Genomic DNA, 72,089 nt, shown 5'->3' on the forward strand with positions numbered 1-72,089 from the left:
TGACTGAGGAGGGCAAAGATGTATTTATCTATCCAAATTCAGACATTATACTCATGATATAGATCTTAAAAATATTTTACTATATGAAAACTACATATTGGTAAAAAGAAGTCACTTAGAAAAAAAGTACCAAAGTATGAACCTTAGGTGAACCAAAGCTCCCAAAAGTGCTAAAAATAATCACATTAAACCCTTAAAGTTACTTTCTGTGTGAGAATAATAAATATTATGCCTCAGTGCCTGGCCTTGTTCCACCTGTTCACTATTTCTCTTGCTTCTGCTCATTTGACAAAGCTGAATGATTTCTAGTCAGTGGGAAAAGCATCAGAAGGAAAGGGCTGGATCCAAAGGACTTCAGTGAGGCCAGGTACTGCCGCGAACTTGCTTTGTGACCTTGAGCATTTGATGTGACCCAGCTGCACTTCCATTACCTCAGACATAAGAGAAGACACAGACAGATCACTTCTAAGGCCTGTTTCAGCTTCTAACCTTCTCTGTGTGTAATTCCAAATGGGAGAGTTGCAGCTTAATACAAAGAGCAGCACCCTGCATTCTGTGGAGATCCCATGAAAACACTTGGCACTGTCAGTAGAACTGGAGTCTGGCAGATATGTGAGAACATTGGACTGCCAAGAAATGTTGACCAAAGTCATAAGCCTATTCCACAAAGATATATTGGTCCTGGTAGTGTTGACAGCATCTCACACGATCCCCTCCCAATTGCTGGTGAAGTAAAGCAAGACTATGAATGGGGTCCAGGGATGCCTAATTCTTTGTATGCAACACTCTTAGGAGATTCAAGAAAGACTTGGAAACTGATATTGAGATCTGTTCCCAGGCCTTTGGAAAACCTTTTCAACTCATCAGACGAAAATTCAAGAAGGAACAAACAACTTATATTCTAAATAAAAGTATTCTTATGGGCTTAAGAAATTGTAATACATTTAAAAAAATCCCTTTTCTTTATGTTAAGAATATTTAATCTGCAATAATATTAATAGAAGTTGAATGTATTAAATAATTTCATAAAAATGTTAATTCCTTTTCTCAATTACCAGGTACTAACATGTTCTATATACAGCATACTTGTTCAAACAAATCAGTAGTTTGCTTGTCTCACAAAGCTATATGAAACCAATACAAAAGTACATTGAGTTCTGTGGAAAAGACACTAATTTACTCAGTCCTCAGGGGCTTTACTGAGGACATTTCAATAATAATTGACTTGGACCTTTTAGCCCAAGAGTAACGGGACCTTTTCCTTCCTAAAATATTCATGGTTTATGGCTACTAATTAAAGAACACTTAAAAAAACAAATCCAAAAGTGATTTCATAAAGGGCAAACAAATGGATTTCTCATTTCGCTACTAAACATGTTCATCCTGGAGGCATTCTACATAGATGTAATAAACGCGTGCATCATCTTCTACAAAGATTGTTTATTCATGTATTTGTATTCTGGGGGAAATAACTTGCATTTTCTGTAGCATATCCTAACTTCTCACTAATAAAACCATCTTTAGCTGTATAAGAAAATTAGAGGGTGGAAAAACATTTGATCTTACTTCAATCTATTGGTACAGGAAGTAAGAAAGGAGCACAAACTTAGATCAAAGTAAATCTGTTGGTTCCTGAAGCACTGTGCACCACAAATTAATTTACACTTAAGTGCAGTTATAAAACAATCAAAATTATTAAAGGAAAAAGAGGTATTTGGGGGCCTTTTTCATAATTAACATCAAAGAGTAAATTCTCACCAAATGAAATATTGCAATTCTGTGTTTCACAGTATAAGATCTATAGCTGGGAGCCACCTTAGTAAAATAAACTGTTAAGTCCCAGACAGCCCCCTCTTACTCTTTTTGTCTTATATGGAGTTTTCTTACTTAACCTCAGAGTGCTCTTCAAATATACGTTGCTTTCTTCATCAAGAATGTCTGAAAACCTTAGCAAGAACTATTTAAAGCAAATTTCTTTCAAGGCTATGTAATTGCTCTGTTCTGGGAGGAGAAGTGATATACTTTAGCCTCTAAATGAGGGTCACAAACATTGTTAACACTACCTTCCAATCATATGCACATATGGAAGGAACAGGTAACTTTCAAGCTTCAAGCACATTGGTTTTCTAAAAAATTGTCTGTGTGTATTTCTAAAAAGTTTTAAGATTATTTATAGAGCAAGGTTCACTAATAGGATTGAGATCATGAATTCTTGAAAACAAAGGCACTGTAAATAATGCAGATGACAAAGGAGAAGATTTAATTGATAACTCCCCTGGTTATAACTGGTAATTTATGAGACCCCAGAAGAACCTGAATAGTGACATGTGTCATGGAATTGTTCATAGTGGAACTTTAGTATTTTCTCACCATAATAGAACATTTTCGCTGCATTAACTCCATCAATATTTACCATGTTCTAACTCTATTCCTAATTCTCTCTTCTTTCTGCCTTTTCCTGTTTTCAATAGATTTGAAACTTTTATAAAAGAAGCAATATATGGACTATTTTTGAATTGAATTATTTTTTTTCTAGATTAACTGACTTTTTTTGTTTTTTACATTGACTTTTTCATTTTTTTTTAAATTATCTTATTGTTTTGAAGTCTTGTTTACATAGAGAATCCCTAAAATATTCCTTTGGATGCTATGACCATCTTGAAGAGGATTTTATGCTGCTCATTCTATATTTACTCAAATGATTCACATTATTTTTTTCCTCTTACACATCTTCTAAACAGGACAATGCATATCTACATTGTTTTATTCTCTGCTCACCACTATGGTAGTCAGATGTGTGTTTGTTTTTGTTTTTCACCCATTAGTTAGATTCTCCTAACCTCTCTCCTGATTTTTTTTTAATTTTTATTTATTTATTTATTTGAGAGCGACAGACACAGAGAGAAAGACAGATAGAGGGAGAGAAAGAATGGGCGTGCCAGGGCTTCCAGCCTCTGCAAACGAACTCCAGACCCATGTGCCCCCTTGTGAAACTGGCTAACGTGGGACCTGGGGAACTGAGCCTCAAACCGGAGTCCTTAGGCTTCACAGGCAAGCGCTTAACTGCTGAGCCATCTCTCCAGCCCTGATTTTTACTAGATTTAACCCTATGTGAGGTGGAGAGGGACAGTGACTCTGTCTGAGTTAATGTAGTGGCATTTTGCATTGCACAACTGTAAATTGTTATAACACCCCAAACAAATAAAAATACACCATTTATAATCTCACTTTGTACCAAAGCAGTATTTACCTGATGACACTTTCTACTCCAAAATAAATCCTTAAGTTGTATGTGTCATTGTACTAGCCTCTTCTAGCTTCTCTAGCAAAATATTGGAGGATAGGTAGATTATAAGCATCAGAATTTTATTTCCTACAGCTCTGGCAACTCCAAGATCAAGCTGGCAGCAGAAGCAGTGCCTGGGAGAACCCACTGCCTACTTCCTCAATGACAGCTTCTTGCGAGTCCTCACACGGAAGAAGATGCAAGGCAGCTCTTTGAAGTCGCCATTTAAGAATACTAACTACACATTGGAGATTGTATTTTAACACGGAAACTTATTAGAGAGTAATATAAGCCTTCATAAAATAGCAGCCGCTGTCAGTTTCCCTCATAGTAAACAATCCCTAGGATTTGAAGTTTAAATTTTTTCCTCTAAAACTCTCAGCCATGCAATTCAGGGTTTCTTTGTCTCTTTGTGTGTGTCTCTGTCTTTGTCTCAAGAGTGATAACAACTGTCAAAGATAGTTAAGATGAGAGATTAGAATGATTTAATCTTTGCATAGTGAGTAAAATAAAATCCAAAAACACAAATTTGTACCATAGTTATAACTGATTTAAGGGCTTGCCTTTATATATTTTAAGTATATTTACTTGAGACTTTGGGCATTATTTTTGGAAAAGAATACTTAATTAAAGTAATGTTACCATTTTTATAAAGTTAATAATAGATGATTCTAAAATCACATGACATTTATATGCTATGCAGGGGAAAAGGTACCTTGGACTTGGCTAACATAGACCATATATGTTACAACAGTGAGCTCAGATTCTAGGAAACTGCTAATATTCTATTATTACTGTATGGCTACCTTATGGTTCCTAAAATAGAATTAAGAGAAGGGGGAAGGGGAGGATTATTAGAAGAAGATGGAACATGACAATTTAATAAATAGTTTGTCCTGAAGATCACTTGGCCAAAGTCAGAAAACTCTAGCTTACCTAAGAACAAGCTGAAAGATTTTAGTAGAGATTGGACATGATAACTTAATAAGATGATACCCAAGGACTTTGTTAGGATGCTTTCTCTGGGGATGGCTTTGCCTAGTCTGGCAAATAAAGACAAGGGCTTCTTTTCAGCTAGAGACAGTAGCAATGACTGCCCCTTAAAAAAGACTCAGATTCTACTAATTTGAGTTCCTCCCCAGTGACTCAAGGCTTCATGAGTAGCTGTCGCTGACTTTGTGCTCCTCACTCTGCAGGAATTTAGTCTCAACAGACTGTAATGAGACAATGCTGATACTTCTGGCTACTGCTATGAAGAATGTCCTTTGTCTCTGACCTGGGACTCACAGTCAGCCTTCATGAACCTAAGATAATTCTATTGTGTAGCTTGCAAGTAGAACACATATTTTCAACTCTGTACAACTCTTGACATATTCAATTGCTTTCTTGCACACAAAGTAAAGAATAAATAGGAGTAATGTATTTGCTTAAAAGTCAAATGTTTAAAGGGGCTTAAGGCTTAGGCTCTGGGCTAACAAACTTGTCTTGTTTTTGAAAAGCCAAACCCTTACTTTATATTAATGATACTTAAATTTTGAATGTCAATACAATGAAAGTATTTAAACCATGTTGGCAACCACCTTATGGAAAAATAGAGAAATTCATGGGAAGAGCATCTCAGGATGAGATATATTTTTGCTTTCATGATCTGTCTTTGCAAAAACGAGGCTTGCAGTTGCAGGGAACATTTAACATTGTGTCTTGTTTATTGGCTCTTCAATCAGATATGCACTGCTGAGTCTAACATTGTGTTTTAGCTGCTCTGTATTCTGGCCAAAGATAATGAAAAAAATATATGAAAATAAGATGCTGGTAAGAACATCAAAGATTGAGTGAAAATTGGGGCTGCTCCACTTTGCAGTGTAAAACTACCTATTTTAATACTTCCTCTGTGTTGAAGCTTCTTATATAACATGATAATTTCCCATTGTGGAACAGAAATAGTGTTTGAAACCTTTATGAAAATATTCCAGACTCAAACTGTAGGGCTTAAAAGAAGATATGTTATCATTCTCAATTACTGTATATTACATTTCAACAGCTTTTTAGCCAAGAATGACTTTTGCAAAGCAATAACAAAGACATAGAATGACATGGGAACTATAGAGCTTAAAATAAATGCAACCTTAGCCAGAATATTCATATTCAGAGAAATCAATGGTTTTGTTTTTAAAAGACCTTTGATCTGTCTTGTTGTATAACTGAATGAGCCAGCCAAATAGAATATTTTCCCCTAAATGTCCAATGTTCCTTCCAGCTGCACAGCTGCTGTTGCACTCCTCTGTGGAATGGTCAACCCATTGATCTTCTTCAGACTCATCCCGCTGTGGCTGTCACAGGAGAACCCTCTCTGGCTACCCTCCCCGGCTGCTGCCTGCCCCACCATTCTACCTTCACGACAGCGTGGTCATTGGAATAATGTCTGCATTACTACTAAACTGTAAAAACCCCAGAAGACAGGCGCTATTTCTGGCTTTATTTTCCATCAAATCTTCAAGCCCCTAAATGATGTAGCTTTACATAGGGAACGATATTCCAACTCAAAGTTATAAAATACATAAACAAGCAGAGTACAGTCTATACCCTGTCTTCTACCAAATAAGAATGTGCAAATTACCTACTATCTGCATTTGAAGAGTGAAGAGCAAGTCAAAAGGGATGTTTTAATAAACATACAGTTGTTAGAAAGTGGTTGGCATCTTTTTATTCTCATGCTACATTATTGTTTTTATTTTATTCTGGTTGAATATTTTCAATATAATAGAAAGATCACTAGTTGCAACAAATAATATTTTTGGTATTCATGTCAATATCCTAAAATACTCCTGTATCACACTAATCCAGAAGATTTGATAAAGGAGTGCTAGGAATTATCTATTACAAAACCAAGATTCTCTTCAAGATTGCTATCATTCATAAGTGTTGAAGTTGGATCAAATAAATGTGTTTGTTGGCCTATTTAAATCAACAGTGGTTGTCAGAAACATACCACACAAAATTATGAGATGATCAATAATGACATCCATTTCCTACCTTGATCTGATAGTCACTCAGTATCACTGTATAAGGATGGAATTCATTTTTTCTGTTCCATCAATAGTGGTCAAGTTGGAAACATAACCTTGGAAACTCGTGACATCATATCGTCAAAGTAAACTCACACATTTAAATTATCAGCAAACTTTGAAACATGATATTAAACTTTACATATATTTTTATTTCTTTATCTGAAACAAAGGTGATTTCTTAATCTTTTTGACAGGTTTTACCAGTGCTCACTGCCCATAATAGCAAACAATAATTGAAAGTTACATCTTGGTAAAAGTGGCAATACATTCAGCAAAAATGTTCTGAAAACTGAAGCACAAGTAAAGCTGCAGAAGGTCTGTGTGAGGAGACTTGTGGAGGGACGTGGAGGTGGAGGTGAGAAGACTGTGTGGAGGGACATGGAGGTGGAGGTGAGGAGACTGTGTGGAGGGACATGGAGGTGGAGGTGAGGAAACTTGTGGAGGGACATGGAGGTGGAGGTGAGGAGACTGTGTGGAGGGACGTGGAGGTGGAGGTGAGGAGACTGTGTGGAGGGATGTGAAGGTGGAGGTAAGGAGACTGTGTGGAGGGATGTGAAGGTGGAGGTGAGGAGACTGTGTGGAGGGATGTGAAGGTGGAGGTGAGGAGACTGTGTGGAAAGTTGTGAAGGTGGAGGTGAGGAGACTGTGTGGAAAGTTGTAAAGGTGGAGGTGAGGAGATTGTGTGGAAGGATGTGAAGGTGGAGGTGAGAAGATGAGGGATGTGAAGGTGGAGGTGAGGAGACTGTGGAAGGTTGTGAAGGTGGAGGTGAAATTTTGTGTGGAGGGATATGAAGGTGGACGTGAGGAGACTGTGTGGAGGGATGTGAAGGTGGAGGTGAGGAGACTGTGTGGAGGGATGTGAAGGTAGAGGTGAGGAGACTTGTGGAGGGATGTGAAGGTGGAGGTGAGGAGATGTGTGGAGGGACGTGGAGGTGGAGGTGAGGAGACTTGTGGAGGTCGTGAAGGTGGAGGTGAGAAGACTGTGTGGAGGGATGTGAAGGTGGAGGTGAGGAGACTGTGTGGAAAGTTGTGAAGGTGGAGGTGAGGAGACTGTGTGGAGGGATGTGAAGGTGGAGGTGAGGAGACTGTGTGGAAAGTTGTGAAGGTGGAGGTGAGGAGATTGTGTGGAAGGATGTGAAGGTGGATATGTGGAGACTGTGGAAGGTTGTGAAGGTGGAGGTGAGATTTTGTGTGGAGGGATATGAAGGTGGAGGTGAGGAGACTGTGTGGAGGGGTGTGAAGGCATAATATGAGGAGAGTGTGGTGCAGGGATGTGAAGGAAGAAGTGAGGGTATTGTGAAGAGATGTGAAGGCATAATCTCAATGGGAAAATATGACCAGGAAATCTATACAGAAGGAATCATCATTTATATAGCCAAAAGATGTTTTTCTATGCATTGAATACTTACCAGAGGATTAAAAAACTGAGAGATGGAGCTATCTTTTTCTCCCTGAAGCATTTTTTTTAACTTTCCATTTACTAATATCCTGTCTCTAAAGGGTGTCCCCGTTTACAACATGTAATTGCATCCTTATATAAATCCATTGAGGCTTATATTTAGGTGTTTGTGATTTTTTGTGTCTCAAAATGGACTCTTCATAGCTATATTTTCTCCTGTGTTTCCTGGCAAATTTTCTGGCCCATGCTTTTGCTTTAATCGCTGATGAATCTACAAATCTCTGGGGCTTGTTTACATGGATTTCATGGGAGTACTTTTGAGGCTTGAATTTTCCCTAATTTTGTTGCAAAAATTCATTTCCTTTGAGTTTATCTCAGGAGCTGTTTTATGGCCTGTCAGTCCTTTTATGTAAACAATTTCCAACCTTGATATCAGAACCAAGGTGGGAAGGAGAGGCACACTTCTGTAAATGGAATCCCCGTGTTAGAGCTGGTGTTCATTCAGTGTTCATGGAAAGGTTGATGGTAACATGTCCACTGGTTTTCTAAGTTCTCTTCTGCCAGACTATAGACTCCACTTCCCAAGCTAACCTAAGTTAGGACATGAAAAGCCATTACTTTTTGCATATGTGCCTAAGCGATAGCATCCATACTGAGAGTCAAGAGGGAACTGCTGGTAAAAGAGACAAGAACACATCTATTGGTGACACTACCCAGGAAGTTTGTCTCTAAAACAAAAATTTGCGAGTTAGGGGCTGTAGAGATGGCTTAGTGGTTAAGCGCTTGCCTGTGAAGCCTAAGGACCTTGGTTCAAAGCTCGATTCCCCAGGACCCACGTTAGCCAGATACACAAGGGGGCGCACGTGTCTGGAGGTCGTTTGCAGTGGCTGGAAGCCCTGGCGGGCTCATTCTCTCTATTTCTCTCTATCTGCCTCTTTCTCTGTCTGTTGCTGTCAAATAAATAAATAAAAATTTAAGATAAATAAATAAAATTGCGAGTTAGGTACCACCTCCCTCACTGGAAGCTGATAGGAAGGGAAACCTGTGTTCTTGGCTCTAACTTCTCAGATATAGAGCAGTTTCCCTCATACTGGACTCAAAGAGAAGGCAGTAGTGAGTTAAAGTTCAAATGTCACAGACTTAAGTATGTGTACTGAGTCTCAATATTGTTATGAATAAATGCCATAACCATAAGCTAAGACAACATATATAAGGTTAAATAAAGAAAAAGACAATGTTTATTTGGAGGTAGAATTTATTCGCAAGTAGGGAGGCATACTTTCACTTAATTAGAAAACCAAACAAGTGCCCCATCAAGGGTAAGGACGTCTGAGTTTTCAAATGGCAAAGGGTAATAATGGGTGACATGGAGTGACTTGTTTTAAATAATATCCAACTGGCCCCACTACTTTTTGTTTTTTAGTGTTTTTGGCTTGGTACTAGGCTTTGTTCATAAATTAAGATACATGATTAGTTGCTAAAAGACAATCATGAGAATGTTATCAGGAAGCAAAAGCTTTTGAAACAGCAAGTCAACAATAGCCCCATGATTAGAGATTGTCACCACCTGAGATCTTGAAGGAACATTCTGTCTAAATAGCATTCTTTATCTGGAAGCTTAAAATCAATCGTCTTGTATCTGTGAGGCAAACTCCAGCCTGACAAATGTGATTTCTGAGGCTTACAGAGAAACTTTGCTCCCTCTTGGCCAAACTATAGCCATCTCAATTGTGATTTCCACACTTGATATGCTGTATGATGTGAGAACCTTTCCACTGACCTGACTTGATTGATTTTTTAAAAATAATTTTCAACATTGTCACAAGGAAGTAAGTCTGTTTCTTATATTGTCCTTTCAGATGTGAATCCTGCAGTCAATGTTTGCAATTTTTATTTAGTTTCCTTTTCTAATATTATTATGCCACCAGTGCAGAACACTTAAGAAGTTATTTCAATAAAGAACCTCCAACTTCATTTGTACATATGTCAACTGTTATAAAAATCTTATTTTTCTTCACATTGGTTTCCACAAAAAATTTATACCAATATAACAATGTACAAATCAGATAGTAAAATTTCAAATATTCTCATTCTTCAACATATGAAGTATATAGGTGCATTTTTGATTATTTTTAGGATTGTATTATGTATTATACAATGGTACTGACTATAGTTTTATACATGTGTAGCTCACACATTTAAAGTACCCGTGGCAAAGTCACCCATATAGAGTTGAACTGCCTGTCCTTTTTATACGCTTATTTAAATTATTATAAAGAACAAACAAATTGTGTTTTATTGCTATGTTTAATCTTTCTCAGAAGGTCTTGAGAATAGTAAGCTTTCCAGTTTATAGAGAAAGAAGTTGAGAAACCATATATTTTTAGTTTCTGTTTTGTTACCACTTGAAATTATAGTGTTGGAGTGAGTAACCACAGAATTATTTTTTTAAAAAAACTTTGCTTCATAAAACACACTAATGAACTGGATGTTCCAACTGAAAATGATCTACCAGTGTTCTTGCTTACCTTTAACTTTTGTATGACCTCTTTTTTTTTAACAAGTCTGTGTTATTGGTTGCTAGTTGTACTTTGTTTTTTTTGTCAGGAGGGTCTAAGCCCAGTAATTTTATTTCTTACATTGCTGTTAGACTAGGGCTCACTAAAGAATCTATTGATCTTGAACAAAGCAATCCTGTCACATTAATTTTCAACATTTTCCCCAAAGTTCTGCTCTTCATCAATTATCCATTTAGAGTGTACAGGATATTTCATTTCACCTGAAATAAAGAATAACTTGCAGGCTGGAGAGATGGCTTAGTGGTTAAGTGCTTGCTTGTGAAGCCTAAGGACCCTGGTTCAAGGCTTGATTCCCAAGGACCCATGTTAGCCAGATCAACAAAGGGGCACATGTGTCTGGCATTCATTTGCAGTGGCTGGAGGCCCTGGTGCACCCATTCTCTCTCTCGTTCTCTGCCGTTTTGTGTCTGTTGGTCACAAATAAATAAATAAAAATAACAAAAACCTTTTTAAAAAAGAATAACTTGCATAAACAAAAAAGGCAAAAATTAAGCCAGGCGTGGTGGCGCACGCCTTTAATCCCAGCACTCGGGAGGCAGAGGTAGGAGGATCACCATGAGTTCAAGGCCACCCTGAGAACACAGAGTGGATTCCAGGTCAGCCTGGGCTAGAGTGAGACCCTACCTCAAAAAAAAAAAAAAAAAGGCAAAAATTAAAATAGGAGAAAAACTTTTAAGGGAGGAGATTTAGAAGGTCAATTTGCTTATTCAAAAGTGATTATTGCTTGTTGCAGTTCTCTTCTCATTGCTGGGACAAAACATTTGAACAGGGAAAAGGAAAGGGCTTATTCCAAGCTTAAAGATTTGAGAGGAAACTTCATTATGGCAGGGAAAACATAGCATGATCAAGATAGAAGGGGAAGAAAGCAGTGTGAACACAGGGCTTGGGGCAAAGCTAATAACCATCAAGGCCCACCTCCAGTGACACACCTGCTGGAGCAAGGCTCCACCTCCCGAGGCTCTATCTGCTGAGGACTGAGCACGTGACCTAGTCACAAATATGTGGGACTATAGGGGGCACTTCACATTCAAACTACCACAATATTAGAGAGAAAAAATACAAATTAAACCTCAATAAAATACCACCGCATGCTCTTGAAAGGGGCTAATATCAAAATAATTATTCAACAACATAGAATGCCAGCTAGAGTATGAAAGTACCAGAATTCTCCTATATTGCTGGTATGAACATAAAATTAACAATGAACACATGTTCATTTGAAAGACTAAAGATCTCTCAGCAGTCGTTTACTTAAAGCAAATTATGTGCTAAGCACTATCCTGATCATTGAGATCATGGAGGTAATAAAACAAGTTCAGAACAATACACAAGACACAGGAACAGGTGGTTAATGGTATAGTGTGTTAAGTTCTGTAATGTGATGCAATAGGGAGGAAGTTATTTCCTAGAGGAAGAATATAGAAAATAGTGTTAACTATCTCAGAAATTTGCTAGAACTCCCAAGTGATATGATTTGGGTTTGGGAGAAGCTTCTTTAATTAAAAAGTTAATTTCATTAAAAACTACAGGTGTTCAGATCTTTCTACATCATATTATACTGATAATTTGTCTACTTCATCTAAGTTGTCATTTGTGATATTAAGTTGTTGGTCCTTGTTTATCCTTCTCCTTTGCTAGGCTCTAAAGTGGTATATCTTCTTTCATTGCTGATATTGGTAGTTTTATGTTTTCTTCTTATTTAAAGCAATCTACTTAAACATTCTCTAAGACATTCTTCGACTGATGGTTTATTGAGAAGTGTGTTGCTTGATTTCCAAATATTTGGGAATTTTTTAGTTCTTTTGTTCTTAATTTCAAACTTACAAACATTATAGCCATAAAAATACTACAAATTATTTTAAGCTTTTCAAGTCTATAGTGACAACTAACTATTTCATAAACTGGACTTTGGGTCAAGCAACTATAGCTACTTGATATTCGACAAAGGCCCTAACAATATAGGCTGGAAAAAGACAGCATCTTCAAGAAATGGTGCTGGAAAAACTGGATAACCATATGCAGGAAACTGAAACTTGATCCACACAGTTCGCCATGCAATACACTCAAGTCCAAATGGATCAAAGACCTCAATATAAGACCAGAAACTCGACTAGTACTGGAAGAAAATTTAGGAAGTACTTTCCATGATATAGGAATGGAAAAAGACTTCCTGAACAAAACCCCAGTAGATCACAATCTCAAACAGTCACTCAACCAATGGGATCACATGAAGTTGAAGAGTTTCTTTACAGACAAGCATACAATAAGCAAAGCCAATAGATTACCAACAGAATGGGAGGAAATATTTGCGGGTTATCCAACTGACAAAGGCCTAATCTCTAGAATATACAAAGAACTCAAAAATCTAAACAGTAAGAAGTTAAACACCAAGATCACAAGGTAGAAGAACACGTGGAACAGCGAGAGAACTAGAGCAGCATCGGCAGTCTCCCCTCCCCCAGTGCCAGTGCCCAGCTCCAGAAAACAGAGCAGCTGTCGAAGGACCTGGCCATGCCAACTTGAACCGACAGTGGGACCCAAGCAGGAGCACAGGTAACTGGGATTACACCAGGGAAGGGTCTCACCTGGTCACAAGCTGACTTGGAACCCTCAACAGATCAGAAATCTTAACCTCCCTGTTGTCAGGATTAAGGGTGTGGGTGGGGTACCACACACCATAAGGGACAGTTAGAGGATCTGTTTGTCATAATATCTACTCAGGTAACTACTCTGAGAGTCTTGAGAGCCACACCTAATGCCATAAGCTCCTACCCTGAAGTTATATAACATCAGATTGCCTGATACATCTAATAATACCCAGCTAAATAGAAAATCAAATCATTAAATAATCCAGGATGCAAAAATATGTACATTATAACACAAGAAACACCAAAAATCAAGACAATATGAATCCACCAAAAAGTATCAAAACATCAGAAACGACCTCCAGTGAGAATGAGTTAGAGGAAATGCTTGAGAAAGATTTCAAAAGAATGATTATAAATATGTTCAAAGAAGTCAAAGAAGAAATCAAAGTAATGAAAGAGGAAATCAAAAGAATCAAAGAAAACACAGGACACCAATTTAATGAAATAAAGAGGTCAATACTAGACATAAAAAAGGAAATAGAAATAATAAAGAAAAATCAGTCAGAATTACTAGCAATGAACAACACAGTTAATGAAATAAAAAACTCTGTAGAAAATCTCACCAGTAGAATGGGTGAAGGAGAGGACAGAATATCTAAGCTTGAAGACCAGGTGGCAGATCTAATACAGTCCAACAAAGAGAAAGACAAACTAATAGAAAAGTATGAGTGGGAATTTCAAGATATTCAGACACTATGAAAAGGTCAAACGTAACAATTCAAGGCATAGTAGAAGGAGAAGAATTCACTCCAAAGTTATAGTAGGTGTCTTCAACAAAATCACAGAAGAAAACTCCCCCCAAATTGGGAAAGAGGTACCAATGCAGATACAGCAATCCTTTAGAACACCAGCCAGACAAAACCTGGAAAGAACCTCTCCTCACCATATTCTAATCAAACTACCAAACACACAAACCAAAGAAAAATTAATCAAAGCAGTCAGTGAGAAAAATTAGGTTACCTACAAAGGCAAGCCTATCAGGATTACAGCAGATTACTCAACACAAACTTTAAAAGCCAGAAGGGTGTGGAGTGATGTATTCCAAGTAGTGAAAGATAACAACTGTCAACCAAGGTTACTTTTTTCTGCAAAACTATCCATTCAAATAGATGAAGAAATAAGGACATTCCACAACAAAAGCAAGCTAAAGGAGATTTTGAGGACAAAACCAGCTCTACAGAAACTATTTAAAGGAATCCTCCATGCTGAAGAAAAAGAAAAACACACATATAAGGAACCAGGAAAAAATAAACAATACTCAAATACTAGTTAACACAGGAGAGCAAAGGTAAAACCGGAAGAACTACAAAAAAAATGGCAAAAATGAACACACACCTTTCAATATTATCTCTTAATATCAATGGCCTCAATGCCCCAACCAAAAGGCATAGGTTCAACTGGGTTAAAAAGCAGGATCCTTCAATTTGTTGCCTCCAAGAAGCCCACCTTTCTACAAAGGATGGACACTATCTTAAGGTGAAAGGTTGGAAAACGGTGTCTCAAGCAAATGGACCTAGAAAACAAGCACAGGTTGCTATCCTAATATCTGACAAGGTAGACTTCAGTCCAACATTAGTTAAGAAACATGAGGAAGGTCACTATATATTGATTAAAGGCACTCTCCAACAGGAGGACATTACAATCCTAAACATATATGCACCTAACATGGGGGTCCCCAAATTCATCAAACAAACACTATTAGAACTAAGGTCACAGATAACACCAAACACAGTGATAGTGGGTGACTTCAACACCCCACTCTCACCAATTGACAGGTCATCCTGGGAAAAAATAAATAGAGAGGCATCTGGACTAAATGAGGTCATAGAAGGAATGGACCTAACAGATATATACAAGACATTTCATCCAAAGGCTGCAGAATATACATTCTTTTCAGCAGCACATGGAACATACTCTAAAATAGACCATATGTTAGGACAAAGCAAATCTTTACCAATACTGGAAAAGTGAAATAATTCCTTGCATTCTATCTGACCACAATGGAATAAAACTACAAATCAATAGCAAGGAAGACTATAGAGCATACACAAAATCATGGAAATTAAACAACACACTACTAAATGATGAATGGGTCAATGAAGAAATCAAGACAGAAATCAAAAAATTTATACAGTCAAATGATAATGAAAACACAACATACCAAAATGTCTGGGACACAATGAAGGCAGTCCTAAGAGGTAAATTTATAGCTTTAAGTGCCTATATTAAGAAATTAGAAAGATTGCAAGTAAACGACCTAATGCTTCACCTTAAAGCCTTGGTAAAAGAAGAACAAGGCAAACCAAAAATCAGTAAATGAGAAGAAACAATAAAGATTAGGGCAGAAATTAATGAAATAGGAACAAAAAAAAAAACAATACAAAGAATCAATAAAACAAAGAGTTGGTTCTTTGAAAGTATAAACAACATTGATAAACCTAGCAAATCTGACCAAAAGAAAGAGAGAAGAGACACAAATTAATAAAATTAGAGATGAAAAAGGTAACATCACAACAGCTGCAGAGAAATTCAAAAAATCATAGGGACATACTATAAAAGCATGTGCTCCACAAAATATGAAAATCTGAAAGAAATGGATGATTTCCTTGATTTATATGACCTACCTAAATTAAATCAAGATGAGATTAATCACTTAAATAGACCTATAACAAGCATGGAGATCCATGCAGTTATCGAAAATCTCCCAACTAAAAAAAGTCCAGGCCCAGATGGATTCACTGCTGAATTTTACCAGACCTTCAGGAAAGAACTAACACCATTGCTTCTTAAGCTTTTCCATAAAATAGAAAAATAAGAAATCCTACCAAATTTCTTCTATGAAGCCAGCATCACCATGATATCAAAACCAGGCAAAGATAGAACAAGAAAGAAAATTACAGACCAATTTCCCTCATGAACATAGATGCAAAAATTCTCAACAAAATATTGGCAAACAGAATACAAGAGTATATCAGAAAGATCATTCGCCCTGACCAAGTAGGCTTTATCCCAGAGATGCAGGGATGGTTCAACATATGCAAATCAATAAATGTAATACAATATGTAAATGGACTGAAGGACAAAAATCATATGATCATCTCATTAGATACAAAGAAAGCATGTGACAAAATACAACATCCCTTCATGATAAAAGTCCTTCAGAGAGTGGGAATAGAAGGAACATATCTCAATATAATAAAAGCTATTTATGACAAGCCTACAGCCAACATATTATTAAATGGGAAAAAACTGGAAGCATTTCCACTAAAATCAGGAATAAGACAAGGCTGTCCACTGTCCCCACTTTTATTTAATATAGTACTGGAAGTCTTAGCCATAGCAATAAGGTAAGAGACACACGTAACAGGGATACAAATTGGAAAGGAAGAAATCAAGTTATCACTATTTGCAGATGACATGATTCTATATATAAAGGACCCTAAAGACTCTACCAGCAAACTGTTAGAGCTGATAAACACCTAGAGCCATGGAGCAGGATACAAAATAAATACACAGAAATCAGTAGCCTTCATATATGCTAACAACAAACATACAGAGGATGAAATCAGAGAATCATTCCCATTCACAATTGCATCAAACAAAATAAAGTACTTTGGAATAAACCTAACCAAAGAAGTAAAGGACCTCTGCAAGGAAAACTATAAAACACTGAAGTGAGAAATTGCAGAAGACAATAGGAAATGGAAAAACATCCCTTGTTCCTGGATTGGAAGAATCAATATTGTGAAAATGGCAATCTTACCAAAAGCAATCTACACATTTAATGCAATCCCCATCAAAATTCCAAAGGCATACTTCACGGAAATAGAAAAAAAATCCAAAAATTCATTTGGAATCACAAAAATCCTCAAATATCTAAAATAATACTGAGCAACAAAAATAAGTTGGGAGGTATCACCATACCTGATTTTAATCTATACTACAGAGCCATAGTAACAGAAACAGCATGGTACTGGCACAAAAACAGACATGTAGATCAGTGGAACAGAATAGAGGACCCAGATATAGGTCCAGGTAGCTATAGCCACCTGATATTCAATAAAAATGCCAAAAATACTCATTGGAGAAAAGATAGCCTCTTCAGCAAATGGTGTTGGGAAAACTGGATATGTATCTGTAGAAGGATTAAACTAGATTCTTCTCTATCTCCATGCACAAGAATTAAATCCAAAGCCGGGCGTGGTGGCGCACGCCTTTAATCCCAGCACTTGGGAGGCAGAGGTAGGAGGATTGCCATGAGTTTGAGGCCACCCTGAGACTCCATAGTGAATTCCAGGTCAGCCTGGGCTAGAGTGAGACCCTACCTCGAAAAATAAAAAAAAATAAAAAATAAAAAAAAAAAAAAAACAAAAAAAGAATTAAATCCAAATGGACTAAAGACCTTAACATCAGAACTGAAACTCTGAAATTGCTAGATGAAAAAGTAGGAGAAACCCTTCAACATACTGGTCATGGCAAAGACTTTCTGAATACAACCCCAATTGCTCAGGCAATACTACCACAGATTAACGACTGGGACCTCATGAAATTACAAAGATTTTGTACAGCAAAGGACACTGTGAATAAAGCAGAGGCAACCTACAGATGGGAAAAAATCTTTGTGAGCTATATATATGATAGAGGATTAATATCTATGATATATAAATAACTCAAAAAGTTAAATAATAAAAAGTCAAAAAAGCCAATTAAAAATGGGCTATGAACTTATAGAGGATTAATCTCTAGAATCTACAAAGAACTCAAAAATCTAAACAGTAAGAAGTCAAACATCCCACTCACAGAAAGATATATTTCTGTCTGAGTACTTGATGACCCACCAAAGGTTAGTGGTGAGACCCTACTGCTGAGGACACCTTATGTGGTCAACACATAAAATGGAATTGCTTGGCTGGAAGCTAGAAGAGAGTCAGACCCCAGACAGTTAGCGTGTCTAGTGCCAGAAGGTGCTACATGGGAGACTGGGGGAAAATGACCAATATCAGCCCAAATCAGGCAAAGAGTTGAATAGGCAGTTCACAGAGGAAGAAATACAAATGGCAAACACACACGTAAGAAAATGTTCATCATCCCTAATCATCAGAGAAATGCAAATTAAAACAACTGTGAGATTCTACCTTACCCCAATAAGGATAGCAAACATCAAAAATTCAAATGAAAATAAATGCTGGTGAAGATGTGGAGAAGTAGGAACACTCATCCACTGTTGGTGGGCATGTAAGATGGTACAACCACTTTGGAAAGCAATATAGAGACTCCTGAAAAAGCTGACTATAGAGATACCAACAGACCCAGTTATTCCCTTACTTGGCATCTACCCTACAACCGTCAAACCACAGGCCAGAGAGATTTGCTCAACCATGTTTGTAGCGGCTCAATTCATAATAGCTATGAGCTGTAATCAACCCAGATGTTCATCACTAGAAGAATGGATAACTAAGATGTGGTATATCTACACAATAGAATTCTATGCAGCAGTAAGAAAAAAACAACACAATGAAATTTGAGGAAAAGTGGTTGAACCTGGAACAGATCATTCTAAATGAACTTACTCAATCACAGAAAAAAAATCGCCACATAGTCTCATTCATCTACAGCACCTAACCTGAATCTACACAAGATGCCTTACATACCCAGCAAGCATCTCATGGACTAGAGAATAGTATGGGTGGGGAGGGAGAAGAGGGGAAACACAAATCTATACCCAAACAGCAATGGTACCATAAAATTGTACTTCCTAAAAGGCAGACCAAATGGCTGAACTTTCACCAGGCCCTTAGAGGGAACACCTGAGCCACAAGACACTGGAGAGGGTATGATGAAGACTAGCCTTAATCTTGTACAGCCTCTCTCTCTCCCTTGCCCTCGCCCTCGCCCTCTCCCTCTCCCTCTCCCTCACCCTCTCCTCTCCTCTCCTCTCCTCTCCTCTCCTCTCCTCTCCTCTCCTCTCCTCTTCTCTTCTCTTCTCTTCTCTTCTCTATAACTCTTGTATATTAGTTATCTTTCTTCCTTTTCTTAATGGTCACTAACCTATAACTCCCAGTACCAGCATGTGGCTATCATCCACAATAAGCTTTTGATCAGAAAGACCTACAGGATTTCCTAAAAGAAAGATATATTTCTATCTGAGTACTTGATGACCCACCAAAGGTTAGTGGTGAGACCCTACTGCTGAGGACACCTTATGTGGTCAACACATAAAATGGAATTGCTTGGCTGGAAGCTAGAAGAGAGTCAGACCCCAGACAGTTAGCGTGTCTAGTGCCAGAAGGTGCTACATGGGAGACTGGGGGAAAATGACCAATATCAGCCCAAGCAACTCATGGTCTAACCTACTTAGCAGCAAATAACCTGTTGTGATGCCCACACAAGTGCAATGGTGGCACACAGCCATGGTGGGGAACCAACCTCTCTTGATTCGGCTAACTGATCCCCTCAGTGGTACAGGACCCATAGCTGGAGTTGGGAAACAAGTCAAAACCATATCCAAACATAAGCCCACTCTCCATTATCAAGCTACCATCAATCGTGGGCTACAAAAGAGCCTACACTTATAAATTCGCTATTAAAAAAAGTAAGGGTTATCTCATTTGTTCTGGTGCTAACTTACTCTCCATTGGAGAAACTGCTTCTCTTTTTCAGATAGATGTAGATTCTAAGGAGAGAGCCACCCCATCATACCTCAAAAGGGCCCCAGCTGAAACTAAGGACAAATGGCAAAACAAGCAAGGGTGCTGTTTTCCTGGTGAATGGGATACCAGCACAAGGGTGAAGGAGATCAACACAGAGAAAAATCAACTCCTACCAAATCAGAGGGCCAGAGACCCAGAGGCCCCCAACACCTCATCACTGAAGCAGACCAAAAATGAACCCAGTATGGCTCAGGGAAATTTTGCAGAAGAGGGGACAGAAAGAATATCAGAGCCACATACATGTTGGGTCATGATACACAGAGACATTTCTCCTCCCCATAACTGTGGGCTAACTCCACAATGCATGACCCGTATACCTCAACAAGGAGGGGCCAAGGGGAGGGGGTAGATCACGGATGAGCCTAATAATGGTATCAAACTGACTGTATCTGCTGACTAAAAACTAATTAATAAAAAAATAAATAATTTTAAAAAAGAGAAAGATGCACACATTATATGTGCAGCTACACTGTATTTTAGCAATTTGGTTCAGTGTTGGCTATGTTGTGAAAGTCCTTCATGCATGCGTCATTTCTCCTTATGCCTGTTCCATATATTATTAAAAGAAGAATGTTCAAATCGCCAACTACCATTGTTTTATTTATCTGTTTCTCTTGTCTGTGTTTCAGTAGTCCTTTTGTGTGTGTTAAAGCCCTGTTATGAAGTGCTTATACATCTAGTACTACTGCGGCTTCTGGGTAAGATTAATATCTGCATGGCATGTGTTATCATATCTACTTTGAACCTGATCTTTTTGTGTAATGTGTTTTCCTTACAGATAGCAAACAATAAGTTCTTTTATTTTCCTTATTAAAATGTCTTCCCATATCTTTATAAGCTCTCCCTTGATTTTCTGTTACTGCAATTATAAATTGCTTGACATTGTTCCATGGGCCATTGAGCTCTTAGTTTCATTTTCAACCTTTTAGATCTCAGTCATCTTATTTGGATAGTTAATTTTTTTCCCCCATCAGCAAATTCAATAGTGAAAATTTCAATTATAACGCTGTTTTCCAATTCTGAAATTTCTGTTCAGTTCTTTTGTAACATATGTATTACAATTTTTGCAGGGAATTCATATATGCCCCCATTTTATGTTCATATTTTCTCTAAATTCCTTGAGCAAATTCATAATACTGACATAAATTCTTATGCTTTGTCCTATCATATCAGTCATTATTTCTGAATTCATATGTATTGATTGTTACTGTGCTTATTAAGGAGACAGAATTCTCTGTCTTCATGTAGTAATATACTAGCAGGTGTCCAGTTGGGTGTCATAGATGATATACTGGGATTCTTTTCAGAAGACGATGAATTTACCTCTACTTCAGTTTGATCTAAGATGTGTTTTGTAAATTTATTGGTATAAGTCTTATAGATTTTAATCTATAGGTCTATTTATCCAACTTTTTAGATTTAATCTTCCTTGACTTTTTATGAAATGCCCAGATTTTCAACAGTTATTCCTTATTGCCATTGATATGAACTTGAACATCACCATCACTATGTGAGTTCTCTAAATTGTTCTCATCACTCCATGATGGCTGCTTTCTACTCTGTAATGGTCTCTTTGCCTGGACTCAGGCTGTTTCATGTAGCCCATGCTTAACTTAATACTTAACCTAAGACTCACTAGGTTCCCAGCACACCTCCACAGATTTCCAGAGCTTCTCCTTAGCAAAGCTTCTTCACTTCTAGTACTGCTTGCTATAAATATCTACTACTTGGAACTCTGACGATAGATAGATAGATAGATGATAGATAGATAGATAGATAGATAGATAGATAGATAGATAGATAGATAGATAGATAGATCGTCAGTATACAGAAATACAGATACAGAGAGAAAGAGTATAGGCACACCAGGGACTCTAGCCACTGCAAATAAATGCCAGATGCATGTGCCACTTTGTGCTTCTGGCTTTATCTAGGCACTGGGGAACTGAACCTGGGTCATTAGGTCATTAGGTTAAGTGCCTTAACCACTGAACAATCTCTATAGCCAATGGCCTTTTGTTGTTGTTCATTTATTTATTTAATTATTTGAAAGTGACAGAATGAGAAAGGCAGATAGAGAGACAGAGAGAATGGGCACGCCAGAGCCTCCAGCCACTGCAAATGAACTCCAGATGCATGATCCCCTTGTGCATCTGGCTAACGTGGGTCCTGGGGAATTGAGCCTCAAACCAGGATCCTCAGGCTTCACAGGCAAACGCTTAACCGCTTAGCCATCTCTCCAGCCCCAATGGCCTTTCTTTACCTCAGTGAGATTGTTATTTCTGTTTGACCTCCATTCTCAGAAAGTCCCTGGATATGAAATCGTGGAGTGTAATCCATTCATTTCCCAACTTTCAGGGAATTGAGTTTCATGCTGCTACATACCAAATATCATAAATTAGACATATCACATATTGTTATATATCTTTCTAGACATGTAAGACAAGTGAAAAGTTGGGTACTTGTAATCCCTTCAGTCCTAGAGTAGAAGTCCCTTAAGTTTTTTGGTTATTTGTGGGGTTTTGTTGTTGTTGTTGTTGTTGTTTGTTTTTTTTGTTTTTTAAGGGGAATGAGAGCTCATATCCCACAGAGACTGGTAAACCAGCAGAATGTCTGTGAACAAAAGGTCCAAGACAGGGAAGAGAATGGATGATTATGTTTGCTAAAAATCACTGTGCTGCATTAGGAATTTATTTTAGATGAAAAAGAATATAAGCAAACACACCCATTAGAAGACTACTTGACTTTTCCAGGTAAGTCATTATGGTGACTAGACTTCTAAGATTGATGGCAATAAAGTATAAGTGATCATGAGTGAGAAATAGTTTGGATGTGGATGCAACAAAAATTACTTAATAGCTTTTTTCTTGGCCAATTAAATGGCAAGCATTGTGCGCCAGGGCCACCAGCCACTACCAACGAACTCCAGACTTGTGCACCCCTTGTGCATCTGGCTAATGTGGGTCCTGGGGAATGGAGCCTCGAACCGGGGTTCTTAGGCTTCACAGGCAAGCACTTAACCACTACGCTATCTCTCCAGCCCCACATTTCATCTCTTAAATAAAGTCTGCATTTTCTAAAAATTTATTTTTTGGGTGGGGCTAAAATCACAAAGTATCACAGAACAGGTGGTCTAAGTGACAGAACTGTGTTGTCTCACAGTGCTTGAGATAGGAGGGAAAAATTAAGGCATTGACAAGTTTGTTTCCTCAAAGTTTTGTGAGGGAAGGATATGCTAGACCTTCCTCTTTGTCTTGCCAGTGGTGAGCTCTCCCTCTGACTCTTCACAGCATAATCTTTATGTGCACATCTCTGTGTCCAAATTTTACTAGTTTAGGATCCATCCTAACGATCTCATTTTACTTTGATAACTTTAATAAAGTTCCTATCTCCAAATGATAGCATATTTTGAGAGAATAGAATCAAGATTAATTCTTTTTTTTTTAATTAATTTATTTATTTGTTTGAGAGGACAGACACAGAGAGAAAGACAGATAGACGGAGAGAGAGAGAGAATGGGCGCACCAGGGCTTCCAGCCTCTGCAAACGAACTCCAGACGCGTGCGCCCCCTTGTGCATCTGGCTAACGTGGGACCTGGGGAACCGAGCCTCGAACCGGGGTCCTTAGGCTTCACAGGCAAGCGCTTAACCGCTAAGCCATCTCTCCAGCCCCAAGATTAATTCTTTAAAAACTGCTCCACCCGAAACCATAGGTAAGTGCCAATGAAAAGATATAAGCTTCCAAATAGTGGCATTTCATACGCTTCTAAATATTAGCACAATAATACATTGGGTAGATTAACAATTGACTCAAATATTTCTGTTTTACTATTTATTTGCAAGCAAAGAAAAACATAAAGACACACAGAGAGAGAGATAATGGGTACACCAAGTCCTCTAGCTGCCACAAATAAACTCCAGATGCATGTGCCACCCTGTGAATCTGGATTTATGTGAGTACTGGAGGATCAAACCTGGGTTGCTGGGCTTTGTAGGCAAGCACCTTAACCACTGAATCATACCACCAGCCCCAAATATTGTTTTTTGGTTTCAGTCTTGGTGATTCTTGGTCACATATTTCCAAAAGTATTTTTGAAACATCATCTCATGGCTTAACTGAGAAATATAAAGGACTAAGCTTATTTAGTTGGTGAGAAATGGGGGAGGGATCTCAACTTTAAAAGAAAAAAAAAACTTTTAATTTAATGATAACAAGCAAGTAACTAATTTATTTTCATGAGCAGACTCTCTACATAATGAACATAGTTTTACAAAGTCAAACAATTGAAAAAAAAAACCCTTCATGCTTGGTTGTACTAATAAAATGCATGGGAATCAGAACAAGAGACCACACAAGTGAAAAAGTCACTGAATAAAACTTTGTCTCCCAATCGTCAGTGAGGTGGTGGTAGGTCTTTGAACTAATACAAAAACATGATGATTGGCCCTATAAATTTTCCTTATACAATGGAACTAGAACATAAGTATCTTGAGAACAGACAGTATCCTAATAAGTTTTACATATGTTTTAATTTTTATGTTATAGATAATAATGCTATATAGTTGAAGCTCCTATAATCATCAATTTGTTTTTCATTAGGCAAAAAAAAATCTTGTGAGATTTCCCAATTTAGAGTGGAGAACAGCAAGACAAGAAAGAATAAATTTATGCCCAAATCAAATACAGAATCAGATCTCTAAAATATAGAGCCTTATGTTTGAGATTCATATTTTGGGATTAAGGCCACCCAGAAATTCTTTCCCATTATTTTTTCAAGAATTTTATATTAAGCATACGTTTTTGAGGAATTATTAGAGTCTGGTAAATTCTATATGCTATGGGGCCAATTTGTTCATTCTGACAACATTGAAGTATTCAGTTTATGTTCCTTCTTCCAAAATGTTTTGACTTCACATATGCATTTCCATTTGATTCTCATAACTGTCTTTAGATAGAAATCATTATTTTTTTGTTGTTTTTGTTAGCCTACAAAACAATGAGTTTCAATACATACATGCACACCTTGCCAGTACATGTTCCCCATTGTATCCCCTTGTCTCTCTAAATTCATCCTACTGGCTTTATCCCCCACCCACTAAGAATCCCTAATCTTATTTATTTCATATTTATGTCATTTTATGTCATTTATATAGTTAAATCTAAATTCTACATACAAGAAAAGATATGATGTTTTTCTCCCTACCCCACCCCATTATAGTCACTTGCTACTGATATCATCTAGCAGCTGGATGTTTGTTTTCTCTGCCAATCAAGAAATTAACGGGAAGGAAAGTGTTTGAAATAATGAAGTTTATTTTGAACTAAGAGGTAAGGAAAGAAGAGATTAACACAGACTCCTCCTGGAGAAGGGGACTCCAGAGCTGCGAAGATGCACTGCCCCAAAGGAGAGCCAGATTTTATTGAATGAGGAAAGCCTGACTCTCCAGATTCCAGATTGGTCAACAAAGACCAAGGTTATGATTGTCCCATGATGCATCCAGTACTGCACAAGTCCCAGAAAGCCCACCAATTGAGTAGCTTGAAGGAGAATTCACTTAGGTAGGGAAGAAATAAGAAGCGACTCACCCTTTTGGCCATCTTAGTGGCCATCTACAATACAGCCACCTACTATAAGCCAATCTTCCCTAGCTACCTGCCTAGCCAAAGAAACTGCCTAGTTACTATAGCGTCTTACTACCTTCCCCTCCATTTAGACTCTTCCCCTCCCCTGCACAGTCCTGATTCCACTTGCACTAGGTGTGTGTGTGTGTGTGTGTGTGTGTGTGTGTGTGTGCGCGCGCGCGCACGCAGTGTTGTAGTGTTGTGGTGGTTTGATTCAGGTGTCCCCCATAAACTTAGGAGTTCTGAATACTAGGTTCCTAGCTGATGGAGATTTGGGAATTAACACCTCCCGAAGGCAGTGTATTATTGGGGACAGGTTTATGGGTATTATAGACAGTGTCCCTTTGTGAGTGTTGGGCACACTCCCCTGTTGCTATTGTCCACCATATGTTGGCCAGGAGGTGATGTCCACCTTCTGCTCATGCCATCGTTTTCCCCTACCATGATGGAGCTTCCTACTAGAGCCTATAAGCCAAAATAAACCTCTTTTTTTCTCACAAGATGCTCTTGGTCAGGTGATTTCCACCAGCAATGTGAACCTGACTGCAACAGTAAAGTGGTACAGAGAGTGGGATTGCTGCTAGACTCCTGACTATGTGGCTTTGGCCTTTTGGAGCTGATTTTCAAGAGGAATGTGGGAGGATTTGAAACCTTGGCCTAAGAGATGCCTTGCAGTGCTGTAAGTACAGCTTGATACACTACTCTGGTCAGTTTAAAGACCTGAATGCAGTAAGAACTATGGACTGTGAGGTTTGGCTTATGAGGGTGAGAAAGAGCTTTGTTTGGACTGGGCTAGAGGTGCTTTGTGTGAGAAGCTGGCTGTTACGCCCATGTCCTGAGAAGTTGTGCAGGGTTGCATTGCGTACAAATAGACTGGTGTGAGTAGAGGAATATGGCACAGAAAAATGAAATATTTGAGTGAACTTCTGCCCATTCAGCTGCAGTTGAGAGATTACAACTTTTGAGATTGGGCCAGCTAACCTGCAGTGGGGCAACAGGAAGAATGTAGACTCCTTTGAAAGGGACTGAGTGCTCAAGAAGTGTCCTTTTCTTCAAAGTCTGCTTAATTCCTCCCTAGATTAACAAATTGGCACCCTACCTGGAGTACAAGAAATGCAGGGAAGAGAGGGTAATTGAGTTTGCAACACAGTATTGTGTTTTGGAAATAGCCATGGGCAATGTGAAGCAGGTTTGCTGGATGCCTGCATGGAGACCCGATGGAGCCATCAGGATGAACAGTGGATTGCAGTGGAGACCAGTGGAGATGCTGGGACCACGAGATGGCTGCTAAGGAAAGCTGCCAGCCCCAGATGAAGTTTACCAGGACTGTGAGTAGACTAGCTGGAGGGGCAGAATTAAAACTCGGGAGACTTGTTGCAGGTTAGAATTATTGGACTTGGAGATTTGTCACTGACTAGAGTTGTTGGACATGGAGTTACAGAGTTTGATGTCTGCCCTGATTAAATAATGTATTGCTTCAGTATTTCTTTGCTATGCCCAATGCCATATTTTGCAATATGAATGTTTATACTGTGCCATTATGGGTTTTTGAGGTTATTTCTTGGTATTATGACTCAGTTAAAAGATCTTGAACTGTGGGATGTATGAATATCATTGGAATTGATATGGGAACTTTTAAAGTTGAATGTATGTATTGCATTTTACCTCTTGTATGGTAATCAGTTTATGGGGGACAGGGGTGAACTGTGGTGGTTTGATTCAGGTATCCCCATAAACTTAGGTGTTCTGGCCAGGCATGGTGGTGCATGCCTTTAATCCCAGCACTTGGGAGGCAGAGGTAGGAGAATCATCAAGAGTTTGAGGCCTCCCTGAGACTACATAGTTAATTCCAGGTCAGCCTGGACCAGAATGAGACCCTACCTCAAAAAATAAAAAAATAAAAAATAAAAAAACTTAAGTGTTCTAGGTTCCCATCTGATGGAGATTTGTGAATTAACACCTCCTGGAGGCTGTGTGTTGGGGGCAGGTTTATGGGTGTTGTAGCCAGTGGCCCCTTGTGAGCATTTGGCACACTCCCCTGTTGCTATTTTCCACCTTATGTTGGCCAGTAAGTGATGTCCACCCTCTGTGCATGTCACCATTTTCTCTACCATCATTGAGCTTCCCCCTTGAGCCTGTAAGCCAAAATAAACCTGTTTTTTTCCTACAATCTGCTCTTGATTGGGTGATTTCTACCAGCAATGTGAACCTGACTGCAATATATAGACATTTATGTATGTGTTTGCTTATGTGTAGAATCTAGATTTAAAAGAATGTTATATATGTGTGTATGGAAGTTTCTATGTATAAAAGAAAACATGGTATTTGTTTTCTGAATATAGCTTATTTTACTTAATATGATGATCCTAGTACCATCCATTCCCTGCAAATTGCATTATCAGTGTTCTTATTCCTGAACAAAGGCTATTTTATATATCTATATAAGGAACACATCTTCTTTAGCCATTCACTTCTTGATGAGCATCTAGGCTGGTTCCATACCATGGCCGGTAAGATAATGCCACAATGAACATGAATGAATAGATACTCTGGTGTGTGCTCACTTGTAGTTGAGTAAATTCAGAGATTAAGTAACTTTCTCAAAATAACTCAGACCTAACTATTAAGAATTTAGTTTAGCTGGACGTTGTGGCGCACGCCTTTAATCCCAGCACTCGGGAGGCAGAGGTAGGAGGATTGACATGTGTTTGAGGCCACCCTAACACTACAGAGTGATTTCCAGGTCAGCCTGAGCTGGAGTGAGACCCTACCTTGAAAAAGCAAAAGAAGAAAAAGAAAAAGAATTTAGATTAGCCAAGTATATTGTTAAGATAAAGGCTATGCTTCAAAAGCAAGGACAACAACTTCTCCTTTACTTCCTTCCGGTTTCCCCAACAAAAATCAGTAGTTTATTGACCAAATTTAGTTCTCTTGTTCTAACAATCCAGGATTGCATTGTTCTGAGCAGGATGAATTACCTCAAACTCTACCTTCCTATGCTTAGTACAAAATTCCACTTGTCTCAATCTCTCAGCCATCATGAAGAGAGAGAAGAGGGAGCAAACACTCCTAGCAATGGCTTTATTAAAATTCCATACTCATACCTGTAGTCTAGTGGTCAGAATGGATTCCCATTGCTAAATCACACAGCATGGGGGACAAAAATTCTAACCTGGACACCATGCACTGGAAGATGAAAATGATCACAGTTGACTAATTAGATGCAGAGTGTTTTAAGTAAGTCTTCCCAGAAAACCAGAGCAGTCAGCCAGACAATGTGCAAAAAGAGTTACAACAACAAATGTAACTACTATCTTGACATAAACAAAAAGCTCAGTGCATAGTCCATGCAGCATAAGTATACTGATATACACATGCACCGTGGCCATTTACCTACAGAGCTAACCACTTTGGCATGAAAAAAAAATCATAATACAACATTCACATTTCTATGTAAACAGATTAATAGTAACCAAAAGAGGACTAACATCTGATCCAGTTAGCTCCACCCTAAAGGAAAATCTGAAATGAGGTTTGAAAATGGTTTTAGCATCTGGCAAAGGGTATAAGACATAATAAGGGATTTAAATTACAGGTAAATATGTGTACACAAAGCCTGTGACCTTGAAACTGTTTGAGTTCGGCGGAACTGTTACAACACCCTCTGCCTGGGTCGTAATCCAAATAAAGGTAGATTTGCATTGCATGGCAGGAAGCAATAAGGCAACCATGTTTGGGAAAATCATATAAGTGTTTTTCAAAATCAGTGAAATTTTTTCTCATAAATTAATACAGAGTATCTATGTTATTAGCTCTTTAAACACAAGTTACTATTAACTGGATAGGAACAAAGCTGGTCAAATCATCTATCTAATTTTCATTCACAAAGCCTTTCTGGAACAAAATAGTTTTATCAAGATCTGAAAGTATGTGCCTATAATTTATGGTGACAAAAAAATAAAGCTACAAGAGGCATTCTGGGACAGAATTTCAGAACTAAAACACCTACACAATGCAAGTAAAAGAATATATGCTCAGAGACATTATCTTAATTACAGGCAAGGCTTAACTTTAGGAGCAACAAGAGGGAAGCTATTTGGTAATTTAAAATTAGGCATAGATGCAATTCAGCAGGTAATAAGAAATCTCAGTAAGTTTGCAAGGGTGTGTGTGTGTGCGTGCGCGCATGCGCACGCGCGCAGAGATTATGTGTGGTGTGTGCCCATGTGTGTGGATGTGTGCATCCCACCTGAATGCCTGTGGGAGTCAGAAGAGAAAAACTAACAACAGGTGTGTCTCTCTGATCTCTCCTCCACATATTTCTATGACATGGGGTCCCTCCCTCAACTTTGTGCTTCTTCAAGCCTCTATGATTTTCTGTCCCTTTTTCAAAGACTGGAGACAGTCACACCCCACCAGCTTTTCATGGAGGTTCTGGGGAGTCTGAACTTGGCAGTCTCCAGATTGACATGCCCTCATGTTTAAGTGGCAAGTGCTCTTAATCACTGAGCCGTCTCCCTAACACCTTAATAGATTTTGATGAAAATAATTATTGAAGCTGTTGAATTTGGTAGCTGCATATGTCATGGTACCAAAAATAAATTTTTTATTTGTCATTATATGATTGAAGTAACAACATCTCTTCATTATTTGCACTTCTAGAATATTTTCCATTTTCTTTTTTTTAATGAATGTACTGTGTAAGAACACATCATGTGTTGGTGCCATCATTTTTCTCCTCTCTGCCTCCAGCACACGGAAGGCCCTCTTCAGTGGGGTTGCTGGTGTTCCCCGTGGCGCTGAGGTTAATGAGTGGTGGGAGGCACTGAGAGTCAGTGGAGAAGGAGTCAGTGTCTCTGAATATGCTGTCCCAGCCTGTGGCTCTTACAATCTTTCCTCATCCTCTTCTGCAAATTTCCCTGAGCCATAGTGGGTGTGTTTTAAGCCTACTTCAGTGAAAAGCTCTCAGGAGTTTCTGGAGTTCTGCTTGCGCAGGCATTGAGTATCCTCAGGGTCTGTCTCCTTCACCCTGGCACTGATTTTCAGGCTCTCCATGGAAGCAGCCCTCTTGCTCGCCTCACCGCCTGGACTGATGTGTGAGGGGTGGTTTATCTCGTTGGGTCTGGCCACCTTCTAAAAAGAAAAATATATTTTCCAATGGGAAATGAAGTCAGCATAGGTTAAATGGGAATGGGATATGCATTCATAATTTAGGGAGATTTTGAGGGACGTAGCTCCTCTTTTGGCCAAAGACTAGTGGGAGCTTTTTGTTGGATTCCATAATCTTGGTCCCCTTGAGATTCTAACATGGTTCCCAGTTCCAGTTGTGGGTTCCTTTCCTCTGAGGGACCTCTTCGCCAGTCAGAGAGCCAGTGGTTCCTCACCCAGGCTGTGTGCCTCCATTGCAATGATGGACTTCTTGTCAGCCTAGTTGCTCCTGAGTGTTTGGCCCCTGCTTGCTCGCACCACTGTTGGATACTTTCCCTAAAAGCTCATGCAGCGCTTTCCACTTGGGGGACTTTCTCCCTCCTGGGATCCAGCTGGGTCTCTCGGTGTTCTGCATCAGCAGCGAGGAATCAAGGGCTCTGACATAAGCCTGGCCGGCTTGGGACCTCCTACCTAGGTCTCTCTGATCAACAGCGCAATGTGGGTAGCAATCGATTTCCAGTACTGAGATTTACAGACCAGAGAAAAATATTTTAAGATTGGGCTTCATCCCACGCTCTCCAGGGCCCTTCTTTCCAGATTATCCCCCCCCCCCCCCCGCCACACACACACACGTGCATTCCATGCTACTGTTGATGGTTAAAGCTTTTAGTGTACCTTCAAGGAGAAAGGCTTCTACAGTACCAGCTCATTTTGAGTTTAGTTTTGTGTTTATTTCCCCTCAAGCTCTCCTTCTCCTTCTCCCCAAACCCTTCCATCCCTATTGTCTGGGCCCCAAGCCCCAGGTCAGGTATGCCAGCAACAGAAGCTGTTCCAGGTTAGGAACCACAGAAGAGGGAGAACGGTCCTCTGTCGGCATACTCCTGAAAGGCCCTCCAGATGTGCGCTCCTCGCCTTCCCGGGCGGGTCCCGCGCACATCTGCTCATCTCGGACTCTGCGTCTTCTTCCTGCTGACACTCCGGCTGTGCCTCCACAGCAAAATGCCAAGCGCAGGTCACTTATAAGCGTGTAGTTTGTAACTAGCTTCTGGCTGCCGAGATGCAAGTAGAAGCTCCAGTGTGCTTTAAAGGAGAGCAGACATGCTCGGTTTTCCTGCATTCCTCTTCTCCCTGCAACCGTGGGTAGCTGTGCTGATGGACGGACTTCCAGCAGACGCTTTAAAACACCGGCTACACCCAGAAGTGGAAGCTACATGCGAGGGAGCGCAGGCTGCAGAGAGGGCTTTAGGCCCTGATGAGCCGCTATGCCAGTTCTGAACTATCTTCACATTTCTCTTAGTTGGGAGAGAATTATTTCTTCACCTGATGAATTCATATCTTAAAGTTACCATGAAATGCAATGGAAACTTAACCCTAATGAATATTGTAATTACAAACACTTTTTTAAACAACTATGGTGGGGTCAAATAAATTAACAAAGATTCCAAAAACCCATAATAATGATTTAATTTTTTATTTAAAAATTTAACAAGGTCCATACTGTTGTAATTTATTATATTTTCTGGACTATTTGCATTGTGTGTTGTTAAGATTGTTTAAATGCTAGTTTTAGCTTCTGAGCTATCACACATTAAATGATAACCCCCAGGCTCAGGATATAGCCTCATTACTACAGCACTAGCCTACCATGTGCAAGACCCTGGGTTTGATCATCTGTATCATATGAACCAGGTGTGGAGATTCATGCCTGTAATCCCAACAGTGAGGAAGTGGAGGTAGGAAGATCAGAAGTTCAAGGTCATCCATGGGCACATAGCAAGTTAGGCCAAACTAGGAGACATAAGACCCTTTCTCAGTAAAATAATCAAATTAACAAATAAAATTAAATTCTCACTCTTCAGAGACATTGCTATTATATGTCCTTTTCAACACCATTACACAGATGAAAGGCAAGGAGTCGATGAATGCACAATCCTTTGGTATGAAAAAAAAAAAACAACAGTATCTTATTTGCCCTGTTCTGCTTATTGTTGTGGAGAGTCAGTTGCTGTTTTAGTTTGGGAATATTTGAGCACTCAACTTATTAAGTTGAAATAGAAAGTAAAACCTACTTTATTCAAAAGCTTAGTTCTGAAGAAACCATGCCACCTTCCTTATAAGAACATATACAAATGTACTGATCACAATTGTAATAAAAAGAACTCAAATGATTCCAAATATCACCTTGATTTTCTCACACATCCTTGAGCTCTAGAGTAAAAACTGAAATAACGTGACACCACATTACCTACAAATAAGAAATATTTGAAGCATTTATAAAAGAGAACAGAAGGTGTGTGATCCCCAGAGCACATGGTTTCAATCACAGCACATGAATTCAGTGTTTGCCAACAATTCTGTGGAAGTAAAAGAGAACACGGAATGAGACAACATGAAATTAACTCAAAGTCATACATTGTCCTAAGGCTGAAAGGACTCTTAGTTTTACTTTTGCTGCACCATGGCAGAAAATGATGTAGGAGGTGAGTTTTATTTATTTATTTTTATTTATTTTGCTGTCAGAGTTCTTTTCTTTGCTGAGTTCACAAATGGTTCATTTCCCACATCATGAACACTCCTCCTTTCCACAGGAGACGGTGCTGGCGCGCTTGGGCAGCTTGGAGAAATTACCTGTCCTCCTGCATTCAATTCCGCACCACCCTCCCATTGGCTACTTCCTAGAGTCATGTGTCATAAAGTTACCAACAGCTAGTGGGGAACAGGCCCCTCCCCTGTGTTTCTTAGATGTAAAATCCCAGTACTGGAGTTTAAGTTGTTCCTGTGTCACCACCACCAATAAAGTGCTGGCCATACAAGCATGAGAACCTGAGCTCAGACCCCCAAAACCCACGTAAGTCTCAGGTTTGCTGCCGGGAACGCGGGTGAGAATCTCTAGGACTCACAGGACAGCAAGTACAGCCAGATGGCAGTGGCAATAGAGGCCCTGGCATGCCAATTCTATCTACCGACCTGTTTCTCTTTCTTTCTGTGTGTGTCTCATAAATAAATACTTTTTAAAGAAAGAATACAGGATAGAGCAATTAAGACGTTGATCTCTGGCCTGCAGGTACATGCAAAAAAAAATTAAGTGTGCAAAAATTAACCATTTTCATTTCTTGCCATCGAGGCATGCTTATTTTCTGGCTCGTGAGAAATGCTCAGGAAAAAAATTTGGTGAGTAGCTGATTGCATTTTGCTTTCACAATTTGATTTCTTGTCATTACGTACTTTCGGGGTGTTTGATTTGACCCGGTTGATTCCCCGGGAGCTCTGCTCTTTTAAGGATGTATATAGCCTGCAGTAGTGTTGCACCAATACCCTTGCCATTTGGTCAAAACTCGGAAAGTCGTGGGGAACGTGGCACGCAGCGGCGTCTGTGAGAGCGCTGCAGGCCGGGTCTCAGCCTGGCGACGGAGGGGCTCCCTGGGCATCTGCTGCGCTCGGTCCTGCGCTGCACTACCGGGCGCGTCTTCTCTCCACCACGTGGAGAGCAGCGCTCTAAGCAGTTTGAGAGACCTCGCCTGGCTCTCCCCGGCCCTAGGGAAGAAAGCCATCCTCTCTGAGCAGAACAGCCTTTCACATGTTGTTTACTCTCTCGTCTCACCATCAGCCACATTGGCTTGTTCCTTTGTCACCCGCAGGAACATGTTGCTCACGCGTGGCCCTTCCCTGCTCAAGTTTGCATTACCTTGTAAAGTCCAATTTTCTTTAACTACATCATGCCATGCACTATAAATCACATTTGCATCCCATTTAAAACACAAACCACAATAGACACAGAAGAACAAAAGCAACCACAAGCCCAGCTTTCTGACAAAACTCCCACACGCTGATAATTGGAAGCACGTAAATCAGCACGCAGACGGCGCCCGAAGCCACTTCCTTGCCTGACGATGCTTGTCTCCCCATCCACTTGCAGTTCTGACAACAAATCTCCTGGATAAGTAGGAAGGATAGGAAAAACACATACAAACAAAAGCTTTCTGAGGAACACCAGAGATGGAAACAAATGTCAGGTTATCTGACAGACTGACTGTGCTCCTGGAGTCTCCCTTTAACCCTTCCACTCACTCGACAGCGTTTACCTCCCAATGTTGAAGTTCCTTCTCAAACAATAGCTGGTGGCTTATAGGTTAAGACGCATCTTTGTGTGAATAGCTCCTTTAAGAAGTTCAAATTATTTTCAGAACTATAAAAAGTAATTTTGCCCCCAGCTTATATAAACAGCTTTCATGAATAGTGCTTGACTTTCACTATGTGCTTCATTATCCATCAAAATTTCATAGTTCTAAACGACACCGACTTCCTTTACAATATGGTCCCTAAACTTAATGACCATTTAAGGTGCAAATCTAAGGGAAAGTGAAAGGCCTTTCACTGTGATGCACAGCAGCTGATCCTAGTTTGCGGCGGGCTGGCCAGGACTCTGTGTGCTCTGCACTCTTACACAGCGGACGGGCTCTCTACTCTGGTGACAAAAACAGCCTGCTCATAACCAGAGAAGCATTATCTCCCTTTGATAACCCATAACCAAACAGACCTGATCATTGTATATATCATTCTCCTCCAGGGAGCCATCCGAATATTAACACAGGTCAATTTTTACGACAAAATTGTCAAAAGCAGCTTAAAATGGATAATGATTTGTGACAAGAAGTTGAAATTGCTGGCAACAAATGTAGCATTTTAATTAGATTATCAGAGAGCTATTTGTTAAATTTTGGAATGCTGATAAATTTTTAAAAGCCTTTTTTTAATCTGGAGATAATTACCTTCAATCATTAAACTTGTTCTTGATTAAGAATCTGAAAGTGAGCCTGCTAAGCCTTCAGCATGGTAGTAAGCCTAATAAAACACTGGGAATTACACTGCCAAGCTACCAGAAAACTTGAACAGCTACTAGTCCTAGGATCTGCACAACTGGTGGAAATTAAACTAATGCTCAAAAAGAGACCAGTGCATCTTGAATGAATTCTGACTTTGGGTAGGCTTCTGGGACCTGCTTCAGAAAAACCAAAAGAAAGATTTATACTCAGATAAATCTGTGGAAAGTGTCTGAAAAGCAGAACTTTCTTATGCTTCAAAAAGATGCAGGTGATAAAGGCAGTGGATAAGTCTGAGTGAACTCCTCAACACAGATTCTAGAAATTCAAGAAACTGGTTACAAAGTAAAGAACTAAGGGCCAAATGTGACATACATTGACAGCTCTTAGCACTGAACCTAAATACAGTCAGACATTCCATATATAAACTTTCTGCTAGGAGCTCTCACCTTACTAGCTGAACATTCAGGTAATTAACAATATATGTCATCCATTGTTTTAAAAGCAAATGGTGGCCATAGTGAACTTTCTTAAATCATAGGTATTTCTCTCTCCTCTCCCTCTCTCTCTCTCTCTCTCTCTCTCTCTGTGTGTGTGTGTGTGTGTGTGTGTGTGTGTGTGTGTATGTGTGTGTGTGTGTCTTAGATAAAAAATGGTTAAGACATTTTAAGACATTTGCCTGCCAAGCCTAATGACCCAGGTTTGATTCCCCAGTATCCACATAAGCACAAGGTGGTGCATATATCTGGAGTTTGTTTGCAGTGGCTAGAGGTCCTGGCATACCTGTTCTCTCTTTCTATCTGCTTTTCTCTCTCTCTCCCTCTCTCTCTCTCTCAAATAAATAAAATATTTTTTTAATCTTAGGAGAGCTTATTGCAAAATGCTTCCTTCAGATCTAGATAAAAAATTACATCTATTGGGCTTATCATCATCATCACAGGTAGCATAAAAGTGTTACTATTATCTTATTATACAGTAAGAAAAATGATGTAAAAATGAATAGGAAGCTTTCCTAATGTTTCACAATGAAAGGTAAAATTTAAATAAAACCACATTCTGCTAATATCTAGACCAACCTGTTTTTGAAACTGGTTGATGCTTTTTAACTTGGAATACCTGCAGATTAGTTAGTAAGTTGTTCCTACAATTATTGGCTGCCCTAAGCAATGTACAAACACCACCGGCTGGCTTTGGCACACCTGTGTCCTGAGTGTCTGCCATGCGTCAGGTACTGTTGCACTCGTTCTATTTTGTGCAATGCGTGACACTAAAAGAATCATTACCTAAAGCTTCATTTTTGTCACAAAAATAACAAATAGGGCTGGAGAGATGGCTTAGCGGTTAAGGCACTTGCCTGTGAAGCCTAAGGACCCATGTTCGACTCTCCAGATCTCATGCTAGCCAAACGCACAAAGGTGAGTCAACCGCAAGGTCACGCATGCCCAATACGTGGCACAAGTGTCTGGAACTTGATTTCCCTGGCTGAGGCACTGGCGCTCCAATTCTTTCCCCCCACCCTGTCTCTTGCTCTCTCTGAAAGCAACAACAAAAAATTATAAAAAGAACAAATAAAGTGACCAATTAAAAAAAAAAAATCCCACACTGTCTTACATATAATGGAAGGGCCTGAATCTCAACTGAGGCAATAACGTTTCCCTAGTAGTCATCGTGAATTGTTGGATAACTTGGGAGGCAAAAGGAATTTAGACTGGGGCCAAGAATGCTAAAAAATCTTGCAATGTGAGGCAGGGGCAACAAGAAAACTCCCAAAAAATGAATCTATCTTATGAAAACTGCCAAAAATGCCCCATAGAGAAATAAAAGCCTGGTTGAATTATTTAACATATTATTTAACATCAAAATCACAGGTAAAATTCCTTCTGTGGAATAATTACTGGACTAGGTAGCTAAAAGAAAATAGCAATAGCAGAAAAGAAAGAGAAAAATCTCCCCACTCCCATGATCCTGTTAAATATGACAAAGGTACTTATTAAAGCATATGCAAGTTAGGAAAGGAGATGGGTCAACAAATACAGAACCATCTCACATACTCGGGTACTGGCACTGAAGTAATAGCTCTAGTATATTTTAGGAAAAGATTTTAAACTACAGGTATTAAGGCAGAGAAGGCTCTACTCGAGAAACAGAGGCATGCAAATAAAGAGATGTAAAATGTAGCCCTAGCCTAGCAGGAATGAGGTAGCTCTCTGTAAGCACAAAGAAAGTCCAATACAACATAAAACCACCACATTCTATTGAAAATAATGTCCCAATTACCTACCTAAAAGTTCTTCTTTTTAATTAGTTTTTGTTAGATATGGACATGCTTAGCATGTAAACAACGCATGTTAGTACCATCCTTTCCCTCATCTCTGCCCCTTTTCCACATAGGACCTCCCCTTGGGGATGCAGGTTAACCCCATGGGTATTGTGGGTCATGCATTGTGGGGACAGCAGTTGGGGAGAGGCGATGTTTCTGCATAATGTTCCACCTTGTGGCTCCAACAATCTTTCTGCCCCCTCTACTACAAAATTCTCTGAACCATGTTGGGTGTATTTTAAGTCGACTTCAGTGATGGGCTCTTAGGAGCCTCTGGATGTCTGCTTTGGTAGGTGTTGAGTGTCCTCAGTGTCTGTCTGCTTCACCCTTGTGCTGTTATCAGATTCATTAAGAAGGCAGCACTCTTGCTCATTTTCCCTCTATGGTTTCAGCTGGGGCCAGGGTGGAGTGCACTGGGTCATTTATCTCCTCAGGTCCAGCTCCCATCTGAAAAAGACATGCAGAATCTACAACAGAAAGTGAAGTCAGCACTGGTTAATTAGGATAACCATTATTAATTTAGAGAGAATTTAAAGGGTGTAGACCCTCTTATAGCTTAAGATTAATAGGAGCTTGACAATGGAAAGCAGAATCATTATCTGGATATGATACTGACTTGTTTTCCAGTTCCAGATATGATTTCCTTTCCACTGAGCAGGTCCGTTAGCCAACCCAAGAGCAGTTGGTTACCCACCATGGCTGTGTACCACCATTGCACTTGTGTGAGCATCATGTCAGGTTAGTTGGCCTTACCTAAAATTTCTAACCTATCAAGGTGGCATCTGTTTCCAAAAGTAACTAATATAAGGTATATTCTTCTGATTGTCACCCTTTTTTTCCTCACTTTTAAATGTTGTGCAATTACCTTGGCTCTGCTCCATAACATTATGGTGGTTTGAATCAGATGACTCCATAAGCTTGTGTGTTCGGCTGTTTGGTCCCCAGCTGGTGGCAATTTGGGAGGTGGAGCTTTGCTGGAAGAGGTGTGTTGTTGGGGGAGGGCTTGGGGTGTGACAGCCAGCTCCCTTACCAGAGCTCAGCTCCCTGGCTTGCTGCTATCTTCGACCTGCTGTCACAAGGAGGTAGTAGCCAAGCTCTGCTCGTGCCATGTTTTCCCTTGCCATGGTGAAACTTCCCTGGGAGACCATAAGCCAAAATAAATTATTTTCCTCCTGTCATCTGCTTTTGGTAGGGTGTCTTTTGTCCCAGCAATGCAAAGGTAACTATATTAAATGCTACTATGATTTATCTACTTTTTATATTAAAAAATCACAGCCAGGTTTATGCAAATATCTTTTGCAATATATTTCATTTACAAATGAATATCAAGATTCTTATGTGAACATGTATTTTTAGTCTTATGAGGAAATAGGCCAAAATATTCATGTTTATACATTCAAAGATTGTCAGATTCCTTAGGATTTGTAAAAATTTGTTATCACTGACTTACCTTTAAGGATTGTTTTTAAAGGCAAAATTTGTACCTAGGGCAATAAAAACATGAATCAACTTTAAAGGGCATTTTAAATATTTTCTGAGACCATGCACTGGGGTAAAAATTAGAATACCTAAGGAAGGGGAAGCAAGATGGGCTTTAAAATGCAGCCATTCAGACATTGGCTGGCTGCCAACTCAAAACCTGGAAAGACATCTTGAACCCTTTAAATACCATAATTTTCAGCTGTAAGGAATTCTCCCCATGTTATCAAAGTACTGAAAAAAAAGTATCCTTTTATAGATTTCCAGATCCGAGGTTAAAATGCATTTAAGGAGATGTTTATTTGAAAGTGTTTTGCTGCTTTCCTATATAGTCCATTTCACATAAGATGAGGTCAAATGGAGTTCAGAAGAGAGTGTACCAGTAAATTGTGTGAATGGAGCAAACTACAAAGTTTCCCCTTAATGTGACAAGAAATTACCGCAAGAGCTATTTTTCATAAATACTTTTTAAAATTTCATTTCATTTGTAACCATTTAGATAGCTCAATTATCAACTACCTAAATTACAAAGCAATTGCACTTCAAAATACTTTGATTTAAAGAGTTCTAACACAGCATCATATCTGTTGTGAAGCAGAGTTTTGGGTCTATATAAAAGATGCCATAGAGATGGAACACTTGTGAATATATTTATTATGCCAGGAGATTTTATTTAACATCTAGGGATGCCGATTCATGGATTCATGTTTAGGCAGAAATTCAAATTTTCTTATCTTTTCTTTAATACAGAATAGCAGTGGTCTTTCTTCATCATGTCTTAACAAATTAATTAATAATAATTGTTGCTATAGTTATCAGCCAGATTCCATATGAGACTCCAGAGTAACTTTTCTGCAATGTGAATAAGGCCTTGAGCTCTCCAAATAGGCTAGACTGACTGGCCAGGGAGCACCAGTGATTCTGTCTCCACCTATGTAGTGTAGGAATCCAAGGAGTCACCATCGTGCTCAGCACTCTTCCAAGGATCCTGAGGATTGAACTCAGGTCCGCATGCTTGTGTGCCAAGCTCTTGGCTGACTGGACTACTGCCCAGCCATCCCCAGTTTCCGTGACGCCCATGATCCTTCTGGGCACCGACCTCCTGTTTGTTTCTAGTATCGCCTTTAAACGTTGGGTATATGTTTCTTCTGTTTGGGATACTTTGCTAAACTAGCCCCCTCACTTCTTTCAAGTCCAGGCTCAAAGTTTACATCCTAAGCAAGGTCTTCCTTTACCACCTTTGTAATTTTGAAATCTCCGCCTTCAGACGGCCTCCTACTCCCACTTACTGCCTCTGATTTTTCTGCCACCCCATCATCTTTCAATATTACTATAAGTGGCTTGTTTGCCATGCTTACTGTTTAGTTTCTATCTCTTCTTGCCAGAATGCAAGCTCAGTGAGGTCAGATGATAACTGATATAGCTCAAGCAACCAGAACCAGGGCTACTCATACTTAATTGAGCTCAATGATTATTTGCTCAATAAGTGAAGGTATACACAAGCATAGTTTTCTATTGATTGGCTTTTGCACAGTAATTATTTTTTAAAGTCATTGGTCAACATACAACTTTTTTTTTTTTTTTTAAAGGTAGGGTCTCACCGTAGTCCAGGCTGACCTGGAATTAACTACATAGTCTCAGGGTGGCCTCGAATTCACAAAGATTCTCCTACCTCTGCATCCCAAGTGCTGGGATTAAAGGCGTGAGCCACCACACCCGGCTCAACACACGACTTTTTTTTTTTTTTATCAAGGTTATATAATTTCTCACCATGAAAAAATCTCCTTTTTCTAAGTCAACATGGTCTTTGAAGTCTTGGAAGTAGCTTTGTCCAGAGCTCTGAGTCTAGCTTCTGAGTCCAACCCTCTCTCATTTGATTTACTGTGATATACATTCTCTCTTTCAAAGTCATCATTGTGCATTTAAATAGTGACAAATAACGTTTGTCTAGCAGTTCATGTGTTTTGCAATATGCAGTTTGCACCTGAACACATTTGCTTCAAAAGGGGGAATTAATATGACAAAAAGACTTCTCAATGTCTTGATTCAAACAACTCTATTAGGCTGGGAAGATAGTTCCATTGGTAAAGTGCTTGCCATGCAAGTATAGGGACCTGAGTGTGGATCCCCACATCCCTCATATAAGCTGGATTCATTGGTATCACAGTGCTGGGGAGGCAGAGAAACAAGGATCCACAGGGCTCCCTGACTAACCAAATCTGTTTGCTCTAGGCTTAGTGAAAGACCTTGTATCAAAAATGTAGTGGAGGGCTGAAGAGATGGCTTAGCAGTTAAGGTGCATGCCTGCAAAGCCTAAGGACCCAGGTTCAATTCTCCAGATCCCACATAAGCCAGATACACATGGTAACACATGCATCTAAAGTTCATTTGCAGTGGCTACAGGTCCTGGCATGCCTATTCTCTCTCTTGCTCTTTCTCTCTCCCCTCTCTCTCTCTTTCTCTGTCTCTAGTAAATAAATTAAAAATAAATAAATACTTTTATAATATAGTGGAGAGCAATAGAGAAAAGTATCCCACAGTGACCTCTGACCACAACATGAATGGACACACATGCAATGTCCATATACACAATTACACATATACCCATGCATACATAACATACATGCACATATATACAAAAATAAATAACAAGCAGTAGTATTGCCATTATTACTATGTACATACTGTTATAGATATCAGTATTTGAATAATATTTTAGATATCACCCACATGAAAGTTTTATTATTAATCAACTCATGATTATTTAAAGAATGTGACATGGTTCTATTGGCTGTAATTCACAAATGTATTTATATTATTTTCTAAAATAACTAGGATTAAATCACCAAGATAAATAATAGCATAGTTGTAGTTTCATTTTATTTGCACAAAGGAAATAAGTAACATTCAATCAGAATTAGCAATCTATTATTTTTATTTCTTTAATATTTTTATTTGTTTGTAAGCAGAGAGAAAGGGAGACAGAGACAGACACAGAAAGAGAGAAAGAGAGAGGATGGGTATACCAGGTCCTCCAGCCACTGCAAATGAACTCCAGATGCATGTGCCACTTTGTGAATCTGGGTTTGTGTGGGTACTGGGAATTTGAACCAGGCTCTGTAGGCTTTGAAATCAAGGGTTTTAACCACTGAGCAATCTACCCAGCATAGAATCTGTTATTTTCAAATTCCACCTCTTCACTTTTAAGTAAACATCATGTGTATGTGGTTGCATATATTTGTAGGTCATTTAAACATCTCATCACATGCTCACCAAGTTAAATTTCCATCTCAAAAAGTCCCTGGATGAGAGGGCTGGAGAGATGGCTTAGCGGTTAAGCGCTTGCCTGTGAAGCCTAAGGACCCCGGTTCGAGGCTCGGTTCCCCAGGTCCCACGTTAGCCAGATGCACAAGGGGGCGCACGTGTCTGGAGTTCGTTTGCAGAGGCTGGAAGCCCTGGCGGGCCCATTCTTTCTCTCCCTCTTATCTGTCTTTCTCTCTGTGTCTGTCACTCTCAAATAAATAAAATTATTTAAAAAAAAAGTCCCTGGATGAGAGACTTAAGTAGCAATCAATTCATGCAGAACCTATAAGAAATATGAATTATGAAATAGGCCTTTGATAAAAAGTACATCACCTGCACCACCTTCCCTCTGGGAGATATAAACCCTTAAACAACTGCTAAGAAGTTATGTGAACAGTAGCAGGGATTGATGAATTTACAAGTGAAGCTTTGTTTTGCCCTCTTATCTATCTTAGGTCAGACCTCTCTTTTTATGTTTATTATTATTCACAAGCTGTTTCGTATGGATACATCATGTGTTTGTACCCCCTTTTCCCTCCTCCCTGCCCACATTCTGTTGGGAACACTCTTCAGCAGGGTTTCAGGTATTAGGCAGCTGTCTACCCTCAAATATGCCCTCAATACAATTAGTAAAGTTTAACTATTGGAGACAGCCATGAATAAAAACCCTATTTGTGAACCTTAACACCTGTCATGATAGAAATAAATAGCTTAATGTGATTTCTAAAATCTATTGTGCCTGAAGACTACAGCATATTTTTTTATTGTTTATGTGTTTTATAAGCTTAAAGAAACTATACAGAGGATGGGAAAACATTTGACAGAAATTGCTGTCTGATGAGTCAAAGAAATACATATCAAAATGAATACTACATTTTTATCAATTCAGTAAAAATACTCCAGGCTGGCCAAACATCAAACTTAGGATGCTAATGGAAATCTAGATGAGCATAGTCTATTTAGCAAGCTAACTCAATTTAGACTTTATAAATATATGTATATTTCTAACTGCAGGTACTAATCTTGAATAAATGATCTGGAATTCAGTAATATATATTTTAATGTAACACTAATTAAAATCGAAAAAATGATTAGCAAACTATTGTCCAGTATATTTCTTAAGTATATTAAGGCAATTAGAATATTGTTGGGCCATTTCAATTAATGTTTATAAAATTTTATATAATTTAATAAATATAAGATTGCTGGATGGAGACAACAATTATCTAATTAGCTTATAACACCCTTTAACAAGCAATTTGAAGGGGGAAGAAAAACAACATTGTCACAAAGGAAACAAGGATATTATGTAAAATTGTGTATCTGAACTTTTGAGTACTTTTCTTTCATATCTAGGACACTTTTAACAAAACTGGTGCTTTCAAGAGTGTAGTGCAGTGTAGTATTATAGAAAACTGGAAGGAAAAAGTTGAATCTCATTAACACACCCCAATTCAGAAAAAGAATAAGGATGAAGGCATGTATAGTGTTCAAAGAAGCATCAACGGCTCAAGGGGCTCTGGATTTCTCACACCATCTTTTAAAGAACTATTTCTCACAGGAAAGAAACTTGATCCTTCATTTGAAAAGACCTTTTCTAGGGGACCTGAAAGGTTGGAAGAAGCATGAAGTGCATGCATCCTACTAAGACTTACTGCCACTCTTAATACCATCAATACCAAAACTAGATTCTGAAGGAAAAGCTAGGGTGCATTTGGGCTTGTCATGAACTTTCATAAGCATGAAAAATATCCCAGGGAAGGAGAGAACTCTTAAGTCACTGCTTAATAAATTACTTTTATCATGGTGGAATTTGATCACATGAGTGATTTCAACAGTCAGAAAAGAACCAATTGTACAAAACAAGACCCTTGGAGTTACTATTATGAGTTACATGAAATATATGCAGTAGGGCTGGCATATGAAGTATATTTTTGTTCTTAAATGGGAGAATAAGTAAGATACTCAAAGACATCATACAAGACAATCTAACGTATCCTGAAGGAAATCTCAGAGCCAGATCCAAAGGACTTGAGTGGTTTCTGATAGTACTCATTCATGAAGAATGCCACCAGCAGATAAGAACATGGAGGATTGTCAGGAAGATATGAAGCAGATGATGTGGAACTGGTGGAAAAATTGAAGACAAGTGAGAAAGCATGAGTATCCTGAGATGTCAAGGAAGTTAGCACCAATGGCAGCAAGAACTAGGAGTAAGTTCAGGCTGCATGCATACATATGTATGAGTTTATAACCAATTTGTGGTGCAGTTGTGTCTGTGTCCTTTAGAGCATCTACTTCCTTCTAGGCACCCCTCCAGATGGAAGAGAAGACACAAGAAACTCAATGTATTTTAAGGTTTAGGAAATGTTATTGGGGACATTTCATTTACTCACGTACTCAATAAGAATATACTGAAGGAAAGGGGGAGATGGCCCAGCATTTAAGGCACTTGCTTGCAAAACATGGTGGCTTTTCCCCACTACCTACATAAAGCCAGATTTACAGGTGCAAGCCTCTGGAGTTTGTATGCACTGGCAGAAGACCCTGGTGTACCTATTCTCTCTCTCTCTCTCTCTCTCTCTCTCTCTCTCTCTCTCTCTCTCTCTCTTTATCTCTCTTTCTCTCTCTCTTTCTCTCTCTCTCCCCCACTCTCCCTCCCTTCTTCTAGCTCTCTCTGATTCTGCTTGCAAATAGATAAATAAAATATTATATTTTTTGTAATTGACACTACTATACTTACAGACAACAAACCATGGTATTTCCCTCTCCTCCCCTCCCTTCCCCCACTTTCTCTTTCATAACTCGGCTCTCTGTCATATCCCTCTCTCCATTAGTCTCTCTTTTAATTTGATGTCATTATCTGTTTCTCCTATTATGAGGGTTTTGTGTGGGTATTTCTAGGCACTGCAAAGTCTTGTATATTGAGGCCAAATTCTATCCAGACAGTTGTATGTAAGGAATGGTACCTTTTCTTTGGCTATTACATTCTTTCCACCACCTCTTCCACAATGGACCCTGAGCCTTGGAAAGTATGAGATGTTTCAGTGCTGGACACTCCTTATTCCCTTCTTCTCAGCACTGTGTTGCCTTTTGGGTCATCCCAGTGGTCATTGCCATCTGAAAAGAGAAGCTTCTCTAACCAGAAGTGAGAGTAGCATCCTTAATTGGTTTGATGCTTGGGTTTTCTACTTATCTTCAGTGTTCCCAGATGTGGCAATCCACTTCTATATGCCCTCAGGATATGAGTCCAAGGTGCCAGGTGTAGCTCTTGTCCCCCAGTCAAGCCACAGAAGTAATTCTAGATGTTGAGTTTGCTTGCTAAGCAAGTATTCTGGAGGACTAGGTGGAATAATTTACTGGCAAATTCTAAACTTCAATCAAGTAACATACACAATCAATAAAAAACAAGCACAAAGTATGCAATTGTGGGGATTAAAACAAACTGATAGTCATATAAAGCCAAAGTCCCTAAGGGTGTGTGTTGATCTAAACCCTTAATCTTGTCAGCTGGGAGGTAGAGATTTCTGTTCTGAACTGGGTTCCAGGTCAACCTGGATCTGGATCAGACCCTGCCCCCAATAATGAGAGAACCACAAAACAAAGGCAATATATATATAAATTCAACCCCCAAATACAGGTTATATGAAAATGGTAAAGGTAACCAATACTATATACCCCGTAGGAAAGAGAGATAAGCTCTTGCAGGACTGTGTATCTGGTTTTTTGTTGTTGTTGTTTTGTTTTGTTTTGTTTTGTCAGTCAGCCTCATTATCTTTTGCGATGGCTTCCAATCTCACCAATGCTGAGTGCCCACCTCGATCCCTCCGTGTTGTGCTGGGCAGCTGCACCTCTGAAAGGCTCTGCAGGCTGCCCCACCACTGGAGGCTGAATGCTGGAGGTTCATGATTCTGATGGTGGGGGATGGGAGAGGTCAGATTTCTGGATTTGCTCGCACTTTCAGTAGCTCCTTAGTTGATCTCAGCTGTCTTTCCTTCAGATTTCTTAACTTTGCAAGAAGGCTGGTGGGTTTGAAATATCTGCTGCTTGGTCTCTGCTGCTGCCGCTGCCGCCTCCCGGCACGCCTGGCCGGACTGCCCCAGCGGGTGCACGCGAATCGTGGGCCACAAGCCCCTCAGTGGAACTCTGGCCGTTCTTCTCCTTTCTGGTGGGTCTTGGTCTCTCTGGCTTCTCCTCTGTGTCTAATAACCTACACTCCTTCACTTTTCAGAAGATGAGTATATTTTGCTGGAGTTTTGCTTAACTCCCTGCCTAGGCTGGCTTGACGTGGCTCCTAAGCCACTGTCATACCCAGAAGTCCAAATAAAATATTTTTAAAAGCGTATACTGAGTGTCTAACATATACTGGCACCATTATGAGAACTGTGAATGTAATCCCCAAGAAAGTATATTACAAATGTCCATGAGATAAACAAAATATCAATGACCTATTTGTTATAAATACATTATATGTGTGTGTGTGTGTGTGTGTGTGTGTGTGTGTTAGACCTTAGATCACCAATTTTTTGAAAATGGTCATGTTAGATGATGTAAAACCAAGTGCAAAAAATGATTTCAAAGGCAAAATAAATAGGCTCTATGTAAAATATACATAAAACGCTATACTGAGTTGAAAATCTATTTTTATAAGGTTGTATATTTATTTCTATTTTTACAGAGAATTCATGAGTACATTCTTATTTCCCAATTCCAATTAAAACATAACACTGAATAAAACTTGAAAAATCACCTTCATCCACATAAATCCAATGTAATCATTGGTGACAACCTTCTAAACTTCAAGAGATGGCTACAGTTGAAAGGGAAGAAATAATCCATTAAATAAACAATTAAATAAAATGCCCAGTAGTACATACTTTCTGTTGTCATGGCCAGTAGGAACTGAGAAAAGCAGGATTTGGTGGTATAAGTCTGCTATCCCAGCACTTGAATGCCTAAACTATGGTGGAAAAATCTGTCTCCAAGAAAAAGCTATAAAAAATAAGTGTGATACATACATTCATAAATTTGGGGGCTTGAGAGGGGAGAGAGACACTTTCACTAGGTAGCCCTGACTGGCCTGGAACTCACTATGTAGACCAGGTCAGCCTTGAATGTTGAGTGATCCTCCTGTCTCTTCCTCCTGAAATCTGGAATTAGAGGCATGTGCCACTATACCTGACTTCTAGACAGATTACAGAATGGTAAAACCCCAATCAATAAAAGGGAAATTCATGATAACCTCTAAAAAATTAGTAAGCAGAGATGATAACTAGAATTGTAGTCATGATGCCATTTGCAAGTGTAGGGGAACTTGGAACTTATGTTGATACTTGTGAATTTTGTTTCAAACATACGATGTTTCTGTGTGTGCATAGTATATGTGCTGTGTCCATGTGGCATGGAGGTTGTGTGTGGTGAGTGTGTGTGTGTGTGTGTCAATGCATTTGGCCCAGTACTGTTGTAGTGGCTAGAGGACAATATTCAGTTTCCCAGTCCATCAGTGACTCACCTGGCTTTTTCTTAGCTCATGACATAGTCTCTGGTTAATTCTGGTCCTTCCTGCTTGTGACCCCAATGATTCTCTGATCTCTCCACCTGCCCACAGACTGGGTATTACAGGTGGGTATGGCCATACTCAGCTGATTTACATGGGTTCTGGAGAATCCAACTCAGGCATCTCAGATCCGTCATGCTTGCACAGGAAATGCACTTTACCACTGAGATATCTCTCCAGCCAAGATATATGCACTTAATGTCACAACTAAACTAGAGCAAGGTGCCTAAATCTTTGGCTGTAATTTTTCCAGTGCCACCATAAGAAGAAATGCAGCTTTTTGGTTAAGGAATTTAGGAAGATACCAATTACTTTAAAACATACAAAAACAATAAAGCATTTTTCTGGCAATTAGGCATGTATAATTAAGCTTATCCAGAAATTAATAAAATGTAATTTGTTTAATAGTCATATTAGTCAGAGTCTATAAAGAAACAGAACTATTGCAATCAGATTCACATTGCTGGCAGAAATCACCTGACCAAGAGCAGCTGTTGTGGGGAAAAGGTTTATTTTGGCTTACAGACTGGAGGAGAAGCTCGATGATGGCAGTGGAAACAATGGAATGAGCAGAGGGTGGACATCACCTCCTAGCCAACATCAGGTAGACAACAGAAACAGGAAAGTGTGCCAAACACTGGCAAGGGGAAACTGGCTGTAATACCCATCAGCCTTCCCCATACAATTCACTGCCTCCAGGAGGTGTTAATTCCCAAATCTTCATCAGCTGGGAACCTAGCATTCAGCACACCTAAGTTTATGGAGGACACCTCAGTCAAACCACCACAAGAACTCATAGAGTGGATGAATGAATGAATATAAATATTAGATAGGCTTGCATGATACAGGCTGGGTAGTCCAACAATGGATGTCTACAGACTAGAAAGACTAAACCTGCTCAGCCCACAAGGCTGGTTGCCTCAGCCGTCCCATCTGGCATTGAAGGCCTGGAAGAATCCTAGAGAGCCGCTGGTGTAAGTCCATGTTGGAAGACTGAAGAAGCTGCGTTCTTATTTCAACCAATGATGGCAGCAACAGGGTAGATGCTCTTACCAGCAAAGAGAAAATGTCGGCAGGTAAAAGCATTAATTTTCCTCAGACCTCTATCCTTCTAGACTATTGCCCAAAGAGCTGTCCGCTATGGTGGATTCTCATCCCTTTTCAATTAATCCTTCCTGGAGGTATGTCTGTTACTTGATTTCTAATCAGTCAAGTTGAAAATTGAGATCAACCCTCACGACAGGCTACCAGATAAAGAATTAAATTGGAGAAAACTGTACCATTTTAGAGTACCAACCCTGATCGCCTGGGATATTCATGTGATCTGGCCAACCAATCTCTCTTCTCAGTGGAGCAGGAATTAAAACTTTAGACAGGAATCATCAGACTGCAGTAATTTAGGTAGAAAGTAAAAAGATGGTTTTGTAGAATAAAGTTTCTAAATAAGAAAGAGCTCATCTTATGATAGTGTTGGCCACATTGCAAGACTATGTATATACGCATACACAGTTAAGAATTCGCTAGCGTCATTAACAAAAACACATTGGACATAATCAAGAGTAAAAAGTACTGTCTGACAGAAATTGGTCTCGATATCCATGACCGCATAGTGCCTAGCAATACCTTCACAAGACCCTCAAAAAGCTGATGGCATCAAAATAAAACAGAGACTAATGGAGAGAGGGAGGGGGTACGATGGAAAGCAGAGTTGTGAAGGGGAAACTGGGGGAGGGGAGGGAAATATCATGGTTTATTGCCTGTAAGTACAGAAGTTGTCAATAAAACGTACTGTCTGAGAACTTATCTTTTACTCTCTAAATATTTCGCAGAAGAGTTATCTTCATATAATGAATAAATCATATACTTCAAAGAAGTCATAAAATTCTTTCTTCCAACATTTTTCTCCAGGTAGGTGAACCCTCAGCTGAATGCAGTGTCATGTTTAGTGTGTGTGTGTGCCTGTGTGTGTGTGTGTCTGTGTGCATGTGTCTGTGTGTGTGTGTATGACAAACATGTGGAGGTCAGAAGACAACCTTAAACGTGGGTCTCACTTTGCACCTTGCTTTGAGGCAGAGTCTCTTGTTTTTCACCATGGAAGAGCTTCAGAACCCAGGATTCTCCTGTCTTCAGGCTTGCACAGCAAGTGCTTTTATCCACTGAGCCACCTCCCAGCTCCTCTGAGTGTTATTTTTTCAAGTGTTCACAGATAAATATCTCAGGTCCCTCAATACCTTCTTTCAAGTGCCTGTATAAGAATTGTCATCTCCCTCCATACGAGAGTTGAAAAGGACCCTTGAATTTATTTAATCCATCCAATTATGGATAATTGAGTTTCCTTGGTGCCATCTGGCCAGGCAATCAGCCATCTTCTGAGCACGTGCATGAGTGAAGGTGTCTATTCATTTAGAGTATTGTCTCAATGTGACCTTTTCTGTTCTTTGATATTTGAAACCAATGCAAGCAAATCAATGGTCTTAAATGCTCTCAAATCAAACTTCCTATAAATTTTACTTTTGTGTCCAAAATTTGTCCTTTGAAGTAACTCAAGGTAATCTTATATCTCCTCTGCATGAAAAACACTCAAATATATGAGAGCAGCACATTGCCTCTCTACATTAATCAACTCCATTTCCCTGACTTGACTCGAGACTGAAGACTATAGCCCCTGCCCATGCTGGTCACTGTCCTTTGTACCCATAGTACTTGACCCTACTCCCCTGAAAAACAAATATTTTTTAAATGCATTGAAGGCAATTGCCTCCTTTGTTTTGGATTGCATAAGGCAGCATAAAACAACTGCAATAGCAATGACAGAAACTGAAACCATGATGGAAGTCCAGTGGAAGTAATTAAATTATTTATCCCTTGGAAAGAAATTTTCTGCTTCAGATTAAGAGTGTGACCACTACAGAATGTGGTCACCTCGAGGGAAGCCATACTGTTCTACCAGAGAAGCACTAATGACAATACCCTCAAGGACAGATATCAATTCAACCAAGATGGGCCTGACAGATTTCCTAAACTTGCCAAGATTTGGCACCTGTTCTAAAGTCCTGATAAAACTGTTAAGCTAATCATGGGAGTATAGGAATAAGGTATCCCAAGAAAATCCACGTCCATTGGAGGGAAAAGAGAAAAACCACAGGACCAGCAATTATCACTGTGCTACATGTTTCTATGTGATAACATTCAGAACAACTTTAATGACTGGACATGTAGATAATACAATACATTATTCAAAAATAATTGTTAGCTAAATTTTCCAATTTGATTTAAAACACTACATTGTTAAAAACAGATGAACTGGGCAGGGAAAATGGCTTAGTCAATACAGCATTTGCTGCATTAAAAAGGGCAAGATGGTCAAGAATCAGAAAAACACAATACAAATGTGTGGAAGTGTCAGTTTTGTTTTGGGTGTCTTTTTGAAGCAGAGTCTCACTGTAGTCCTTGCGGGCCTCGAAGTCCTCAGCCTCTCCAGCATTGGGATCAAGGGCACAAGCCATTATGCCTGGCATGTTTTAGAAAGTCTTGGAACACTAACGCTGCAATGTGCTGACGAAGCTGTCTTCTGCCACTCTGATGAAGTAGTTACCTCTTGGTGACCACTAAAGGCTAGCACAGAGCTTCGCCCTTGCCTCATTGCTTACAGTGAAGGAACTCTGAAAGTGAGCATGGGAAACTCCCAACAAACGTTTGGCATGTGCCCACTCTTAGGTTCATAATAAACTCATAAGAAGCCATGTTGACAGCTTCATTGCTTTTGTAAGACTCTACAAATACTTGGATATGTTCTAGTAAACATTCCAGTTTTCTTTTTTGTCCCCCCTTTTTTGATCCCAACATTCTTGATAGGGGTGGGGAAGGGATAATGACACAAATTAAGACAAGGCATTTCCTCTCTTCTTAAATTAAATATGTCTTTACAGAATAACTCAAAAGAATTATTTATGGGTTGTACATAACTTTCATTGACTGTACCAATATTTTCTCTTTGGTTGCTGTGATTTTTATTGTGTTGCACAAAGTTCTTTTCCCTTTTCAAATGTGTTAAAATTGTTTATCACATGCATCTGCTGCCTCACTTCTAAATCAACAATAACAGAACTGTATTTATAAATTATTACACATGGCATACATTGGAGATTTTGTACATGTTGGAAAGATCTAATAACAGTATGATCAAAAAGCCAGAAAGGATTTTTATCAATAATCTTCATAACTAAAAGGAAATTATTCCATAAATCCAGTAAAACCTCTTGATCAATCCAAATTCACACATAGCTTGTTCTTTCTCTCTCTTTTCCAAAGCACTGCCTTGACATTCCAATCTTGATTAACACAGGTAACAATTTCTTTAAAAGATTGCATAAAATTTCTGGTCTTATGAGCTAGCTCCTTTACTTCCACAGTCTGCCAAGTTTTAGAAATAAAGTTGCAAAGATCCCTTTTTTGAATAGAGTGAGCACCTCTTTTTCTTGGTTTTGTTGTTGTTGTTCAAATGCATGACTAATATATCCCAGGTCTGTTTAACCTACACTGATTATGCTAAGGTCTAGTTCTCCTCCCATTGTAAGGAAAGCTACTTCCATAAGCTTGGCAGTGGTCACATTTCCCAAGCTGCCCTGAGCACCCCTCACTGTGACTTCCTGGACCCTGACCAGCCTGTGTGGTTCTAGAGTGGCTCTGGCAACCCAAGAAGTCCTGGATAGCAGCTTCCTTTCCACATGGTTAGTTTATACGCCCATAACACCCCATAGGCTTTAAAAGGTTGACTTTGGCTGTGAGACAGGAAACATTGCATCCATGTGGAATTGGAGGAAAAAAGGAACCTTCTAATGAAGTACTAAACATAAATCAAGGGGGGCAAAACAGAATGTTGTAGATTCAGGTCTCGGCTGAATGACTTTTGTATGTTATACCAAAACACTCGAGTCTGGGGTTGAAATGTTTAGTTATCACTTCACTCAAGTTAAAGATACTCATGCCCATTGGGTTTGATGGTTGAATTCCATGCCAGGTACAAGAAAATGTAGTTTTCTCCTCCACAATGTGAAAAGGTGTCATTCTCTTTGAGTTTACTTCTGTTTAAAGTAAATAAAATTTCCTTTATACCACAGATGTGCCCTAAATGAACAAATGTTTCCTCAAAATGTTTTAGTATAACTGGCTATGACTTCAGAGCAACAAGAAAAAACTGGAAAAATTGTGTTAACCCTTTATGTTGATAACAAGGGCCTCAAAAGTCTAATTCTAATGAGCACATGTGTGAACAAACTTTAAGTTCACATCATAAACAAGCAAATAACAATGCAATTGAAGGCACACTCTGTCATAAGCATAGCGATTGCTAATGCTCATCTGGGCATATGCTGACAGACTCCCAGGTGTCCTGGTGAAACCTGAGAAGTCGTTTACAATGGTTGGCTCAAACTGGATTAAGAAATATAACAAATAGTTGTATTTCTGCCTATTCTGTATGGTGATATGAAAAATACTTTCTTATAGAGCAAAGGTTCTCACAGCGTGGTCCAGGGCTTGTTGGAGACTTAAGTTCTCAGGCTCCACTTAAGACTTCTTGTATCAAAATTTCTAGAGTAAGCCCAGAAACCTGTATTTTGAGATACTTCTATGAAATGCTAGTGAATTCTCAAGTTTGAGACTTACTGTCATAGAGAGTCAATACCACTGTCAACCCTACCTCTGTTAAGAAAATTTTACCTGCCTAAACAAAACTGTAATCCATTTCAGTAAGTTCACATACAACTTTCCCAAATTTGCAGTTTTGTAAATATATTATTTTTGTTTATTTATTTGAGAGGGGCAGAAAGGGACAGAGGGAGAAAGAGACACAGAGGGAAAGAGAGAGAGAGAATTGGTGCTCCAAGTCCTCCAACCATTGCAAATGAACTCCAGACATATGTGCCACCTTGTGCATTTGGTTTACATGGGTTCTGGGGAAATGAACCTGGGTCCTTTGGCTTTGCAGGCAAGCACATTAACCACTAAGCCATCTCTCCAGCCCAAATTTGTAGTTTTTTTTTTTTCTTAAGGAAACACAGAGTCCAAGAAATCAATATCTTTAAATACAAGCAAGCTCCTTGCTATCTAGCAATCCATACTACATACTCTTAGAGCATACAAGAGGATTTGTTATCCATCGCCACTTATTTCCATGAATTAAATTATAATGAAAATTATTAGATGAATATAATGAAAATTATTACATTTCTTCTTAAACTTATATTACTTGGTTTTTATTAATATATATTAGTTGCACATAATGCTGGGCTCACTATTTCCACACATACATAGAGCATGTATGAATGAGATCCAGCTTGTATGAATGAGATACACTGTCCATCTTCCTTCACACATAAACCCTTCCCAAACTCTTGTAATCTAAACAGTTTTTTTTTTTTTTTTGTCTTGTATATTGGAGAAAGAACAGGTACTACTTGTTTTTATGCATCTGGCTTTTTCATTTAATATTATATTCTCCAGTTTCATCTGTTTTGCTACAAATGTCATGATTTCTTTTTTCTTTATAGCTATGTATACTTCTATTTAAAATCAAATCTTCTGTGTTGGGTATCTAGGCTGATTCCATATCTCAACTACCATGACAGAGCTGCAATGAATTTGGTTGCCCAAGTATTGCTTTGCTAACCTGATTTCATTTCCTTTGTTTAGGAACCCAGACATGGGGTAGCTGGACCTGTGGTAGGCCTTTTTGTGTGTGTTTGTTTTGTTTTGTCGAAATAGGGTCTCACTATAGCCCAGGCTGACCTGAGATTCACTATGGAGTCTCAGGTTGGCCTCGAACTCATGGTGATCCTCCTACCTCTGCCTCCCGAGTGCTGGGATTAAAGGCGTGCGCCGCCACACCCGGCTTATGGTAGGCCTATTTTTAATTCTTTTATTTATTCATTTTACTTATTTGCAAGCACAGAGAGAGATAGAAGAGAGACAGAATGAATGGGTATTCCAGAGGCTCCATCTCCTGCAAACAAATTCCAGATGCATGTGCCACTTTGTACATCTGGCTTTATGTGGGTACTGGGGAATCAAACCTGGGTCACTAGGCTTTGCATGCAAGCACCTTAACCACTGAGCCATCTCTCCAACCCCAATCCTTAATTTTTTAAAGGAGGTTCCATGCTATTCCCCATAAAAACTAAATGAACTTACATCCCACTAGCCATGCATAAAAGATCCTTTTTCTCCACACCCTCACCTGCACTTGTTAGTTTTGCCTATAACAGCCATTAAAACTGGAGTGAAACGAGATCTCATCATAGTTTGAAGATACAGAATTTTTCATTAATTTTTAATTGCATCATACTCTCATCATTCAAAAATGTATTATTGCTTTTCCTTAGAATTCAGCATAATTTTCCATACAGTAGTCATAATAAGTATCTGTGAGTAAGTGGCTATATGAATGATGTAGAAGATAAGCTTATGGTTTCTGGGAAAACTATGAATTTTTGTCAAAAAATAAAGCTAAGTTTACTTCTTGGCTTATTCATTATTCACTATGTAAACTTGGATTTGAAAAGGTATTTAAGCTCTTGACTTTTTTAGCCTATAAGATGAAGATATTAAACTCTGTGTTTAGAGTTTCCAAATTAAGATTCAAAGGGAAAATCTGAAAGAAAACCCTTCATGCAGCATCACCCTCTCTAGTAAATATTGATTAAATTGCTCTCTTTCCTTCCCTTTCCTGTCATCATAAATAAGGCTTCTCTCCTCAGAGATGATACAATTTACATAGTGCAGAAAAACTGGATTTGTGATGAACAAAATTACGTGTTGCATTGACAGGAATTCTGGTTGAGTTTCTGGGATGAGTTCACATGTCTTTTCTGGTATAATGAGGACCAGTGAAAACAATGAGTATACTTCAATGAACCATGTGTATAACTGAACTTATTCAACTCTTCAATAGTAAAAAAAATTGCCTTCCAGGTGTTGAATGCAATTTCCTCCAGCCTGCTGTGGAGATTCTTTGCCTGTGACAAAAAAATAAAGGCAATTCTCTATAGTAGAAATACAGAAAAGAATGCTTTTTGTAAACAGTCACAGAAATGTGCAGTGGAGTAAAAGCTTTCAAAAATGTATTACTTGTTCTTTGTTTATCTTAGGATTCAAATAAGTGAATTTCTGAAGAAAAGCTCGGCTAAGTTAGGAGGATAGGTAGGAACACAAGGCCCAACCGTGCATAGCCACGCTTACAGCAGGAGATGCTCCACAAAGCAGACATCTGCTTCACGTCGCTGTGGTGGCCGTTCTAGGCGTCTTCTTCTGGAACAGCGCATGTAGCACGTGCAGTTGGAAATATGGCTTTAGCAACATCTCCCTCATCTCAAATAAATAAATAAAAGTAAAAGCTAATGTAGAAATTACAGGTCAGTGCCAAAGAAAAGAAGGAAGAAAAAGATAGGTAATATGAGAGAGGAAAAAGAAAGAGGGAGACAGAGAGAGAGAGAGAGAAAAAAAAAAAAAACAGGAGATTAAGGATAGTCTTCATCATACCCTCTCCAGAGCCTTGTGGTTCAGGTATTCCCTCTAAGGACCTGATGAAGTTTCAACCATTTAGTGTCTTTTAGGGTGTAGAATTTTATGGTATCATTGCCACTTGGGTCCAGTTTTGTGTCCACCCCCCCCCCCCACCCTTGCCCTCCCCTTCCACCCCTCCTACCCTATTATCCAGTCCTTGAGCTGCTTGTTAGGTGTGTTAGCATCTCAGGTAGATGTAGATTCAGGTTAGGAACCATAGATGACTGAGACCATGTGATTATTATCTTGATTATCTTTCTGTGATTGGGTGAGTTCACTCAGAATGATCTGTTCCAGGTTCAACCATTTTCCTCAAATTTCATTGTGTCATTTTTCCTTACTGCAGTGTAGAATTCCATCATGTAGATATACCACATCTTGGTTATCCATTCATCTAATGATGGACATCTGGGTTGATTCCAGCTCTTAGTTTTTTTTTAACTTTTATTTATTTATTTGAGAGTGACAGAGTGAGAAAGAGGCAGATAGAGAGAGAAGAGAGAGAATGGGCGCACCAGGGCCTCCAGCCACTGCAGACAAACTCCAGACGCGTGCGCCCCCTTGTGCATCTGGCTAACGTGGGTCTTGGGAAATCAAGCCTCAAACTGATGTCCTTAGGCTTCACAGGCAAGCGCTTAATCGCTAAGCCATCTCTCCAGCCCATACTCTTAGTTATTATGAATTGAGCAGCTATAAACATGGCTGAGCAAATCTCTCTGAACTGAGTCATGGAGCTTTTAGGGTAAATGCCCAGTAAGGAAATAGCTGGGTCTGTTGGTACAGTCAACCTTTCTAGGAGTCTCCATATTACTTTCCAAAGTGGTTGAATCATGTTACATCAAAAAGTGAAAATTCATGGTATCTTATCCCCATGCTATGTGTTTGGAAAAAAAAAATGACTACATTTATATCATAGTCTTATTTTCCAGTTAAGACTATATACACTGATACAACTTAGTCTAAGCTATTGTCAAATAAGTAAGAATGGGCACAGCAGAGACATGTGACAATTATTCTGACACAGAATCACCCCATCACACTGTGGCCTTTAAAGCACGAAGTTACATTTGTGTTAGCCACAAAACTTTGCTTTGCATAAATTGCTATCAAATTTAAATAAAGTTTAATTATAAAGATGAATGAGGTTGAGAATCAGAATGGTGGTGCACACCTTTAATCCCAGCACTCGGGAGGCAAGGGTAGGAGGACTGTCATGAGTTCAAGGCTACCCTACAAAGTAAATTCCAGGTCAGCCTGGGCTATAGCAAGACCCTACCTTGAAAAACCAAAAAAAAAAAAAAAAATCCAACTACCATTAAAATCCTAATAGACCCTTCAAACAGTAATAGAAATTGAGCTTAGATTAAGCAAGATAGATAGGTCAATACTTGTAAGGTAAATTTAATTAAACTGTATATTTGAAGATAGTTTTATAAATAGATATTTGTGACTTTTTCTTTGAAATATATTAGTCAATATATTGATTCAAGGTAATTTATAAGCCAAATAATTGAGATTTGGTTTTCTTTTAACATATGAGCTAGTATTGATAAATATCTCTCAATCACTCTTAAAGTTTTTAAAATTTACAAGAAGCATAACAAAATGCATAAAAAGGAAGGCATAAGATGATTGCAAACTCTAAATAAAGTATCATAAAATTACATCTGGAAGAACAGTATTTATACTTTGCTCAAATACATTAGAGGTATCTTCAAAGTTTATCCAAGTGCACAGCTATGTAGAGTGAAAAATAAAATCCCTGAAGCCTTAGTTAGACTGCTTAAAACTTTTTCACAATGTTTCCAGATAGCTCAACTTAAAAATATAGAGCAACTTACTGTGTCCAGTAAAACTTAAATGTGTTACATCAATGAATCTGTTCAACTATGCAATAGGAGGGGCCAATGATGTAGGTTGTCCTTTATTTATTAACTGTGACATAACTGGAGATGGTAGTCATGATCAAGAATTGGTACCCATCCCTCCCCACTACACAACACATGCAAAGCTCATGCTTTTCTATTCATTAAAATCACATTGAAAAAGATCATTTTTACTTCATCATGTATCTAAGAAACCAGACATAATAGCAGAAAGATATGTCAAAAAGGGAACCAACAATGGTACCACAGATTCAAATATTTTGCAACCAGAGGGAGTCTTGTCATACCAAGTTTCCAAATGAATTTATTTTGGTTCATGGCTGTCTCACCTCAAAGACATGTTTCCTTGATTTTTATACTCCATGATGGAATTAAGTGTCACACAGAGACCCAGATCCATAAAATCCCTCTTTTTTTAAGTTTCTAAGCACTTAAAGGAATATTTTATATGAATAAAACAAAGTGATCCTGAACGCTCTTCTTGCCCATGTTTCCATAATCCTCTTTCAACAAAAGCTATCCTGACCAAATCTCACTAGCAATGAGCGCATAGCACAGCCCAAATGAAGGTACTTCATGCAGTCACTTTCTTAAAAGCACCCAGGTGGAAGCCATCCACTGTTCTCAGCCAATGAGATTGCACTGCTGTCAGATAGTTATCTTCCAGAAGCACCTCTAGAACTACATTGTGAGGAAAACTAGTGGGAAAAGAAATCTCTAGAAGGATTTTGCAGTAGTGAGCAATGACTAAATCCTATCAAACAAATGCAAAAGCTTTACATTTTGTAATTCAACTATGGCCTGACATATGTGTTTCCTTTTTGAGGTAATATAGGAATAGAAGTAATGCTAAACTTCTCTGGCAAGCATGTTTTTACTCTTTTCTCATTATTTGAAATTCCTTTTGGAAATCCTTTTTGATTCCCCTTATCTTTCATGTTGCCCACTTTTGTTTCTCATTTATAAGGCAAAAAAAAAAAAAGGAAGGTATTGTGGATGTCTTTAAACAATAAAAGGAAATAATTCTAAATTTTTTCCTCACCTTAGTTATTGACATAAGTTTGGTATATTTTATCTAAACACTTGGGATCCAATCTCAGATTTTTCAGATCTCAGAACTTTTTTTAGGTTTCTGGTACTTTCATATACATAATGATATATTATGGAGAAGAAATCCTAATCTTAACACATGTTTCATTTGCATTTCACATACACCTTATACACAGAGCCTGATGGTAACATTATATAGTATTTTCAGTGATTAACTATTACTTGCCACATGTGGTTAAGTATGTAATATTTTCCTGTGGTGTCATACTGAAACTGAGAACATTCTGGATTTTGGAATTTTGAATTAACTTCTCTCAATTTTTTATGATTTAACAGCCAACATGGATAATATTTAAGTAGTGTTCAAAGAAGTATAAACATGATCGTTCTATTCTATTCTATTATGTAAAAACCAAAAACCACCCTTAAAAACTATTGCCTTTCATTATGGATATTTCTTGTCTGACAAGCTTGAGAGTCTGTCAATTCTCGCTGCTATTTGTATCTAGTAGTTAGGACAGTAGGCAAGCTATAGCAGGCATTCCATCAGGAATGATAGAATGAATGAGTGTAAGTGAGGAGATGAGTGAATGAGCATCTTAGAGACATAGCTATCAGCATCAATAAGGCTAAGGGTCCCTGGCTTCTTCCAGTTCCAAACAAGTGCCCAACACATGGATCCCACATATGTTTCTCTGCATCCTCTTCCTACTCCCATTCTCTCTTTAATGACTTGCTTTTCCTGAAGGGAACAGTTGTAGATAAATACCAGGTGAAATGTGGTGCCTAAACAAAGTTCTGGAAGTGATTGTTTGAGGTGCTAGAAGCTCCCACACATTGAGAGACCTCCCACAAGCAATTTTCTTGGGGCAGATTCCAAATAACAAGGCTTAGTGAAGTCTGCTTCCTGGAATGTCATCTAGTCACCCATCTTAATCTAGTGTTAGTTTAAGGAGTTACACAGAGCAGCTTTTTCTGCTTTTCTAAAGAAAGGGAAGAAAGAAGTGAATTGAAAGCAGAGCATCTCCTCTGGTTCCAGGGGGAAATGACAGGGCAGAGAGAGTGTCCTCCTTTCTGGCAGGGGCACAGGGCAGTTGCAAGACATTCATGCCATGTTGATAGGGCCGTAAGTCAAATAAAATTTAAATGAGCAATAAAAATGATGGAAGAGAAAGAAAACCCAGTGGGTTACTACCCAGAAGATACTAGGCTTGTCCTGACACTGTGAAGACCATCAATTCCAGAGAAGAAAAAGCTTCCAGGCAAAGAGAAAGAAATACTGGTATCCAGAAGTCAGCCTGAGAAAATCAAGGCAGTAAAGCCCAATGTGTGCAGAAACCCACTCAAAGTGCAGGCAGGTTCAAGAATGATTTGCAGTGCCAGTGGTACTATTAATTGACCAGGGATAGTACTGTCCAGCAAGAAGAGAGAACAGCAATGACAAGGTCGTGGGGGTCCCACAGCTGTAATGTAGACTTTGCCATCTACTCTTTCACCTTCCCACTGCATAAGCCTGACTGCCCTACCCCTTCCTTGATTTCCCTGATTCAATATTTTTCAAATAAATCCATTTCCTATTTATCCAGTTTCTCTAGCTTGTGAAATGGTGTCAAAGTGTGATAAAGATTGGGTAATGAATGCCATTCATGGCAAATCCCAAGCCCAAACAAAGCAATGATTCTAAGGTTTCAGAGCCAAGACCTGAGGCTTTAGAATGTAGCTATTTCAGCAAGTTAATATACTGTTGAAAACATGTCCTGGCTAACCATTGGATCCTGATGAATATAATTGCCTCATTAGGAAACAGTAAGTGGCAAGAATAAAGGAGATACTTTATATACAGTACAACTTAAGCAGGTATAATAGCAAAGAAACTCAAAATTAGTGCCTCATTTTCTTCTACAATTATCTGGGGCTGTCTAGAGGCAGTTAAATGTAATTTTCTGGCTAGGAGATGGCTCAGTGGATAAAGTCCTCGACATTGAAGCTGGAGTACCTGAGTTCAATCCCCAGATCATACATGAAAGCCAGGCTACTGTTTTTCAAGCATCCTGATACTATTTCCTCAAATAAGATGCACTGGTGAGGACCAACCTGAAAGTTGTCCTCTGACCTCCACACATATGCCATGGCATGTGAGACCCTCCCATGGGTGCATGCGTACACACACACACACACACACACACACACACACACACACACACACATAAATAAGTAATGAAAGAAGGTCAAGTTTTTCAAAGTAATTTGCACTCGGAAGGTATCTAGATTCTATAAAGTTCTTTTTTACTTGCTTTTCTACTACCTACTGAAGTATAAGCAGCCATGGCTCATTTCTATATCCATATGGCAGCATGCAGAAAATGACAAAGAAATTCTAAGACAGAAAGTATAATGGCTGTTATTTTCTTGTGGCTGGCACTGAATGCTCAAACATAAGAAACCTATGTGAGGAAAGAGTGTATTTCTGGCTCACGGTTTCAAGGGGAAGTTTCTTCATGGCGGGGAATGCACAGCAGGAGCAGAGAGCTGGGCATCACGTCTCTAGGCCAGCATGAAGGAAGAAGGGACAGTGAGCTGGCTGAAACGGCACGTGGGGCTGGATTATCACACTCCAAAGCCCATTCTCAGTGACACAGCTCCCCAGCAAAGCTCTGCCTCCCCATGGCTCCACTAGCTGGGGATTAACATGAAGTTTAATGACAAACACATGGAGCAATGGGGATATTGTACATCCAAACTGCCACGTTTATGTAATTAACTCAGATGTACAGAACTATGGGCCTCACAGTCTGCAGCAGCTTTATAAGTACTTTGATAGTATGGACACACATGTATTCTTTACAAACACGATGGAATTGGCTCAAAATCCCTCCTAAACTTCCTTGCCACTAAATTCTTTTATCAAAATGCACTGATTATTTACATCAACAATAATAATGGTGACTATCTCTACACGAGAATACATAAACATCATTATAATAAGAAAAAATTACCATTAGCTGCATTTAATAGTTCATAATAGACCACACCAAACAGTTAAATTCTAGCCTAAATTGATATATATTTAGTTTATTGTATATAGGACAAAAATGTGATATGTCCCTGAGAAAAGTTGTTTTCAAGGCCCATCTTTTCCTTGTGTTTTCATCTTTATTTTTATGGCTGTTTATAATGAAAAAAATCTATTACCCTATATTTAGAAAATTATTTTAACATGGAAATTATTATTGCATTTGAATATGAAATTTGAAAATGAGAAATAAACTCATAAACTAAATACATTGACAATGTAATTAATAATCTGAAATCCATAAACAACCTGATTGTGTTCTATATCAGGTTTTCAGATGATAATGTTGCATGCATTTATTAATTCTCAAGGCTATGTAGTATTTGGAGTTTTATGGCCAGCCAATATCAGCTTTTCACAAAGAAACTTTTGACGTACTGGATATGAAGGAGTTAATAGATTGAAGTTGTTATTAAGAGATTTATGCTAGCCAGGTGTTTGAATTGCCTGCAAAGTCAACTATTTAACATACAACCTTTCTGTTGTAAATACTATGCAACTAGAAGACAGATTAAACAGTTTTGTATAAAACTATGGTTTAAAAAAGTAAGGATAATGAAAAAAACATTGTGTCCAAGTTTTCTTAAGTGAATTTGCCAAACATGTGACCGCCCCCCCCCCCGAATACCACACTGTCCTTATAGCAGCAGCTCACTTAAAGCTCTCTCATTCTTAGACAAAGGCAGCATTTGGCTTTCAAAATATAAATAGAATATCCATTCCAGAAATAGATGACTTGTTACTCTGGTCATATATTTGGCTATATGTGTCAAATAAAAAAATCTCATTCAAAGAACTCCAAGGTTACCATTTCCTATAACATCATATTTATAGGAGATTTTCAGTTTTGCTGAGTTATGGGCTAACCTGTAAGCCTTGTTGCCTTCACAACATTGTATTACTGGTAAGATTGCTTTTTTGGAAAACTAGTGGTTTTCAGGCTTACAGTATTGAGTTTGTCTTATTTAAAAAAAAAAAAAAAAGGTGGAAGTATAGGGTAACTTTTCATGAAGTGAGCATTAGAGAAACTAACCTCAGGGTTAAATACTACAATCACTCACAGGTGGGATTTCCTGGGGTTTTGGAACTTTCCATGAAGGGACTTACATATGCCCTAAAGAAGCCACTGCTAAAATAGGCCTTTATTCGCCCTCACTTTGCAGCAGGGCTGGAGGATGCAGTTTGAAATAAGCAGTGAAGTCACTGTGTCTGCTCATAGTTACAGAACTGTCGTGCTTGTTGCTTAGTGGGTCAGCCGACTGTCGTCTTAATTTGTGTCTGGGCCTATCACGCAGGCCCTTGCCTCACAGAAGGTTTTAATCAAGGCAGCCAGGCCAACAGAATAGGATGTCCTGGTCAGAATAACTCTCTCAACATCCTTCTGAACTGTTGCTTTGTTCAGAAATTTGGCAACTTTTAAGATAAGACTTTGGCCAAAGTGTTCACATTTAAATAAAGGCAATTTTTACGTAAGAAAAACAATATTCTGTCACCTAGTCCCTTAAAACGTCAACTATTGCAAATTACGTGGGGAGTGATGCTCCATTTTCCAGCCAATCAGTTTTGAAAACATGAAACAGATTATAGAACCATAAAGAGAACTCCACTTACTTCCTCGTGCTCTGAACCTCAGGCTTGAAAGAAAGAAGAATTTATCTTTACATAGTTTTCAACTTTCCATATGTGTAACAACAGTAAACCTTCCCCAGTAGTAAAGTTTTGAGTATATGGATCCATTGTTCTGCCTCCTCTACATTGCTTGGGTTTTACAGATACAGTAACCTGTAAGCTACTACTTGAGCCCAACTAATGCAAAGAAAAAAAGAAAAGGGGCATTACCATTACAAATAATTAGACTTCCATCTGGCATTAATCACAGAATTAAAGGTTCAGCTAGGGCCCAGTCATATCAGGAGTGTTTACTACACTCTGGTACAAATCTAACAGAATTCCAATTATAATTCATCCTCTTTGCAGTCACACACTTATGGCATGATCTCTCCTTTTTTCAATAGTCTCTATTAGAAGCAGGTATAGTAAAAATAGACATAAAATCTCATTTCTCTTAAAGGTGCCTAGGAGGATAAAGTTGATTTTGAAAACTGAAGGCATCGGCACATGCCACGCTCTACACGTGGAGAGTATTATGTACGTCTGTGTGCAAACATGAGTAGCAGCTGCTTTGCATCCCAAGTGGGGGTCAGCCGCCCACCCTTCTCCATGGCACACACATGTGCCTGTGAGATGAAGCCCCCTCATCTGTGGTGGTCAAACTCTGTCTCGAGTAGGAGCACCTCTGGCTTCAGCCATAGTGACCAGAACAGCCAGCAGTCGGGGAGTTCTCACAACTACAGGTTCCCGAGTAGAGCAGAACCCTAGACTTAGAGAGACTGGCTCTTTGATTAGCTTACCCAAGAGAGGGCTCATTTGTTTTAGAGCAGAGCCTGAAGAAAACCTAAGTGTTGGATTTATTTAAACCAACAATGAACTGGCTGCTTCTGCTGTAGCCACTTCTCTGATGTTTCTATAGTTGGTTCTTCTGCTAACAGGTACTTACTGGTGCTTCTGTTGAACAGAAACAAACAGCAATATGTGACAAATTAGTATTATGTGGGCAAAGGACAGGCCACACAAAAGCAAGGAGCTTTAGACTCCCCCAAATTCTTAAAACATTTGTAGGGGATTTAGAGGACTTGGGAGCATGACCTGTTGGATGCTGGTAATCCATGACACATATACATACACAGGTCATAAGTTGCTGTGGTTTGAATGGATTTCCCTCATAACACAATGGATTTACCTCAGCCAATTTAAGAGCTATATTAAAGCTTGAACTTGGTGTCATTGGGGAGACCCTAAGGTCCAGCTCTAAGGTGCAGGGGCAGATTTGGAATTTCCAGCTGAAGATATACAAAGTGCTGGAGCTTTGACCAGAGTTCCTGAAATGTGCTTGCTTGTGATGATGGTGGTTGTTTCTCTCTCTCTCTCTCTCTCTCTCTCTCTCTCTCTCTCTCTCTCTCTCTCTCTCTCTCTCAACAGGAACCAAACTTCTTTCACCATTATAGAATTTCCTCTAAATCTGTAAGCTCCAATAAACACTCTTCTTCCCATTAACTATGTCTGGTCTAGGAGGCTCATCCCAGCAATATGAAGCTGTCTGCTACAGAATTGGGACCAGAAGTGGGGTGTAGGTATGATGAACTCAACTATGTGGATTTTGGTCTTTTGGAACTTTTGTGCTAGAGGAATAGACATAGAGTTGGTACTTGCAATTGAAGATACCTTCCACAATATAAGCAAAGTTTTACAGACTATTCTTGTAAAAATTTGAAAATGTGAAATGAAGAGAGGATTGTTATTTAGAGGCTTGGCTTATCAACTTTCTAAGGGAAATGAAAGAATGCAGAGGACTTTGTTGGAACTGGGCTACTGGCATAAAGGCTGGCTGCATTCTTATGCCAATGGCCAGACAGTTAGATGAAGGTTAAATTTATACTAGACTGATATGTTTGGCTAATGGTATGAAACTGAGAGATTTAATATTTAAAGTGTAATATTTACTGTCACACAGATTGGTTTTAGGTTAATGAACATACTATTGGCAAACACATGAGCGATATTAAGGAAGATGGTCCAACTGCTTTACCTGAAAAAAATGGAGAGAATCCCTGAGGTGATCCCACCCCAGAGAGACTGAATGGTAGGAATACTAACTCTGGTGCAAGGAGATGACTGAAAAGAAGGAAGCTGTTATTTAATGTCATTATTATTATTTCTTCCCTGAATTAAGAATATGGTTGTATCCTCCACACCTGCTATTTATTTTGGAAGTATGGAAAAGATGCATGGAATGGGTCATGAAATGTACACAGTTCCAAAACCGCTGCTGAGACATGATATGAAGTGGGTATGATGACCCTGAAGAAGAGGATGGCAAAGGCATTGGGAGATGGATGATGGTTTGCTTGGAGACCCAAAGCCATTTTGGATATAACAGGACTATGCAAAGGCTACTATGGAGCTATTTTGGGTTGGGATGGAAGTTTTCCCTGGCTATTCAGCCCTTCTGGAGGGACAGAATTGGAAAATCCAAAGACTGTCAAATAAGTAAATAGAAATAAAATATAAAAAAACACATTAGGTAAATAAATTATTTTTTAAGTATTAACAAGTTCTTTCTACATACAAATGATACTTGATACCTGAACAAATGAGTGAAAACTATTCACCCCAAAAGATCTATGTTGTTATCAATTATATTCTAGCAGATCATTCTGCTATGGGTTGAATATGTTGAAGAGTGAATAGATTCTAAATATCTCAAAATGTCATCTGGTTTGGAGGGTCATTAAAGAAGAGTAAGTGAAAAATGGATCAATAAGGTGAGTCCTAATCATCTGTGGATGGTGCTGTCTTGAGTGATGCACCAAAAGGCCAAGGAATTCAAATTATTGTTGGTGAACCATAAGCAACAGAGAAAGGGGCATGGGAAATATTTTCTCTAACCTCCTCGCAAAGGAGCTAACTTAATCAACACCTTGACCTTAGGATGGTTGCCTCCAGAACTAATGCATTTTATTTTCAATGTAAAATAAACTCATAAGAATACATCAGTGGGACACTTAGAACTTTAGTTCACTAATATTTTTGTAATACTTGAGAAAAAATATTCTCAATCCTAATGGGGACATATGCCTTAAATCAATAAGTTTGAATATGTGTCCCAAATCAATTGAAGTGAGGGAAGATTCTTTTTTCTTGTCTTATTGTTATGAGCACATTATATTCAGAAGGCAAATTCTGATTCTTCAACTATATTGATAATGTCCAATAAACTGACAGAAGTTGTTACAAACAGAGACTTCTGGCTTTCAGGATGACTTAGGAACCATGTGATAATTAATCTTCTCAACTTCCTTGGATCATGAATATACTAAGATACTTGCCTCTGGGATGGTCTATGAGGACTTTTCCAGAAAGGGTTAATTTAGGGAGGAAAATCCTCCCACAGAATGGGTAGCCCTTAAAGGGTCAGCACATACACACAGAGGTCTGAAGAAAAGCAACGCTGTTTTTCCCTGCCTGCCCCCATGCCTTGCTAGTGAGCACATCCCTTGCCACTGCTACCCTTCTTGGTCATTAGAGCCTGGCTTCATCGGCCTTCCAGTGGAGACCAACGGCCAGAGTACCTCCAGTTCCTCTTGGTAGCAGACTGAAGCTGCTGAATCATATCCCTGAAGGGTGAGTGCTAAGTGCACAACCTCTCCAGCATACAGGCCACCGTGGTCAAGCCAACCAGCCTGTACCCCATACATCAATCTAGTAAGTCCCTTTTGCAATATATATTCATTCTATAAGTTCTGCTACTCTAGAAAACCCTAATACAAATCACAATTTAAACTCAAAACCAACTTCCATTTTGAGTTGATCTCCTGTATACCTCTGAAACCATAGTGGGCAGAGAAATACTTAAAGACAAAATAGTAAATGTTAGGTTAATCAGTGGCTTAAGTCAGCAGAAATCTTCCACATTTAATATCCTTTACCTGCTATTACTAAATGGCTACTATATCACCATGACTTTCTCAACCATTTTATTTATGAATTTCCCTAATTTTCTCAAAGTTTATTTAGTTACAATAATTTGATGACTCAGACCTTATAATTTAACCTTGATAGAAATCTGTCCTTCAAGATAGTTTTATTCATAGTAAAATAAACAGGATTTATTGACCGATTTTACACTTTAAGATAGTTTTAATGGACTTAATATGTCTTTGGTTTTGTTTAAAATGTGACATCACAAATAAATGTTGCTTCGCTTAGCTATCTTATCACTTACACCAAAAAGAAAACTATTCTTACATCTTCATAAGTTCTCCTAACTATTCACAATTGCTTATCATCAGGTAGCTTAAGTAGTATAATAATAATTATATAATTTTTATCATGAATTCCTAGTTAGCACTTATTTACATGAGAGTAGAGATGATGACAGAAGAGAGGCAAGTCGAAGATGAGTTAGTGAAAAAACTCCAGCTAGTGAGTGTTTAATATAAAAAGGGACAGTACCTAGTAAATCAATTTAGAACTAAGAAACTGGTGACTGGATCATAGTGAGTAGAAGCCTACAGATTAACAAGAGTAATATAGTAGGAAATAGAAGAGACCAAAGCTAGGTATGATCAAAAGTCTAGCAGAGCAAACGTGCTATTCTCAGAAAATAGAAGCTCTTTGTTAAGCAACCTGCTTCATACTGCTTCTGTTCAAATAGTATAGCCTCAGGAGCTAACCCTGTAGCAGTTGTCAACAGTTAAAGAACATTCTGGAAACATTCATTGGTATTCTGAAAGTAAGAGATGGTATAGAAAATAAAAAGAAATAGTACAGGTATGTTCTGGTTTCACCTATCATGGAGTAGCTATTATTGAACTTAACTTCTCACTATAAACAAGAACAAAATCTAGACAAAACATATGGAACAACTGTTTGCAAGCATTGGACAGCAGCCAATGCAGGGTTGTGGTTCTTGAGAGAAAATAGGCAAACAAGATAAACATCACATAAAACCAAGGTTTCTCCCTGGAAGCTTTTTCCAGACCACAGCTCAGGGAAATAGAGCCTAAGTAAAGATGACTATTCTTGCTGGACAGCAGAAGCGCAGGAGAATACAGAGCAGCAGAGGGAAGCGGGATTGGCATGGTTGGCTCCCAGAGAGGAAAAAAAAAAAAAGCCTCAAAGAAAGAGCCCTAGAAATTTGTGTAAAATGTCACCTTCAGGTCTGCAGTCAACTTCTAAGAGAAGGGTATAGCTTTGGAATCATAACTAAGGAAAGCTATTGATGTATACTGACATGCTGAAGGGCATAACAGACATTCCCAAAGCTATAGAGACCATATGCAGGGGTGGTTAGAGACCTAGATCATCCATTTTGAGCTCCAGAGGTACTGCATGTAATAATGTGGCGTGGAGACCTTTGTCAAGCTAGATGAGATGGTGCAAACCTATAACTCCAGCACTCAGGAAAGACATACAGGAGACAATATTTGCAAAATGTCTAACCAGAAAGTATTAAGCATTCATTCTACCGCAGAGGCATACAAACAGCAAAAATGGACCAAAAAAAGTAAAGGTTTTTCAGAGTTAAACAAATCCATGAGATGATATCTAAATCGTAATGGATATCAAAATTACAGTGATTCACATACCCACTAAAACAATTAAAATAAATGACTGATGATACAAAGTGTTGCCAAGGTTGGGGATGAAAAGTGAAGGAACTGCTGCAATAGGGATAATGCTATTGCAGAATGCAAACACTCTGAAAAACCACTTACCTGCTCCTCGTTAAGTTCAATAGACTTACCATATGGCTGAGCAATTCTACTTATATATTTATTCATATAAGATAAATAAACAGTGTACACATAGTATTTTACATAAGAATGTCCATAGCAGCCTTATTTACAATAAAAAGATACTGTATTGTGAAGAGTCAATTCACATGTCCCTTAACATGTCAAAGAATAACTGAGTTATGATAATATCTACTACTGGTATACACAAAATGAATAATTTTTAAATGACTAAATTCAAGAAGCATTATTCTAAATGAAAGCAGCTAATAATGAACACTGGTATAAGTTAAAATCTGTACAAAATGTTAAAGTGGCAAAACTACAATGATATAAATCAAATCAGTGGTTTCTGAGGCCAATGGTTAGATTTGAGAAATAACTACAGTGAAGGCATGAAGAAACTTTCTGGGATGGAGGAAAATTTGCTTGCGGTGGTTTGAATTAGTGTCCTCCATAAACTCATGTGATCCAAGTGCTCATTTCCCAGCTGATGGCAATTTGGGATGTGGGGACTTGCTGGTGGAGGTGTGTCACTGGGGGGTGGACTTTGAGGTTCGTTAGTTCTCTGTTTGCCAGTGTTAGTTGGCATGCTCTCCTGCTGCTCTTGTCTACCTGATGTTGGCCAAGAGGTGATGTCCAGTCCCTGCTCATGCCACATGTTCCTCAAACAACACGGAGCTTCCTCTCAAGTCTGTAAGCTAAAATAAACCCTCTCCTCCCTCCAGCTGCTTTTGGTCCAGTGGTTTGTGCCAGCAACAAGATGTCACTGCAACAGTGCTGTGTTGTCATTGTAATAGAGGTGGATAGATTACTGCATACTTTCGTCAAGACTCATCTAATAATGTATTTCAAACTGGTGAATTTTAGTGTATGCAAACTCTCTCTAATGAAGACGATCACATATGCCTATGAGTTCAGGCGGAAAGAATGTACGAGCTGGAGGATGGGGAGAAGTGCTATTGAATGCTCTGCTCCAGACACAAGGTGGCCGTTACGTTAGAGCAGCCGTCACTGCTTGCACAATAGTAGGCCTATAAACTTGAAATCATAAATTTTGAAGGAGGGTGAGAGAGAGAAGAGAAGAGAGAGAGAGAGAGAGAGAGAAGAAGAGAGGGAAGAAAGACTTTTTAAAAAATCACAAGATTAGAAGGACAGAAAAGTGGCTTTCCTGACAAAGAATTATAGGTTATATGTTCAGAAAAGATTTGATTTCTAGCTGTGCCACTTAGAAACCTTGAGCCACGTACTCCTTGGAGCTTTATTTTCTGCCGTAAAGTGTGCTATTTGGAGAAATTATCTTACAGGAATATTGAAAGAGCCAAATAAAATGACTTTTAAATCAATTAGTTAATCATGGCATATGGTTAAGTATTCAATAAATTGTATTAGTTATATTATGTCCCATAGAAGATAGTCTAGAAAATGCTCCTGGTCTAGAAGATTCCATATCAAATTACTTTGTTTTAATGTCAGAATTGATGTTATAGTGTTTAAATCAAAAATAACTAGTTTATTGGCCTAATAGGCACACAGTCATTTTCAATAAATGTTGTAGATAAACAAGTAATTTCTAAGTGTTTCAGGTGTAATTAATTCCTTGGTAATTGTTCAAAATATATCAAATATATATATATATATATATATATATATATATATGTATATATAATATTATAATATATAGATATTATATATTATATATACATATGTATATTTAAATCTCTAAGCATATATATATATATATATATATATCCTTAGAGATTTTAAAATGCTAGGAAAAATATCATTCACCATATTTTTTGTTTGTCTCATTGTTTTGTACTGTGGCAGGGTTTTCAAAAATTTAACTGATGCACAAAACATGAAAGTTGTATTTATTGATGGGAATGTTATATAATGTTTAACATATGTATACACTGCATAATGTTTTAATCAGGATAGGCATATTTATTCCATAAAAATGTGTAACAATATTAAACAATGTATATAACTAATCTAAATGTCCAAAAGCAAGACCTGGCCATATAAATTAAAATGTCATTATATAATGAAATAACACATAACCATCAGAAATAATTAATTATAAATAAACAATAAAGAAGGTGTTACATGGAAAATGTGACTTTCATGGAAAATGTTTTAAGCTTTTCAAAAGTAGTAAATGCTCCCAGTTTTGTTATTACAGTGAAGGGAAATGTGAATATATGAGTATGTGGTGTACAT

The sequence above is a fragment of the Jaculus jaculus genome, chromosome 20 (assembly GCF_020740685.1).
Source record: "Jaculus jaculus isolate mJacJac1 chromosome 20, mJacJac1.mat.Y.cur, whole genome shotgun sequence".
NCBI classification, from domain to species: domain Eukaryota; kingdom Metazoa; phylum Chordata; class Mammalia; order Rodentia; family Dipodidae; genus Jaculus; species Jaculus jaculus.